A 61,664-nucleotide genomic window follows, 5' to 3' on the forward strand; every position below is an offset into this window, starting at 1 on the left:
AAGATGCTGTCAGTCGAGTTTGTGGCTGTCACAGACACCCCTGAGCCGAGAAAAATCACCTGAAGCACCGACAGACACCTCAACAAGGAGAGGAAACGTCCTCCAAACCGAGCTGAGGGTTTCCCGGCCGCTCTCGGGAGGGGTCGCGCCCGAACCCCCCCGGACAGCGAACGCTCCTCGAGTGCCGGGCAGCCGAGCCCCGGCGGGGCCGGGGGATGCGGGGCCGGGGGATGCGGGATTCCCGTGCGGGATTCCTGTGCGGGGCCGGGGGATGCGGGGCTCCCGTGCGGGGCCGGGGGATGCGGGGCCGGGGATGCGGGGCCGGGGGATGCGGGATTCCCGTGCGAGGCCGGGGGATGCGGGGCCGGGGAATGCGGGATTCCCGTGCGGGATTCCCGTGCGGGATTCCCCTGTGCGGGGCCGGGGGATGCGGGGCCGGGGGATGCGGGATTCCCGTGCGGGATTCCCCTGTGCGGGGGTCCCAGGGAGCGGCGGTGGCGCTCCCGCAGCATCCCCGGAGAGGCGGCGGGCGCTCCTCGCTCCCCGCCTCGCAGCGAGCGGTGCCCATGGGGCTGCGGGGAGCCCGGGGTGCCCCCGGAGGAGGAGGCTGTGTCGGGTTTGCCCCTGCCCTGGAGCAAGAACGCGCAGGTGGGGACGCGCAGGTGGGAGCGGGCGGCCGGTGCCGGTGCCGGTGCCGGTGCGGGTTTGTGCGAGGGATGCGAAATGAGTTAATTCTGCGCGGAATAGCTGCTGGCGGGGAAGGAGCTGACGTGTGGAGACGCCTCCGGGGGATGAGCCGCCGGCGGGGCCGGGAGCGCTCGGCACAGCCGGGCCGGGGGACGCGCGGGCACCGCTGCAGCTGCCCCCGGCTCCCTGCGGGATTCCGGCCCCTCCTGCGCCCGCAGCTCCCGGCACATGGCACGGGCACAGCGGGGCAGCTGTCAAACGACAGCGCTTTGGGCCATGACACGGACCCGTCGCTGAGGGGAAACCCGAGAGTTGGGGGCTGGTTCGTGGGCGGGTTTTTGTTTCAAGTTAAGAATTCCTTTTTGCTCGTGGCTTAAACCCGAGCGGCTCAGCTCGGCTGGCGCGGGGAGCGCCCGCGCGTTCCGCTTCCCCCGCAGGAGCCCGCCCGCCGCCGCCGGGGATGGCGGCCTGGGATCCCCGCAGGATGGGGGCCCCGCGCAGGCAATGGGGGCCCCCCTGGCTGGGGACCCTCCTGGCCGCCTGCCTGGCCTCCCTGCCGGCCACCGGCGCCTGTCCCCGGCCCTGCGCCTGCCACGGCCCCGCCGAGCTCCACTGCACCTTCCGCTACTTCAGCGCCGTGCCCCCGCGCATCCCGCCCGACGTGCAGCGCATCAACCTGGGGTACGTGAGCTGCGCCACCCGAGCACCCCGCCTGCCTTTCGGCCCTTTGCACAGCAGTAATTAACCGTCCAGATTTAGGGCTAAATATTAACCACAGCAATAGGTGAGTCTGTAATGTTCTGCAGCGCTCAGCAGGGGCTGCAGCCACAGCCAGCAGAGCCCAAGACCACCCACAGTAAGGAGAAATTTTGGGGATCTAGCACAGGACACGTGAGAACTTCAGAACGTTTTGAACTTAACTTTCCTTTATATTACCTGAATGTCTTGTGTCTGTAGCATGGAACCTGGAAGAAGGCTGAAATAGATTTCTCTCTGGGGAAGGATAGTCCAGAGCTCAGAAAGTGGTCTGGAAAAGGAGCACAGATATTAAAATCTGCTCAGACTTTGCAGTGATGCAACACCAAGGTCGGGGGTTAGATCCCCCTGTGAGCCATTCTCTTAAGGGCTGGACTCAGAGATCCTTCTGGATCCCTTCAGATCCAGCCTGTTCTGTGATTCTGTCACTCAGAATGTCCCACAGCATTAGGGTCTATGCTTTCATCTGCTGAGTTCAAGGGAAATTTCACTTGTCTGGCCATGTCAGCCTCCACGGTGGCTCCGTTCTCTGAGTGGTTAAAGGAACAGGGAATAGATCATACCCAGGCTTGTCTGGCCCCTTCTTGCAGTTTCCAGCAAGTGTCCTCTCTCTTAAATCAAATGATGAGACCCATCAGCAGTATTTGTCTGATCTGTGTGTCCCTTTTGATGCACATACCCTTTGAACCATCCAGGTGTGTCTGCAGAAATACACAAGGCACTTTTCACTGAAGTGGTAGCAAAGTGGACACAGACAGATGTGTTTCATTGCTGTCACTCGCCCCACCCACTGGGAATTCACCATCAGAACCCTGTCCTGGAAAAGTGACCACCTTTTGTGCCAGCCTGAAGGAATGACTCACTTTCCTCTTGGCAAGGGGAGCGCTGCTTACCTTCAGCCGTTCCCAAAGAGTGGTTCTTTTGGTTTGGGTTGGTTGGATTTAAAAGCTGCGAGTTGGGGCTGACTAAACCCATCCCATACAGCTACAACAGCCTGAGAAAGCTCAGCCCCACGGACTTTGCTGGCCTGGAGAAGCTGGAGTTACTGATGCTGCACAGCAATGAGATCAGTGCCATCCCTGAGAAGGTGTTCAGTGATTTACGCTCGCTGCAGGTAAGAGCTAAATGAGCCAGTGTTAATTTGGTTATGATTTAACTCTCAGTGATACGGGTAGGCAGCCACAGGGCAGCCTTCTGCAGCATTTCAGTTTCCTGTTTCTTACCTTATTCATGTGAAAGTCAACAGCCTTCAAAATCCCCTATCCTGGTGGGAAATGTCTTTCCTTCCCAGGTGGGCACTCAGGTGCAGGGTGCAGAGCACAACAAACACTTTGGTAGGTATCTGTCAGCTGTACCTTAGCAGGCAACTGCAGTCAAAACTCTCTTCCTACAGAGGAGAAAGATTGCAAAGCTCCAACTACTGTGTCTGGAAAGGAAACCTGTCATTGTTAATTTGTTAGTCAGTTTGGGGCTTTTTGAGGATTTTTTTCCACTGAGGTTTCCCTTTCCCTTCAGTACAATCCTGTCCCTTTCTAGCCTTCATGAGAAAAAGGCCAAACTGTGCAGAAACTTAATACTGTATATAAACACTTTAGTTCTTTAAAGAAACTCCAGTTAGCTGGCATTCCTGGTCTGGTGAAGAACTTTCACTGCACAGAGCAACCTTCAGCAGCATTTAATAGGGGTCCTGTAACTTTGGCTTAATATGATGCGTTTTTTACTTTGTCATGAACAGGTCTTAAAAATGAGTTACAACAAGGTCAGAGTGCTTCAGCAGGATGTATTTTATGGCCTGAACAGCTTGGTACGGCTGCATATGGACCACAATCAAATTGAATTCGTGAATCCCAATGTTTTCTATGGGCTCACTTCCTTGAGGTTGGTCCACCTGGATGGAAATTTCCTTCAGCAGCTGCACCCAGACACTTTTGTCACCTTGCGCTATAGCCAAATATTCAGAATATCCTTCCTGAAGCACATCTCTCTGTCTGACAATGCGCTGACTTCACTTCCACAAGAGATGTTTTCCTACATGTCAGAGCTCGAGAGCATTTACCTCCACGGAAACCCCTGGTCCTGCGACTGCAGCCTGCAGGGGTTTGCAGGGTGGGCACGGGAGAGACCAGGTGAGCTGAAGGCTTTGCTCATGCTCTTTAATCCTGTTGTAGCATCTTGCTCTTCCTGATACAGGTAATTGTCCTTTATTCATCTGTTTATTCTCCCAGAAAAGACTGGAAGGTAGGATTCGTGTAGGTGTGGGCAATCAGGATAAAGAGATTAACACCACTGCGTTCCCCAGATTAAATGGATCTTGTGGCCATTCCCAAGTGCAGCTTTTCTTAATGAGAATTTTCCTTGGCCAGTTCAAAGCTTCTGTGCACTGGGAGAATCCACAGGGAACAAGCTAGCTTCTGTGGAATTGGCAAGAGCAAGAGCCACATTGCACTTGCTTCTTTAAAAGAAATTCAGGAACTCAAGGGACTCTAGGACTTTCTCTGCTGCTGCCATTCACATGTCACTTCAAGCTTTGGTTTTATTTTATTCAAAAGAGCCACTTGTTAGTAGCTATATGTCATTTTTAACACTAAAACTTGTAGCACAGAAACTCACTGAGGTTTTCTTCCCTTCAGATGTTATAAAGTGCAGAAAAGAGAGAAGTTCTGGTGTCCAGCAATGCCCAGTCTGTGCTAGTCCCAAAACTCATAATGGGAAAAGTTTAGTGGATCTCCCTTCTGCATCTTTCACCTGCACTAAGCCAGTCATCCATGACTCCCTGAAATCCAGAAACCTCTCGGTGCCAGATGATGGGGATTTCAGTTTTGTGTCTCCCAAGGACTTGATGGCTCCGATAGGATCTGTGGTTTTGAATATGACTGACCAGGCAGGAAATCGAGGCAACTTGGTTTGCAATGTCCAGAGCCCTAAAGAAATGTCTCCCGTCTCATTTGACCAAAGTGGCCCCACCAGAGTGCTCAAAGCCTCGTTCTCAGCATTCCTGGTGTGTGGTATCGATTATGGGCACATCCAGCAGCTGTGGAGCATCCTGGCACTGTACAGCAGCTCTCCCTTGAAATTGGAGCAAACTGTGCGGGCAGCCGGGGAGCCTTCAGTCAGCTACAAATACAAGCAGGTGAGCAGTGAGAAAGATGAGCTCTTCACCAGGATCGAGGCAGAGCTGCGAGCGGAGCCAGCGTGGCTGCTCCAGAGGCAGGTGTCCCTGCAGCTGGACAGGACGGCCACCACACTGAGCACGCTGCACCTCCGCTACACCGCCCAGGCCCGGGTGCCTCTGCCCAGCCAGGACAAGGACCGGGGCAGACACGGCTGGGCCATCATTTCCAGGGACAACAGCACCCAAACGGAGCGTGCCGTGCTGGCGGGGGGCTCCGTGGAGCTGGGGTGCCGGGCGGCCGGGCAGCCAGCTCCTGCCGTGGAGTGGATCCTGGCTGATGGCAGCAAGGTGCGAGCTCCTCACGTCAGCGAGGATGGGAGGATCCTGGTCCTCAGGAGCGGCGTGCTGACACTGAGGACAGCTGACGTGTTCGACTCGGGCCTCTACCACTGCATCAGCACCAACCACCAGGATGCTGACGTGCTCACGTTCCGGATTACAGTGGTGGATCCTCACGTGGGACACAACGGTGTCAATGGAGCCCAGCTGCCGGCGGCTCTCGGCAGCACGCTGCACCTCCCCTGCACAGCCACGGCTGCCCCAGACCCTGCCATCACCTGGGTGCTACCTGAGCACACAATTCTCCATCAGTCTGCTGGAAACAAACACATTTTTGCCAATGGCACGTTGAGAATACAAGGGGTGACGCAGCAGGACGTGGGCTACTTCCGATGCTTGGCGGCCAACCGGTTCGGCGTTGATCTTTTGGTCTTCCAAGTGCTGGTGAGAGAGGATGAAACCGCTCTGAAGAAAAAGCATGGAGCTGTGGGAGACTGGGAAGAAGGCTCTGGCAATGAGCTGCTGCGCTCTGCTGCAGCACAGAGACGTCCCTCGGGCACTGCAGGCACCCGCAGGGCTCTCGGGGAACCTGCTGCACCAGCAGCCAGCAGCCAGAGCACACGTCCGAGGAACAGCCACGGGAAAACGCCTCACCGGCCCCTCACAGACAGGACAGGCCGGCGCTTCAGGGCACACAGGAGACAGTTTGTTTCCTCAGGCAGGAGGGTTGATCCACAGCGCTGGGCAGCCCTGCTGGAGAAAACAAAGAGGAACTCGACAGTGGCAGACAAACGAGGAGAAGCTGCAACAGAACCACCCATTCAAGCCCATAAGCTCTCAGAGGTACCTGAGGACGAGGAGGAGACATCTGGTGATCTCGTATCTCCAGAAGAAGAATTCATGATAGTGGCAACAGAGAGATCCCCAGTATCTGCTCTGGGCAGAGCAACAGAGCTCACGATCACTGCAGGGCCCAAGGAAAATGCAAATCCCCCTCCTGCCCGGAGCACCTCCCTCCCGCTCACAGAGCCGATAACTCCCCTACCCTCACCTCTCCCACACCCTGGGGCACCTGCCAGCAAAAGGCTGCAAACACTTCCAAAACCTACAGACTCATGGGAAAGATCTGTTTTGAGTCAAATATCAGCAAATGATGTAAAACAGCCAACTGTACCAAGTGGGACAGCCACACTCTTCCCTGATGGGCAGAAGTCAATATATTCTGGGGAAAGTGATGACCAGCACCTAAAATCTGCATCCATGACTCCCATGACAGAAGCTACAGGCACCAGCAAGGCTGTAACTCCTCAAAGCACAGCAAACAAGTTACATATTTTTACTGAGTCCATTGATAATGTCTCCACCAAAACAGATCACCAGGTCCCTGTGGCGACGGTCAATGCACCAAGCCCTGAATTTGGCCCCATTTATTTTCATAGTACTCAGAAAGGAGGAACCCCTAATCCACCTGCCTCGACTTTCACTACTCATCAACAAATTCAGGTTATCCAGGGCATTCCAACTCATCCACCCCAGCTCCAGCAGCACCGTGGAAGACGAAGGAAAATTTCTGGTCAGAGACGAATTGTTAGACCAGGACGTGTCCCAGGAATGAAAGAGCCCCGATACAATTTTGGGAGACCAGGGTCTGCCAGAGGAAGTACAGCTGTGGCTACAAGTGTCCAACTTAATATGAACTATGCATCAAATGTACCAAGCTCAAATAACTCCAGCAGTTCCATCAACCCATTCAGCCCAGACACACCCCAGCCCTCCCCCTCCACCATGAAAATGCCATTGGAGCACCCTGTGGGTACCCATCAAAACACAGATTTCCTCAGGGAAGAGGAAAAGAAACGTGGTGCAAGGCCAAAAGCTGCTGCCACAGTGGTGTCTGTCACTGCAGAGGACACTGCCACTACTGCAGCCAGTGGATTGGGTTTGAAGCCCACAGTTACACTTGTTACTACTCCTCAAACCAACGCCAGAGCCACCAAAAGCAAAATACTCAGAGTGGGAGGAAGGAGAGGTCAGAGGAGGAAGAGGCCTCCTAAAACACCTGTCCCACAGCATGTGGCTGCAGCCCAGAGCACTGCAGCCACCCCTGCAGCGAGCAATGCAGCCCCTGCAGCCCAGAGCACTGCAGCCACCCCTGCAGCGAGCAATGCAGCCCCTGCAGCCCAGAGCACTGCAGCCACCCCTGCAGCGAGCAATGCAGCCCCTGCAGCCCAGAGCACTGCAGCCACCCCTGCAGTGAGCAATGCAACCCCTGCAGCCACCCCTACAGCGAGCAATGCAACCACTGCTGCAACAAGCACTGCAGCCACCCCTGCAGCGAGCAATGCAGCCCCTGCAGCCCAGAGCACTGCAGCCACCCCTGCAGCGAGCAATGCAGCCACCCCTGCAGTGGCAGCTCCTACCTCACCAGCTGTGCCCCCAAGCCCTGCACCTGCAAACGCTCTCCCTGGGAGCATCAGTGCAGTCTCCAGGACTGGAACAGCAGCACTGGGGGTCCCTGGGAGCCCCGAGGCCCCTCAGCACGGGCCCGTGGCAGCCGCGCCGACAGCAGCAGCCCCGGGCACCTGCAGGAGCACCCTGTCAGTAACAGCACTGCCTGGCAGTGGGGCTGCCCAGAGCCCCCCCATGGCACCCCAAACCCCACCGGGCTCACAGAGGAACACCCGGCTGGCCACGGCACCTGCCCTGACGCCCACCGTGGGTGCCCAAACCTCACCATGGCCGGATGAGCCCCCTGGTGCCACCGGTGCCCCACCTGCTGCCGTCAGTGCCACGCCAGGGCCAGGACCTGCCCAGCAGGCCAGAGCCACTGCCGGGGCAGGAGAAAGGCCCCAGCTGGGTCCGGGGCAGGGAGCGGCTCAAGCTCAGCCCGCGCTCCCGGCCAGAGCCCCCGCTGCGGTCACTGCTCCCAGCACCCAGCACCCCCGGCCCCTGCCAGCCCCCAGGGCCGCCGGGCCCGCAGCCCCCCCGAGAGCCCCCTCAGCCCCCCGGGGGCACGGCCAGCCCCAGCTGCAGCCCAGGCCGCCTCCCGAGGGCTCCGAGAGGGGGAACACGCTGCAGGCACCGCAGATCGCAGCTCCCCGCGGAGGGGACAAGGACGGCCCCGGCAGCGCCTCGTCTGACAGGCGACACAATCGAGACACCACCACCCTGCCCACTCCCATCACCTTAGGATCTGCAAGCAAAGAACATTTTTCAAAGCCCAGGATAGTCGGAGGAAAAGTGGCTGCTTTCACTGTGCTGGCAGATTCTGATGCTTTTATTCCATGTGAAGCTACTGGGAACCCCCCTCCAACAATACAGTGGACCAAGATACCATCAGGTGAGCTTGATAAACCTCTCTAGAATTTACCTTCCATGGCCCTGTAATTTGGCACCTCTTCTGTGTGCCAAACTCAAGCATTGCTTCATTTCAGAGTACTGGGAAATATTAGTGAAAGGCAAACTTGGAAACAGTGACAGAGGCTCACTGGAGCAACTTAGTGCTGATTCTGGAACAGCTCTTTAGAGAAATGATTAAAAAAATCAAATCTATGTTTAATTATAATTCCTTGCTTATCGTGGGAAAAGTTCAGCATTTATTCTACATTACCTGCTATTCCAGGACAGTGAGACAAACAAAAACAAAAATGTGGTAAAAACCACTCAAACTGAGTTACAGCTGTGCCAGGTTTGGATTGCAAAGCCCTGTGTGCTTTATCCAAACTTTGTCTCTACTGGAGATTCAGCTTCATTCTTACTTTAAAGCTTTGTCAGTCTATATGCAGAATTCTCTGATTTCTTTCTGGTTTATCGCTGTTGTCTTGGTTATTTGGGCAGAGCAGAGCAGGTCAGGGTATTTGGGACTGAGGAAAATGCAACAAGAGGCAGGCAGTGCCAGGCAGTCCCAGTGTGTCCCAGTCAGTCCTAGTCTATCCCAGTCTGTCCCACTGTGTCCCAGTGCGTCCCAGTCTATCCCAGTGTGTCCCAGGCAGTGCCAGGCTGTCCCAGTGTGTCCCAGTGTGTCCCAGTGCGTCCCAGGCTGTCCCAGTCTGTCCCAGTGCGTCCCAGTCTGTCCCAGTCTGTCCCAGTCAGTCCCAGTCTGTCCCAGTGTGTCCCAGGCAGTGCCAGGCTATCCCAGTCTGTCCCAGTCTGTCCCAGTCAGTCCCAGTCTGTCCCAGTCTGTCCCAGTGTGTCCCAGTCTGTCCCAGGCTGTCCCAGTCTGTCCCAGTCTGTCCCAGGCAGTGCCAGGCTATCCCAGTGTGTCCCAGTCTGTCCCAGTGTGTCCCAGTGTGTCCCAGTCTATCCCAGGCTATCCCAGTGTGTCCCAGTGTGTCCCAGTCTGTCCCAGTGTGTCCCAGTCTGTCCCAGTGTGTCCCAGGCAGTGCCAGGCTATCCCAGTCTGTCCCAGTCTGTCCCAGTCTGTCCCAGTCAGTCCCAGTGTGTCCCAGTCTGTCCCAGTCAGTCCCAGTCTGTCCCAGTCAGTCCCAGTCTGTCCCAGTCTGTCCCACTGTGTCCCAGTGTGTCCCAGTGTGTCCCAGTCAGTCCCAGTCTATCCCAGTCTGTCCCACTGTGTCCCAGTGTGTCCCAGTGTGTCCCAGTGTGTCCCAGGCAGTGCCAGGCTATCCCAGTGTGTCCCAGTCTGTCCCAGTGTGTCCCAGTGTGTCCCAGGCAGTGCCAGGCTATCCCAGTCAGTCCCAGTCTGTCCCAGTCAGTCCCAGTCTATCCCAGTCTGTCCCACTGTGTCCCAGTGTGTCCCAGTGTGTCCCAGTGTGTCCCAGGCAGTGCCAGGCTATCCCAGTGTGTCCCAGTCTGTCCCAGTCAGTCCCAGTCTGTCCCAGTCTGTCCCAGTCTGTCCCAGGCAGTGACTGTCCGTGCCTTGCTCCGCAGGGCGCGATGCCCCGGTGGCTCACGGCGATGGCCCGGGCCGCCGGTCGGTGCTGCCCAGCGGGACTCTGGCCATCGCCCGGGCGGGGCCGCAGGACGCCGGGCAGTACCTGTGCACGGCTGCCAACGCGCTGGGCTCGGCCCGGCTGCTGGCCACGCTGGCCGTGCGGGCGCTGCCGCCGCGCATCGCCGCCGCCCGCCCGCTGACCGCGCACTCCGGGGCCGCGGCGGCGCTGCCGTGCCGGGCCCGGGGCAGCCCCGCGCCCCGCATCTCCTGGCTGCTGCCCGACGGCACCGAGCTGCGCCCGGGCTCGGCGGGCCGCGGCAGGGCAAGGGTGCGAGCGGACGGCACGCTGCTCATCCGGGCCGTCACCGTCTACGACAGGGGCACCTACACCTGCCGGGCCCGCAACGCCGCGGGCTCCGACGCGCTGCCCCTCCGGCTGCAGGTGGTGGCGGCGCCCCCCGCCATCCTGGAGGAGAAGAGACAGAGCGTGGCAGGGGCGGCGGGGCAGAGCCTGAGCCTGCCCTGCACGGCGCACGGCGAGCCCCAGCCCGGCGTGCACTGGGTGCTGCCCGGCGGCGCCGCGCTGAGACCCCTGCAGGCGCTGCACGCCAGGCTGGTCCTGCTCGCCAACGGCACCCTGCTCCTGGGCAGCATCAGCCCCTCCGACAGCGGCACCTACGAGTGCATCGCCACCAGCTCCACGGGCTCGGACAGGAGGGTGGTCAGCCTCGTGGTGGAGCACAGAGACACACCTCCGACAATTGCCACCGCCTCCCAGGAACTGACGCGGCTGAACTTTGGGGAGAGGCTGCTTCTGAACTGTACAGCAAATGGGGAGCCCACACCCAGGATAATCTGGAGGTTGCCCTCCAAGGCTCTTGTGGACCAGTGGCACAGGTATGACCCTTTTTTTTTCCTCCTCCTCTTTGGAGCTTCAAACACTGTCTGCTCTGGTGCTCATGTAAGAGCCTATTACAGCACTAATACGCTGTGAACTAAACTTTAAGCATTTAACAGTTGTGAAACATCTGTTCTAATAGCATCTATATCTAATAACAGATCTATTAATAGATTACATCAATTGCCATAGGTGAAGGAGGTCTCAAAACAGGTACAAGTCATATTTGAATTAAGGTAATTAATTACAGTCACCAGGCACTGGCTGGCTGCTGTCAGTTTAGGAGGGGAAGTTATTTGTAACAGTTTTGTGAAGCAGGGCTCAGGAGGGAGGGGTTTCTCTCATCTCTGCCCTGTCTGCCTTTGGGGGTGTCCCCCATCCCCTCCCAAAGTAACACTCACCTCCACCTTAGGAGAGACAGCCCCAGCTCAGGGTGTTCCCAGCAGAGCCAGCACCGCTCACATCCACACAGCTCCAAACCTGGCAGCGACATCAGGGCAGGACGCACTGGGTGGGCAGGAGGCATGGGCACAGCACCCGTGGAAAGGCCTCCTGTGTTGTACCCTGCCGCTAACACAGTCAGTCCCTTCCAGTGCTCAGTGTTCACCCCCAGCACTTGCTGCCATAATTCTTTTCCTCTCTCTCTGTCCCAACAGAATGGGAAGTCGGATCCATGTCTACCCCAATGGATCCTTGGCTATTGAGGCAGTTACAGAAAAGGATGCAGGTGATTACCTGTGCGTCGCAAGAAACAGAATCGGGGAAGATCTGATCCTGATGAAAGTCAGCATCACAATGAAACCAGCCAGGATTGACCACAAACAGCAGTTGGAGAAGCTGGTGCCATACGGGAAGGATTTCAGAGTGGACTGCAAGGCCTCAGGCTCGCCCACCCCAGCAATATCCTGGGGCCTGCCGGACGGGACGGTGGTGAACAACGCGATGCTGGCGGACGACAGCGGGCACAGGGCTCGCAGGTACGTCCTCTTCCACAATGGCACTCTGCACCTCAACAAAGCTGGAGTGGCAGAAGGAGGAGACTACACGTGCTACGCCCAAAACACTCTGGGGAGGGACGAGATGAAGATCCACGTCACGGTCGTTGTGGCAGCCCCTCAAATAAAGCACAATCACAAGACACACGTCACAGTGACAGCTGGAGACACAGCCCTGCTGGACTGCGAGGCTGCTGGAGAGCCCAGGGCAGAGATATTCTGGTTATTGCCCTCCAGTGAGATGATCTCCTCGTCCACAGACAGGCACTCCCTGCACACCAACGGCTCGCTGTCCATCAGCCAGGCTGGCCTGCTGGATGCTGGGGAGTACCTGTGTGTGGCTCAGAACCCTGGCGGGGACGACAGCAAGCTGTACAGGCTGGGTGTGGCTGCTAAACCCCCCATCATCAATGGTGTACATGGGAACAAAACGATCATGAAGGTGACAGCAGTGAGGCACTCCAAGAAACACATCGACTGCCGGGCAGAAGGGACACCTCCTCCCCAGATTATGTGGATCATGCCTGATAACATTTTCCTAACAGCCCCATATTATGGGAGCAGGATCGTGGTGCACAAAAATGGGACACTTGAGATTCGGAACATCAGGCCCTCAGACACGGGGGATTTTACCTGTGTGGCACGTAATGATGGGGGAGAGACTGTGCTGGTGGTGCAGGTGGAAGTCACAGAAATGCTACGGAGACCAATGTTCAAAAACCCTTTCAATGAAAAAATAATAGCAAAACCTGGGAAACCTATCACACTGAACTGTTCTGTGGATGGAAACCCTCCCCCGGATATAAGCTGGATGCTGCCCAACGGCACATGGTTTTCCAGCAGCATCAGGACACCCCAGTTTGTCACAGGAAGCAACGGCGCCCTGACCATCCTGAGCCCCGAGAGCCAGCACGCCGGGCGGTACCGCTGCGCTGCGCGGAACCAGGTGGGCTACATCGAGAAGCTGATGGTGCTGGAGGTGGCCCAGAAGCCCAGGATCCTGACCCGGCCTGCGGGGCTGGTGCAGGGGGTCAGCGGGGAGCCCCTGTCTCTGCACTGCCTGGCCGAGGGCAGCCCCAGGCCCCGTTTGGCGTGGACGCTGCCGGGGGGCCGCGTGCTGGAGCGGCCGCAGCTCAGCGGGAGGCTCCTGCTGCTGGACAACGGCACGCTGGTCATCGGGGCAGCCTCGCCCCACGACACAGGCAGCTACCTGTGCCGGGCCCACAACGAGGCCGGGGACTCCTCCCTCACCATCCCTGTCATGGTCGCAGCCTACGCCCCGCGGATCATGGGCAGACCCCCCCCGGCCATCCACACCATGCCAGGGGCAGCAGTTCAGCTCCACTGCGTCGTGCTGGGCATCCCCAAGCCAGAAATCACCTGGGAGTTACCTGACCATTCCATACTCTCCACAGCTCACCAGGGCCGGGGCTCTGGGGGTGAGCTGCTCCACCCCACGGGAACTCTGCTCCTGCAGAACCCCCAGCCCTCCAGTTCTGGCACGTACAGGTGCACAGCGAGGAACCCTCTGGGCACTGACACTGCAGCCACCTACGTCCATGTCATCTGAGCCAGAAACACAGCAGGAATGGTGGGGAACACAGGCTGCAGCCAGGCTGGGCTCAGCCCTGCAATGGCTTCAATCAAAGGCAGCCACAAGCACCTGAGTGCCTGGGCACATCACAGCATTCAGTCTGCAGTCACTGGGCAAAAGGAGAGAGGAAAGGGAAAATTAGCTCTAGCATTATTTCCTAGCATTGGTTCTCTCCATGTTCAGGGGATTTAAAGGACAGCAACATTAAGGCACTTAAGTGCCCGAGCCACAGCAGGAACAAACCCCACAGTGCCCGAGCCATGGCAGGAACAAACCCCACAGTGCCCAAGCCATGGCAGGACAAACCCCATTGTGCCCAAGCCATGGCAGGACGAACCCCACAGTGCCCAAGCCATGGCAGGACGAACCCCACAGTGCCCAAGCCATGGCAGGAACAAACCCCATAGTGCCCGAGCCATGGCAGGACAAACCCCACAGTACCTGAGCCATGGCAGGAACAAACCCCACAGTGCCCGAACCATGGCAGGAACAAACCCCACAGTACCTGAGCCGCAGGTGCCCAAGCCACAGCAGGAACAAACTCCATAGTGCCCGAGCCATGGCAGGCACAAACCCCACAGTGCCCGAGCCATGGCAGGACAAACCCCACAGTACCTGAGCCATGGCAGGACAAACCCCACAGTGCCCAAACCATGGCAGGCACAAACCCCACAGTACCTGAGCCATGGCAGGACAAACCCCATTGTGCCTGAACCATGGCAGGAACAAACCCCACAGTACCTGAGCCGCAGGTGCCCAAGCCACAGCAGGAACAAACCCCATTGTGCCCAAGCCATGGCAGGACAAACCCCACAGTGCCCAAACCATGGCAGGCACAAACCCCACAGTGCCCGAGCCATGGCAGGACAAACCCCACAGTGCCCGAGCCATGGCAGGACAAACCCCACAGTACCTGAGCCATGGCAGGCACAAACCCCACAGTGCCCGAGCCATGGCAGGACAAACCCCACAGTGCCTGAGCCGCAGGTGCCCAAGCCACAGGCTGTACCGCCCTGGCACAGGGGCCAGCAGCTGGGGAGGGCAGCGAGGGCAGGAGGGTGTCCTGCACAGCAAGGACGCAGGGAGCACCTGAGAACTCTCAGAACACCTGAGGGCTCCCTTCCTGCCCTGCAGCCTCCCAGCAGGGGCGCTCAGCCTGCAGAAGGGAAGGCTTCAGGATGCCCCACTGCAGCTGTGGCGCTGAGCACAGCGGGATCAGCACCCCAAACTCAGCGCCCATCATCCAGCTCTGGGCCCTCAGCGTTACAGATCTGCCTCCTCAATCCACAACTGTTTTTCTCATTAGACCCAGTGAAAATGCACGTGCTTCTAATGCTTTTAATTAAGTGATTCTTTGGAAATCTGGTGTGCTGAATAAAACTGGAGTAATCCTGTACCCTAATAACTCCGTGGGCGCTACAGAAACCGCCCCAGCTTTGCTCAGCAAAACCTGGTGCTTACTGAAGGCAGTTTCAGTGTTTTACAAGACTTCAGCATCTTTTCCCTTTCTGAAACCAAATCCCTCACTTTAAACATGTGTAATCTCCTGGCTACCAGGCTGTAGGAACTGCTGAGGTTATCAAAGGCACTAACCAGCACATGGAGGTTTTTGGGGAGCATAAACCCAGCCCACAGCACCTTCTGCTGTGCAGGTGCTGGCAGAGGAGTCTGCACCAGGCAGGTGCCCATTGCCGCAACACTCTCCCATCAGTTTGTTCAACATATAAGAACTATTAAAAAAACCCTCAAAAATGGATGCAAATTATATAAGATTAATGCTTTTTAACTCAAAAGCTGCAATTTCAGCATGACTGTATTTTCTCTACTTTTCTATAGCAAACTTTTCCTAGTTATCCTCACCTACCTGAAATATGTTTGGAAAAACTGTGGAAATAAAGGAAACAAGCATAATGAGATTTAAAAAGGATTTGTCAGCGACAGTTGTTGGGTAAAATCACTCCCTAATCCAGCAAAGGCTCCAATCCAGCAGCAAGTTATGTCTCAGAAGGAATTCAGTTTGTTTGGCTGTCTTCATGCAACTCTGGTTTATTACTAACAATTTAATTTAAAAGGATCTTCAAACAGTTAACCCCATTTTCCCCCCAGCCTGTTAGCAGTAGAGCCCAAAAATCAAGGGCCCCAAGTCAGGAGCAGTGCCCTGTGGTGGGACACAGCGGGGCAGCAGGGATGCTCCCCAAGGACAGCACAGGGACAGGGAGCAGGGCCAGCCACCAGCGCCTCACCTGGTCAGGGGCCCCCTTCTCTGTCCACAGGGGACAAAGCCCACCCTGACCCTCCCCTCACCTCTCCCCACGTGTTCCCTGTGTGACTGGAATGCTGCACGGCTGCACTTGGCCACTTCTAAAACCATTTCACCAGAAAAGCCCAGGGACAGGCAGGAGCTGGAAGCAGCAGTGATCCTTCCCCACAGCTGCCAGCTCCCCATAGAACCAAGCACAAATCCAAGTCCTCCAACAAAGCCTTTGCCATTCTAGACAGGATATCCCTACAGAGATGTATAAATTAAGGTTACAAGTGATTTTGATAGCACACTGCAAGCAGCAACATCACAACTGAGGTTACCAGGTGGGTAAGGATTAGAGAACCCTCCCTGTGTGCCTGCTGCAAGTCCAGGTGTGCCTGCTTGAGTGCAAACAGGGCAATGGGTCCCCCGTTCTGACATGCCCCAGCAGCCCAGCAATGACTGCAGGTGTAGGAAATACAGAAAACAGGGTCGATGGCATTGCCTCCTTACACGCACATCTGGCTTTGCCTTACCCGTGAGGGCTTTTAGCAGTGTGGCAGCTTCCCTGGGACAGACCAAAGTCCTGCAAAGCAACTCTAGAACAGCTTCACTAATTATTATCTGGAAAGCTTTCCAGCATGGACAGTAGCAATGAAACTTCACAGCATCACTGTTTTTCCCAGAAACAACTGAATTCTATGAAAGTCAATGATTTAGGAGGTAGGTGTTAGCTGATACTGCTGTTGAAGTCACAAGATCTGATTGTTCCAATAGTGGCCCATTCTGTCAGCGCAGAACACTCAGCCCTGCTCACACAGTCACTGCCTCGGGCACATCCTGCACCTGCTCTCATCTGCCACAGCAAGAAACACATGAGAAGAGGAGAAAAATCACCAGTGATGTAGCTATTGGAAATACTTGTGAGTATCCACCTCTGTAGAGGCACAGCCTGGATTAAACCCCATTTCTGGCCTGAAAATTTAAATGGGCAAAGCAACTTTGAAAACTGCCACTTGTGAATGAGAAAGAAAAAGCTCAAAGACTGTGGGCTGCTCTATGTTCTGTGTCACATAAAGCATCTCGCTACTGCTGCTGAACAAAAGTTGTGTGTCACATCAAAAGCATGGCCTGAACATCTTAATATTTCAAGCCAATTTTGTGATATGGCAGCAGTTTATGCACTCTCTGCAGCTTGATTAAAACCATGTATCTCTCTGTCAGACTTCAAAGGTCATCTTATACATTTGTTTTCAAAAGCAGCATTTCCTTAAACTTTTTAGCCACTCTCTACTATATTCTGAAGACTTTACACAGTTATAATACAGGTTAGTTGTATTTGGAGCTTCAGGAAGGAATATTTAATATTTATAACTGGAACCAAACTTTTAAACTGCTGCTCTAAGTCACAGGAATGTTTCTCAAATCGTCACACAGTGCTGCCCTCTGGAGCCAGCAAATCGCTGTAAAACTCTAATTCACTAACTAGAGGAAACAGACAATGCCCCACAAAATAAAGAACCTATCTGAAATGCTGAAAAAATCTGAGCCTGTGGATTTATTACAGCTAGAAGGTGGCAAATTGTCCACCATGGCTCTTGGTATGAATCACAGAGGAAACCCAAGGGGCCTTTGTTCCTTTAATTGTCCATTTCTCCCTTCACTCAGCACAGAACCCCACCAGCTCTGATGCTGCCACCACAGGAGTTGTTCTGGCTTATCTCTCCACAAAGTTCAGCGCCTTAGCAGAGACAGAGCTACAACTGAGAGCAGAAAAGCCCTTTGAGACCGCCCAGCTGACAAAGGAATCGGCCAAACGGGGCGAGAAACAGGAGCGGGTCAAAGTCTGCAGGCTGTGCTCGCAAGCTGGGCCAGGGGCTGGCTGTGCAGGAGGAGGCTGGGCTGGGGAGGGGTCCCACAGGTGTTCCCCGAGGTGTGCCCCCAGGTGTGCCCCCAGGCTGTACCCCCACAGGGCAGGGGCTGTGTGAAACAGCAGGGATGGCAGTGAGGAGCAGGAGGAGGCACTCTGTGTGAGCTGGCCTGTGCACAGTCCTGAAATACACAGCAGAAGGAAATGTGAATTCATACCTTCCTAACTCATAAGTAATGCCCATTTTCCTACTGAATTATGAAGAGACAGAGACACATCCTTTGTTGTTGGCAATGATGTGAACTCCAGGTGAGGTCTGGTGATTCCCACTGCCAGCTCCAGGCACATCCCAGCCTCAGGAGCAGGCACCTTCTCCAGGCATGGTCAGGTGGAGCACCAGGACAGCTCAAAGCATCGGGATATAAGCAACATGAAGAACACCACTGAAACATCAAAAAGGCCAGAAAATCATCTTAAAATTACATCTACTTAAGCCACAGCACGTGGGGAATGCAGCTGGATGCTGAGGGAATCCTGGCACACCCACACCAGCCTGGCCACGCTGGTGCCAGGCATCGTTTCCAAAATCCTGCTCTAAGTGACTGCTCAGCTCAGGAACCCACAGCCCCAGCCCCAACAGAAGGGAAAGCGTCTCAGACACCAGACCAGGCTGCACAGCAGGACAGTTTAGTGTGTGAGACTTTTCCAAACTGGTTCCATTTGAATGGACCTGCGTTTAAACCAACGTGCTTGGTGTCAACATAGCATGACCATTTCAGAAACTGCTCCTGCAGTAACAGCTACAGCTTGCCCCAGACAAGAGGAAGCACGCACAGACCTGGGTGAGAGTTAGCAGGGCTGCCAGGCCCTGGTGATGCTCTCGGAGCCCCTGTCCCCCCACCTCCTCCTGGGGAGCACACACCCCCATCAGCCAGACAGAAACGGGGCCAGGGCACAACACCACGCTGCTTTCACTATTAGAAAACATCCACTTTCTGCATGAATCATTTCCTTGTACTTTTACTAAATTTAAGCAAATGGCTTTGCAAGGTTTTGGGGTTTTTCTCTTTGTTTGAAGAATGCAAGTTTTCTTTTCATCCCTTCTTTAAATGCAACATAGAAAGTACATAATGCAAGTTTAGTGCCCCAACCATGAATAAAAGTAACTGTCTTGCAGGGTTCCCAAATGTAATAGAATATGAAGAAAATCCTAGAAATCTCTTCCCATGCCCACATTCCTGTATTTTTATCTTCTTCTATTTCTTCTTGTTATCACCGGGAATGTTTCAGCCTTTCTTCTTTTTCCAAAAGACACTTTCTTCTTTTTCCCAGACACTAGGAATGACAGGATTAAAACATGAGCACAGAAAGCAATTCAAAGGAAATGCTGAAAATGACACACATGGCACTTACTTTTAATTTCTTCACTGAATGCCTGTAAGCCCTTTGGTTGCGCTCAGACCCTCCTTGGGAGGCGTTTGACAGGTCTGAGGTGAGTGTCCCACTGATGAGGACCCCCAGCATGTCCAGCACGGTGGTGAACAACTCCCTGAAGTGAAGACACATGTTATCCTGGGGAGCTGTGGCTGCCAGGAGGCCCCGAGAGAGATCTGATCCATGGCAGAGGCCCCAGGGCAGCTGCCAGCACAGCCAGCCAAGAGAGCCAGGGGCAATTACAGCGTCCAACAAGGGAAAATGCTCTGGGGAGGAAAAGAGAATAAAGGCTCCAGTGCTTTCCCAAATGGAGGCACAGCCAGCACAGAACCTCTAAACCTCTGAATGAAGCAGTAACAGGATAAAAAGATAACAATTACACACATGCAACCTAGGCTTAAAGCTGTAATGACAGGAGACAGCTGTCAGAACAGTGCAGAGGTTCTTGCTGCTCTGCAGATCTGCAGCCCCGGAGGATGGCCTGGAGGAGCAGCAGGGCCACTCTGGGCTGCACTGGTGCTCCCTGCACTGTCACACATGCCCACTCTGGGCTGCACAGGGATCACTCTGTCCAGCTCGCCAGCCCCCAGAGCTGGACACTGCAGCTCCCTGCTCCTCACCTCCTCCCCAGCAGCTGCTGCATCTTTTCAAACATCAGGAGAGCCTCAGGTTTGTTACCAGCTGAGGTGCAGTTGCAGGGCTTCGTGCATCACCTGCCAGGACATCGTCCTGGCACTGCTCCTCTCTCCACTCACTGAGGATCTAAGAAAAAACATTGGACCAAGGTTCTTGCCTTCCTATTGTGTTCTCCCTCTAAGTATTGTGGCCTTTTAGCTATAAGGAATCATAAAAGATTATTGAGCTCTTTATCCTTCTCTCTATTTAAGGCTTAGAACAGGCTGAGAAAACCAATGGGAAGAAGAAGTAAATGTGTAAAGAGCTGATGATCTGCTGTCATTTGTGTGACTGCATCCTCCTGTTGCAGAAAAAACCAATCAGCTTTGTCATGCATTTCTTACAATATTGCCTGAAACACACTATTTCACAATGGGTAAATCAGTAAGTCTCTTGCACTGGATGCAGCTTTCCAACAGGATCTGGTGGGGTCTCCAGATGAGAAATGGCCACAAACTCAGGGAACCTGGACCAGCTGCAAATCAGGGGACAACCCAGACAATGAAAGGAAAATCCAAGTAGCAGAAACCAGGGGGGGAAAAAAACCATCAAAGGAATGAATTTCCCTGGATGCAGAGCAGTGTCCCAGCCTGGGCCTGAGCTGAGGGGCCGTGTGGGAATTAACAATGGCACCAATTCTCACTGTCACGGCAGCTGACAGAAACTGCACTCAGGGAAAGGAGGCAAGGCCCTGCTGGGCGCTGGGTGTGCTCAGGCTGAGGGAGGCTGGAGCAGGAGTGGGGGGAGCAGGAACCTTGAGCACCATGAGCAGAGGCCGTGAGGAAGCTCGAGAGGAGCAAAGGAGAGCTGCAGGCAGCAGCCAGTCTGGGACCAGCAATGCTGCTGTTCACAGTATGCAAAACTCTTCAGCACTCTCTCTGTGCCGGCTGCAGAGGGTGACAGGTTTTCCTAAAGAAGGACAGTTTTAAACTTATACAAACGTTCCAGGATCAAGGAAGGGGCTGGGAAGACATGCTCTCAGGGCTAACACCTTTATTGTTTTTCCTAGAAAGAACTGGAATCAGACTCCAGTTCATTGCATTTCTCTGCAACAAATTTAGGAGAAAAGATGTATTCACACTCACAAGAGGAACAAGGCCTCCCCATTTTCCCCTCCTGGCACTGCTCCTTTTGGCACAGCACTGTAATTTCCCCGGGTTTACACCATCAAACTGCTGACATAAAACTGCTGACACACACCCACCTGACAAAGGTGCTCACAGCTCTGTGCTTGCCTTACCTGAGGAACCTGATTGTGCAGGGGTGCCAGGAGCCCTTCCCTTTGCTCATCCTGGCCCTCAAGGCGAGTGAGTGCCAGTGGCAGGAAGGGCTGCTGGCTCAGCAGGGACAGCTTTAGGAGAAGCAAACACAGCACTGCATTAGTAAAGTTATTTTGATACTTCCCATCCTCAGTCCCTTCCCTGTTTTGTCTACCCGTTTTCCCCTAAAGTGGCACTGCTGCATCAGTGTCTGTTTCTGTTTTAGTCAATTTAAGTCTTGGCAGAGGCTTTCAGGACCATGCAGGAAGGCAGAGCCCCAGCCAGCCCAGCTGCACTGAGATCCCCCAGCTCAGGGGCCCTCAGGGAGCTGCTCCATACCTGAATGTGACCCACTCTTCTCAGATGTCCTTTCTCCAAGTGCTGTCTCTCCCTTTGATTCATTAACATTCTGCAGTTCAAGACAGAATTGACCAGTGGCCCCTCAATCTCACTGCCAGCCCACTCCTTCAGCCAGGAAGGATGAGAGGAAGGACCTGGCAGGGAGATAAAACAATGAGGAGAGTGGCACCAAGGCCACATGAACCCAAAGCCACCCCAGAATGCTCTGATAAAACTGGAGCTGCTTTGTCAGCATTGACCTGCAGCAGCTACCATTTATCTGATGCTTTTCTTCAGCAAAGCCAGTAAAAATTTTGAATTACTAATGCAGGGTGCCAACAAGCTGAACTAGTGCCAAACCAAAGGCAGTTACTTGTTTGGAAAATAGAGCTCACCACTCGTGGAGAGCTGCTCAGAGTGATGCTTTTGCAACTCCCACAATGGCAGACACCCAGGATTTGTGGCAAAACACAGAAAACCCATCTGAGACCCTATTTCCTATCTATATTTGAGAGGGACTTGCCTGAGTTTAAATGCACTGGGACTCGGGGATGGAGGTCAGGGTGAGCATCTGAAACAGTCACACGCGCCTGTAGCCTCCCCTGGGGCTGAGCCACAGGGAAATGTGGCTTTGACCTGGGCTCTGCTCCCTGCAGGACACAACAGCAGCCACATTCCTGCCGTGTTCCCAGGGTTTCCTTTCCCAGGAGCATTCCCCCAGCAGTGAGCCAGCACGAGCTGTTTCCCACACAAACACTGCCATGAACACCCCACACAGGACTCTGCACACCCTTACCCAGCACCACAATTGCCTTCAGGACCGCACACACAGCCCCCGCTTCGATGCTGTTGTGAGCAGCAGCCAAGAGGAGACAATCACAAGAAGAACAAATTCCAGAAAATAATTTCTCTGTGGCAAGAAGAGGAAATCTTGTAAAAAATGGGTATTTTTTATCAACTAACATTTCCTTTGTGCGAAATCCTCCTCAGCCAGAACAGCTACAGAAGCTCATGAGCTTAAGAAAGAATTTAATCTTCTGGCATTGAAACTGCAGCCTAACAGGTAAGTGATTAATTCAGCTGGGGTATGTGGTTATGATGGATTAATATCAAAATAAGCTGTGGGCACTGAAATGGGAAAATGGAGCCTGTTGGTTCACTGTGTCCATGTGAACAGGGGAACTTAACCACAATGAGACACTGAAGCCTGTGTTGGTTTTGACACCACAGATTTAGGAAATTACTTCCCTTACCTCACCTGCATGACAAATGAGGCAAAATTAAGTGCTGTAAATGCTTGAAATCACACTTACTCTCCATTGCCATGTCAGGCTCCCAAACAGCACAGGGTGTATCCCTGTCAGTGCCTCTGCCCTTCTCAACACTGCCAGGTGCAGAGAATGAATAAGTTTCAGTAAATTCCTCTAGTTTTACCGACATCCAAACCATTTCCCAAACAATTAAGGTTATTGGTATCATCAGTAGTGAAACATCTGTGATTTTGAACTTGCACTGTGGATATTTTCACCCATGAAAATATGCAGCCATCAAAAACCAGCTGTGGGTTCACAGAGGTGTGCGAGGCACCCAGCTCGGGGACAGAGGCGTGTGGGGCACCTCTGCCCAGCTCTGTGGCACTGCAGGACCCTGCCCCTGCCCAGCCAGCACTGCCGTCAGGAGGGAGACGAGCCACAGAATCAACTGGCATTAAAGAACTTCGCTTCAGAGATCCCATACAGTGTAATGTGGGATTTGGGGCATGATTCAGGGTTATGTAACAGCTGAAGAAACAGCAGAGTTGACTCACCCCAGTGCAAGTTATGTTCTCTCTATTCTAGAGTGAAACTCATTTGGCTGCATTTAGATGTTCCCCTTTGTGCTCTTACAAAACTGCTTCCTCTCAGCTGCTCTGCCCTGCCAAGGATGCCCCACACTCCAGAGAATCACAGACTGGTTTCTCTTGGAGGGAACTTAAAAACTCATCCCATTCCACCCCTGCCATGGCAGGGACACCTCCCACTGTCCCAGGTGCTCCCAGCCCCAGTGCCCAGCCTGGCCTTGGGCACTGCCAGGGATCCAGGGGCAGCCCCAGCTGCTCTGGGCACCTGTGCCAGGGCTGCCCACCCTGCCAGGGAACAATTTCTTCCTCACATCCAATGTAAACCTAGTCTCTGCCAGTTTAAAGCAATTCCCCCAGTAAAAACTCTATTACTTTTAAAAACCAGATTTTTCAAAAATTTGTGTAGACAAAATCCATAATCTATGAATTACACATTTAATAAACAAAACACCCATCATAACAGGAGGCAAGGACCTAATGCAGAGCCTTCCCTCATTTCCAGAATTAAACAGGAAAGGATTGTCCTGAGCTGCTCAGTCTGAAACAGCAAAACTGCAGGTGCCAAACAACAACAACTGCTGGTGCCAAACAACAACAACTGCTGGTACCAAACAACAACAACTGCTGGTACCAAACAACAACAACTGCTGGTGCCAAACAACAACTGCTGGTACCAAACAACTGCTGATACCAAACAACTGCTGATACCAAACAACAACAACTGCTGGTGCCAAACAACAACAACTGCTGGTACCAAACAACTGCTGATACCAAACAACTGCTGATACCAAACAACAACTGCTGATACCAAACAACAACTGCTGATACCAAACAACTGCTGATACCAAACAACAACAACTGCTGATACCAAACAACAACAACTGCTGGTGCCAAACAACAACAACTGCTGATACCAAACAACAACTGCTGATACCAAACAACAACAACTGCTGGTGCCAAACAACAACAACTGCTGGTGCCAAACAACAACAACTGCTGGTGCCAAACAACAACAACTGCTGGTACCAAACAACAACAACTGCTGGTACCAAACAACAACTGCAGGTGCCAAACAACAACTGCTGATACCAAACAACAACAACTGCTGATACCAAACAACTGCTGGTACCAAACAACTGCTGATACCAAACAACAACAACTGCTGATACCAAACAACAACAACTGCTGATACCAAACAACAACTGCTGGTACCAAACAACAACTGCTGGTACCAAACAACAACTGCTGGTGCCAAACAACAACAACTGCTGATGCCAAACAACAACTGCTGCTGGTACCAAACAACAACAACTGCTGGTACCAAACTGCTCCTGACAGTCTGACAGCGAGGCCTGCTGCTCCTTCCTCCCTTCTGAGGAATGACTCAGACTGATTTAACACGGTAACTCAGAGTACTTTATACATTTTCACAAGAGGGATGAAAGTGCACAGGGTTGCAGAGGCAGGCACGGGACAAACAGGAGGAAGGAATTCTGCAGAGCTGCTGCCCCTGCACGTGCCCAGCAGAGCTGCCCTGGCACTCGGGACCCTGGGCAGCCTCTGGGAGCTCGTGCTGGGAGCTGAGGGCTCTCCAGGAAATCCAGCACGAGCTCTGGTCCCACAGCAGGCTGAGGTTTGGGTGTTGCTGGACATCATCACCTGCTGCACCTGGGAACACACGCTGCTGGGAGCCAAACCAGAGCTGCCTGCAAATGCACACTGCAGGAAAGCCGCTGCCGTGACAAAATCCTGCTGGGCTGACATTTCATACATGTTTTCAAAATCCTGCTGGGTTAGCACTTCAGACACATTTCCAAACTCATTCTGGATAAGCAACATCTACCAGAAAACAAGGCTGCTACACCTAGTTTGTTCAAGTTTTCCTGCAAACAAAGTCTTGAATTTCCAAATGAGTTCCTGGACATTCCTAGGACTGAAATTGAGAGCAGCTGGGTAAGACCCAACATCCTCCTCCCCAGCATCTTCCTGGGACATCAGGTGTCCCTACAGGGCACAGAACCTCACTTCCCAACACTGCCTCCCCTCCAGGTGTCCTGACCCAGTGAGCTGCAGTGGGGCAGAGGGAATTCATTAAGGAGAAATGAGAAAATTTATCTAAATTAACAGCTACTTTTGGTAATAAGGTGACTTAACAGACAGGGTCTGGAAATCAGTATCTAGAGAAAAGATACTTAAAGCTCATATTTTGATAATTATGATTAGACAAATGGGCAAGAACTGTCCCAGGCCAGGAACACCAATATGTGAAGTGGTTTTCTTGAGGGAGAAATATAGGTATTGGTGAGGAATGCAAATTTCACACCCAAAATATTCCAAGGAGCGTTTGTCTCCAGCATAAGGTTTTATATCACAGGGACAAATTTCACTAATTAGCCCAACTAGGAGGACTTCCTCATTACTGAAAAGAATCTATAAATTGAAGTTAACTTAAACTATCTCCTGCAGCCCTGGGACCCCCTGCCACTGCCAGCCCCTGCCTGCTGCTCCACATCCTGATACCAAAGGGCAGGAGGACGAGGTCATTAGCAGGGTAATTAATTACAAGGACAGTGCCTGATGCCAACCCTCTGCTCTGACAGCCAGTGCCACAGCAAAGACAGAAATCCAGCAAGTGTTCCACTCTGGGACAGCACTTGCACCAGAAGCAACACTGAAGGAGTGGCCAGGAGATAGAATCTTTAAAAAAAGTGAAAGAATTATTTTAAAAGAGGAAGTTTTCAGAAGATAAGTAACTGTTCCAGGCACACGAAACCAAACACACCCCTCCCTCACTGACACACACTCAGAGACTCTGCAGAGGAGACCAGACCACAGCAACCCACAGAGGGTGAGTCTCTAAACGTGAGCATCTGTGAATTGTAATTTATTATTGCTTCAAACAGACTGAGAGAAACAGCTGGGCTTACAGCAGGCCAGAAAGGAGCTGAAAATGTTTCTGTGAACATACAGGGGTTGGGTGCTTGGAAAGGAGACCAACAAGAATGTCATGTTATTACCTTAAATATAGCTGTTTCAAAATGTATACATAAAATTTATTAACAGTTTTCAGGAATTTCTAACTCCACTTGACAAAAAAAAAGTGCTTCCAAACAAGTTCTGTGTATCATATCTTTAACAAATTATTTATTACCCTGTATTATTACTAGACCCTGTTTTGACTTGTTATTGTAGATTAACCTTAACAAAATTTGTTATTTTTGTTGTGTTACTGAACTTTAGCTTGTAAGCAGAAGAAATTAACATAGACACTTGTGTAGTTCTATATTTCCTATTTCCTTTTCCTGGTGTTTCTAAATAAATGCTACTGCTGCCAGGTGTCTGTAAACCTACTAAAATATTATTACTGAGAAATACTCTCCTGCTCCCTGTGAAATGGAACCACAAACCTGAACTATGCAGACCCAAACTAGGGACACAAACCAGGAGGGGAAACTGGGGCAGTTTGTGAGTATTACAAGATGTGGATTTGCATCTGAAGGGTTTCCATTCCTCCTTTAAAAGGTAAAAGCCAAAAATATGCCATACGGGAATCTCATTCTTTTTTAACTTAAAAATCAAGGAACTGAACATTCAAGCATAAAACTTCACAAACTCAACCCCGTCTGTGCCTCTCCCCGCACCAAAGGCAGCCTTTACAGAGCACTGCAGCAGAGATTGGGCAGGTTCGCCGTCCAGCCCTGCCTGTTCTGCAGCCGAGGCGCTCCAGAGCCGAGCCGGGCGCCCCAACCCGCGGGGGCAGCGGGGTCAGGGGGGCGAGGGGGCTCCGGTGCCGCGGGGCTGCCCCGGGACGGTCCCGAGCTGGGCAGGGCAGCCCCGGGGCTGACACGGCGGGAGCGGGAACGGGAGCGGGCTCAGCCCCGGGACCCCGAGCACAGCCCCGGGACCCCGAGCACAGCCCCGGGACCCCGAGCACAGCCCGGGACCGCACAGCCTCAGACACCGAACATCCTCCGGGCACCGCAGAGCCCCGGCACCGCACATCCCGCAGGGACCGCACATCCCCGGCTGCCCGAGCACAGCCCCGGGACCCCGAGCACAGCCCCGGCACCGAACAGCCTCTGGGGACCGAACATCCCCCGCGCACGGAACATCCCGCAGGGACCACACATCCTCCAGGGACTGCTCAGCCCCGGCTCCTCGAGCACAGCCCCGGGCACCGCACATCCCCGGGACTGCACATCCCCCTATTCAAACTGTGCCCTGGATCAATACTCTGCAGCAGATCAGTAAACAGAAGACAGATGTTTAGAAACTGTGACACTTACTACATACAAATCCATTGAAAAAAAGATGCAGCTCCTAAAGTGGTGTCTTGTACACCCCAAAGAAATTGAAATATGTGTAGTTCATTTCATTGTAACTGTTTATAGTTACTCTTTCAATTACATGTATATATCATATAATGTTGACTTACTGTATGCAGCTTAAAACTTGAAGCACTGTTCTACAAGTCACAGAAGGAAGAAATATTTCCTTCAATAATAACCTTCTCCAAAGTAACAAATCACTACTTCTTTCAAGTTCTTTAAGAGTTTTAAGAAACAAGGCTGTGTACAGAAATAACACTAAGGACTCACAAGGCCAATAGGAGCAGATAGGAATGCAGCTCTGTGCTCAGAAAAGTTGCACAATCTGACAAATCCCTGTTCCCTTTACAAATAGTGCCTCTGGGAGTCAGTCAAAGGCAGGAAGGAATCTGCTAATTATTTCTTAAAATTTCATTTCTCTCTCTTTTCTGCAGAAAACAGAAGCAGAAGCTCCTAGTGCATCATCTGGAATCTGCAGCTGTCCCTGGCTAAGAAAGCAGTTTGGAGCCAGAGCAAGGTCTGGGCCTCAGGCCAGGGATGCTCAGCTGCTCCGAGGGGCTCCCCAGGAGCCCTCCTGCCCTGCCCCGTGTGGAGAGCTGCAGGGGCTGCCAAGGGCCCCTGGCTGAGAGCAGCCTGTGCCCAGAGCACCCAGCTCCTCCTGGTGCCTGCCCTGGGGCACCACGTGCCCACCTCTGCCAGGGCTTGCTCCCACAGCGTGGGACTTGGCACACCAGCCTGCTTCATCTTCAAAGCAAAAGCCTTTTTTTCCTACTTTCTAGGAAAAAATAAAACTTTGTCAGGATTTGGGCATCAGCTGAGAGCACATCAATTCCCCGGGTGCCTGTTTCCCATGGGCAGAGCCCAGACAGACAGAACCAGCTGCATCACCACACACCTGAGAGCTGCCCTGGCCCAGCTGGGTGCACTTGTTCACAACACAACAATTCAAAGCTGACTGAAAAGGCTGAAGCCTCATAGCAGATAAAACTCTCATTTTCTTCTTTTTTTTTTCTGTTTGTTTCTCCAGGGAGAAGAGATACCACAATGCAAATGAAAGCCACAACCCAGTTCAGCTCCTCCAGGAATGACAGCAACTGCACCAGCGACAGCAGGATCAGCCAAGTCATCTTCCCTTTACTCTACACATTTCTGTTCCTGGTGGGGATCCCCATGAACGGCCTGGCAATGTGGGTCTTCTTTAAAGTACCCAGTAAATCCAATTTCATTATCTTCCTCAAGAACACTGTGATTTCTGACTTCCTCATGATCCTGACTTTTCCATTTAAAATCCTCAGCGATGCCAAGCTGGTGTCCTGGGTCCTGCGAGGGTTTGTGTGCCAGGTCACCCAGGTGGTGTTTTACTTCACCATGTACATCAGCATCCTGTTCCTTGGTCTGATAACGATTGATCGCTACCAGAAAGCCACCTCACCTTTCAGAACCGCCACTCCACGGAGCCTCCTGGCTGCCAAGGTCCTGTCCACAGCAATCTGGCTGTCCATGTTCGCTCTCTCGCTACCCAACATGATTTTAAATAATAAGAAGAAAACACCCAAGAACGTAAGGAAGTGTGCTCTCCTGAAATCGGAGTTTGGCTTAGTCTGGCATGAAATTGTAAATTACATTTGTCAGCTCATCTTCTGGGTTAACTTAGCAGTCATAGTGGTATGTTACATCCTGATCAGCAAGGAACTGTACAAATCCTACAAAAGGACTCGATGCACAGGGAAGGCATCTAAAAAGACTGTCAATCTCAAGGTTTTCATAATAATTGCTGTGTTCTTTATTTGCTTTGTGCCATTCCACTTTACCAGAATCCCCTACACCTTGAGCCAAACGAGAGATGTGTTTGACTGCTCCGCTCGGAACGCTCTGTTCTACCTGAAGGAGACCACGCTGTGGCTGACGTCCCTCAATGCCTGCCTGGATCCCTTCATTTACTTTTTCCTGTGCAAGTCCTTCAGGAAATCCTTGCTGGACATGCTGTGCAAGCACAGGGCAGGGTCAGGGGCACAGACAAAGGGGGATGACTCTGACGAGACCCCACTCTAGATCCCAGGGCTCCTCTCGCCTTCCTGGCCACACACCTTCACTGAGGGTGGCAGGAGCACAGAGCCACGAGGAGCACCCAGAACTTCACTGACTTCTTCAGAAACAGCCCTGCAGATGAAGCACGAGCACCCTGGAACCACCACCACTGCCTGTGAAAAGAAAAAGCTTAAATAAATACCAGAGGAGTCCCCCCAACCTCCACCCTTCCAAAACCAGAGCTCCCCAGCCTCCACTGATGGCTGTCAGAAATGATGGGAAGAAGTCAGAACTGAAAGGTGGAACTGTGGGGAAAAACTTAAAACAGAATCATGAACTGCTACAGATGATACCATGAACTGTAAAGATGTTGCAGAAATAGCTAAATTTGGGCCAGAGTAAAGTTCATGACAACACAAGACCTGAGAAATGCAGATAAAATGCATAGTAGATGTCATTTTTTGATACAGGGAGTTGTCACCTTGTATGCAACTGGCGGACAAACAGAAACATAGAGAGAGCCATTTGGGCAGATTTTTGGTAACAGAATAACACTTTTCTAATCTCATTCTATGCTTGCAGTTCCTAATCCATTGACCAATAATTAATAGCTGTATTTCAGAGGAAATTATTTCTTAATCAGGCTTATCTTGATATTAATTAAATCCCCAAATCCTTCCCCTTACTACTTAAATAAACAAAACTGTATGTTTTCACAGAGAACATTATATTAGAAAACATACAAACCCTCGATTTAAATCTTACTGAGACCCTGGGGAAAAACAGGCTCATGCTAACTTCTTTACTGATGATTAAGGGCAGCTTTTTCCACTATACAAAATATTCAACCACTTCCCTTTTGCACTTGGAAAACTTGAAACAAACCAGGGAAGTATTTTCAAGTACATGACATTTTGAGGTATCACAGCAATTACACATGAAATAGATTGTGGGCTATTGGAATAAGTTGTGGTTCATTTATCACCACTGCCAACAGCTCCAGCTGAGCAGTGTGTGCCCCCAGCACACAAGAGCTGAGCCTGCCAAAGCCATCACCTGTCCATCCTTCCTGGGACGTGTCCCTGCCTGCCAGGGCACTTCTGCAACCCAATTTCACTTGTTGCTCACAGACCCTCGGCCGTGGGGTCTGTGCATCTCTGACAGCCCACTGGGATGAACCCACCCTGCCTCAAACTGTGCCCTGCTCCAGCTGAGACAGGCAGTGACTGGGCTCCACCACAGAGCACCAGGATTTCCCTGGAACAGCATCCAGCCACCCCAGAGCGTGCTCCCCCAGCAGCCCACAGGCCCTAGGCCAGGTCAGTCCCCATTAATGCCCAGGGAGGGCAGTGCCACATGCCCCAGTCCCACCCAGAACTCATTCTGCACACATTTGGCACCTACACGTGGAGTGGCAATTAGGCAGGAGCTGCTTTCCCTGGCCAGGTGAGCTGTCCAGACAGGCACCACAGACACACCTGTCCCCCAGAGCCACCACGGGCAGGGTGTGCACAGGTACCTGCTGCCTCTGACACCTGGGAACAGCAGCAAGAGCTCAAAACACAGAAGGCACTGCCTTGGACAGTACTCCTGGGGCATTGCATGGACTGTGACACCCTTGTGTGGTCACCAGTGGGGACCAGAAGGCAGGGACAGCCAGGGACACACCCCACTGGTGACAGTGCTGAGCGTGACTGAAGCCCAGCCATCCTCAGGGCTGCCTGCTCCCAGCAGCCATTTAACACTGACACCAGCACCTACATTAGCCAAAATGTCCCAGGTACTGATGCACAAACTCCCTGGCACAGCTGCCCGAGCACCTCTGGAGCAATCCACAGCTGCCCCAGGAAATGGCCTGAGCAGCAGCACTGCCCACCGGGCAGCGAGCCCCGGGCCAGAGCTGTCCCACCACAGGCAGCAATAAACTCACACAAGCAGCTCTGCTCTCAGAGAAACGCACCCAGCTCCAGCCTACACCCAGCAAACCCATCAGCAATCCACAGCTCTCCACGCAGCAGGACCTGCCAGGGCAGAAAGGGGCTGTAGGCAGCACAAGGTGCATCCCCTGCCTACCCCAGGAATCCTCTCTGGAGAGGCAGAGCCCAGCCCAGGCCCTGTGCCAGGGACACCAGGGGCAGGGGAGGGGCAGCCCCGGGCACCACTGTCTGGGGGCTCTGAGCAGACTCTTGTAATGCTTTGGCAATGACTGGTGCCATCCAGAACATGGAATTCACACACAAACAACAACCAGGAGCTACTTTGAGGGTTATCCTGGAGTGCTGTCAGGAAACACTCTGTGTTTGTTCTTCCTACCAGTCCAGGTGCAGCAGGTCCCATGCACACACAAGCCCAGAAATGTGTCTGTCCTGAGGGGCAGGCTCAGGTTTCCTTTCCCAGTTCAGGAGCAGATGCTGTGCTTTCTCACACAGAGCAAAGGGAAGAGACAGAAGCAATAGCAATGTGACCAACTCAGGCGACACTGAAAATGAGGAAGGAAGCCACACACCAGCAGAAAAACGTCTCATCTTTCTACACATTTCCCCACTTCTAACACTTTGCTCGAGGCTTCTGCTGGCAGAGGAGCAGCGGATGAGATGGGGACAGCCACAGAGGGCTCTGTGACAGCCGCTGCAGGTTTGCCCAGGTACTCACAGGGTCGGAGTGTTCGGGTGTGATGGGGTGGTTGGGCAGCTGGTGCCCAGGGCTGGGAGCCACCTGTATGCAGCTGACCTTGGAAATGCTATCTAAAGCCGTGCTGAGAAGGGAAAGAGTGGGTGCTTGGAAAGAATCACCAGAAGTCACTTACCCAGGAGTGGCTGGCTTTTGGGCCACAGCTCTAACATTTCTATTTCTATACTATATTCAACACCAAAATATTTCTATTTTAGTGTTGAATTTCTATTTAGTGTTGAATGTTAGAGATATAGAATATCTCTAACATTTCTATTCAACACTAAAATATTTCTATTTCCATGGAAAGGCCAACCGTGCTCTTATATCCTGTTATGACATTACCCTAGGCCTCCAAAGTAATTGTGAACCCTTTTAACTCTTCAGTGGTTGCTAGCTTGCAAACAATTTAAATTTCAGCAAAGATTTGGATTTTCCATGAATCAGAAGAGAAATTGCTTGGGCTGTTTAACACACACGTGGGTTTGGTGTTTATTCATGCAAACCTGCTGTCACTGCAAGGAACATGTAATACTACATACAGAAGGGTGTGTTTTGTGTTCTCTCCCTCCTTTTCCCCCAAGTCTGTTTCCAACGATGGGAGGCTCTGCAAACACGAGCTCTGTGGGTAACACCAGTGGAGCACCCTCCTCTGCACAGTGCCAGCGTGACACCACCGTCACCCACCTGCTCTTCCCGGTGCTCTACACCCTCATCTTCCTCCTGGGACTCCTGCTGAACAGCCTGGCCTGCTGGGCTTTCTTCCACATTCCAAGCACATCAACCTTCATTGTCTACTTGAAAAATATCGTAGTTTCTGATTTCATCATGACGCTGATGCTTCCTCTGAAGATCCTGACAGACTCTGGCCTGGCGCCGTGGCAGCTCAAGGCCTTTGTCTGCCGCTTCTCAGCCGTGATATTCTATGACACCATGTACATCAGCATCGTGCTGCTGGGGCTCATTGCTTTCGACAGATTTCTCAAGATTGTGAGACCTTTTGGGAAGTTCTGGGTGCAGAATCTGACCTCAGCAAAGATCCTGGCGACTCTGGTCTGGCTCTTCTTCCTCGTTCTCTCCCTGCCCAACATGGTCCTGTCCAACAAGGCAGCGACGCCCCAGTCCGTGAGGAAGTGCGCCTCCTTGAAGAGCTACCTCGGACTCAAATGGCACGAGGCTGTCAACTACGTCTGTCAGTTCATCTTCTGGACTGTCCTCATCCTCATGCTGCTATTTTATACAGTCATTGCCAAAAAGGTGTATGAGTCTTACGTAAAAACACAGAAGAAAGGCAACAGAAGCGAAAAACGGATCAAGGGGAAAGTATTCATCATTTTTACCGTGTTCTTCCTGTGCTTTGCCCCCTTCCACTTCAGCAGGGTGCCCTACACCATGAGCCAAACGAGTGCCCACATGGACTGCCAGCTGCAGAACCAGCTCTTCGTGGCCAAGGAGAGCACCCTGTGGCTGGCAGCCACCAACGTCTGCATGGACCCCCTGATCTACCTGCTCCTGTGCAAGCCCTTCCTGGAGAAGGTCTTCTACAGGAGGGTAAGGGCTCTGCAGAGAACAGCCCAGGCAAACCCAAAAACAGAGCTGGACACACGAGTATCTCCTACTGAGTCTTGATTCTGCAGCTGCACACTCTGCTCTGCATTTTCATAGAGAACTTGAAAAATAGTTTGGTTTACTTCTGCTGAAGAACACAAAAGGGTGTTCGCCAAGTAATATTAACACTCAATAAATGCAGCAAAATGGATTTTCTAAGTACAGTCACTGCATAGCCTTAATGGCCAAAAGGGTCTTGCTCAAACTGCCTAAGACAATCCACAGGGTAATTCTCTCTGCTTTAAACTAAACCAACTCACTTGCTAACACCCGAGCAGCTGACTGACTCTGGCTGCTCTGAAGGGCAATCCAGCTTTATTTGGGAGTGAACCCCAGAGCTGGTGACTGTGTATGTCAGTAATTCCTACCCTGAATGTCAGCTTGGCTGCACATCAACAGTAGGCAAGGGGAGGAGCAGAGGGAAGGACTCGGTCCCTTCCCAGCCCTCCTCGCCTCTCACATGTAATCACTTTCCTACCACCCACGCTGCTTCACCACCCTTCCTCTCTGCAACCAGCAGCATCACCTGGTGGAGGGCAGTGCTGGCAGCTCAGCACCCCAGCTCAGCACCCCAATTTCCCAGGACATGCTCCTTGTCCAGGCAAGCAGAGCAGCCAGGACTGCATCCCCCACCCTGAGCCATGTGGGGCTCAGCCCCACACTACCCTCACCAGGAAGGAACACCCAGAGATGTCCCCGTTGGTGGCACCTTCACCCTTCCCAGTGCCAGCCAGAGGAGCCTGAGCCTCCCCATTCAGAGAATCCCCCTCCACCCAGCTCACCAAACCACCCACAGGGCTCTCCCCGCCCATCCCACAGGGACTGTGCCTGCACAGAAACACTTTTTAACCCCAGATTCTGGAATTTATGTCACCATTTCAAGACTGCAGTGTCCCCAAACCATCCCTTCTCCTCCAGCTCTCCTGCCAGCTTTACACTCTCTAACACGTGCCAGACACTTTGATCACCACCAGACTGCTATTTTTAGAAATTCATTGTTTACAGCAGCCTAATCCAACGCAGCAGGTTGCTCCATACCGCTTGATTTTCTCAAAGCTGCTCTAGGTTCCTGTGCATTAATTATCTCTGCCTCTGGGGTTCCCCAGCCTCTGCCACACAGGGAGATGTGTGTCTTATTTAGCAACTTCTACCCACTTCCTCTCCTCCACCAGGCGTGTTACACACCTTCTGCAGCTGGAACACCCTTCCTAACTGGAAACTGAATTAATCTCCAATCAGCTTTCAATTGGTTCTGAATCTGCCTATAAATCAGTGTTATCTCAGCCATTGTCTACCTCTTACGTTAAATGCTGTTGCATTAAAGGCTCTCCCCACACACATACACTGTTAGCAGGACTAACTTTGCTCCTTTAGGAAAAGTAAATATAATAAATTCTTAGCTGCTGAAGCAGTCAGCCCTTCAGTACCTGCTTAGAGGAGCACACAGGAGGCTGGAAATGTTCTTCCCAAGCTGCTGACACAGCCTGACAATTAACCAAGGGGCCTGAGCCAAACATTGGCAGAGGAGGGTCTGTGGCCTTCCACAAAGCACAGCTCACACAGAGCCCCCAGGGACTCCAGCACTCACTGCATCCAGCTCTGGACTGGCAGAGCACGGTGGCACTGAGAAACTAAGAAGATGAAGAACAGAAATTTCTTTTACTTTGCGATTTCTGCTTGTGACCGAGGCTCATCCAACGCTGTGCACACACACTGGCAGCTCACACAGCTGAGAGCCCGTGTTAGGGTGGGTGTAACCACAAAATGGGATGAGTTGGTCCTTAAATAAAGGGTGTGACAAAGGTTTCTGAGGAGTCTTAATCATCTGTTTTTCAGCTGTTGCTTCTTAGGTAGGTAAAAGGGAGCCAAAGCTACCAAACTCTGTGGCAAAGAAGTGAAGGTGACTGCAAGGACAGAACACCTGCTTGATGCACTTAGGGAAAAAGTCCCTGAATGCTAGCACTTGGGATTTTGCACACCTTTTCTACAAAGTTTTAGATCGCTGCCTCCAGATGGAGTAAAAATCACAGCCGTTAAAATGGCTCAAAGTTTAGGTCTCTGTTTTTTAAGGCTCAAACAAACACCCCAAGCAGTCCTTTGCTTTGCACGTGATCAAACAGAGCTGTGTTTGGAGAGCAGCTCTCCCCTGGCAGGAAGCCCAGAGCAGCTGCCATGGACTCCCCACATTCCTGCAGGGCTGCCCAGGGATTTGTGGAATTCTGCAAAGTTTACCAGCATACTCAATACAGCAGTCATCATTTTCCCAAACCTGGTTTCTGTCCCAGCCCACCTGGAATGTGCTGGTGCTGCCCTGAGCAAACCCCTCACTGTTCCCTGACAGAGCAGCTGGACAGGACAGCAAACACCAGCACCATTCCATCTGTGCTGGCCAGGACAGCAAACACCAGCACCATTCCATCTGTGCTGGACAGGACAGCAAACACCAGCACCATTCCATCTGTGCTGGCCAGGACAGCAAACACCAGCACCATTCCATTCCCCCTCACCTGTGCTGGACAGGACAGCAAACACCAGCACCATTCCATTCCCCCTGTGCTGGACAGGACAGCAAACACCAGCACCATTCCATCTGTGCTGGACAGGACAGCAAACACCAGCACCATTCCATCTGTGCTGGACAGGACAGCAAACACCATTCCATCTGTGCTGGACAGGACAGCAAACACCAGCACCATTCCCCCTGTGCTGGACAGGACAGCAAACACCAGCACCATTCCCCCTGTGCTGGACAGGACAGCAAACACCAGCACCATTCCATTCCCCCTGTGCTGGCCAGGACAGCAAACACCAGCACCATCCCATCCCACCTGTGCTCACTCCAGCCCATCACACCACAGGCAGCAGCAGAGCTCTCCCTTCCCACAGACAAATGTTCCTTGCATGGCTTGTCCTCACTCCAGACAACCTAGAAACTGAAAACTGCCACGAGGCTCTGAACCCTTTTGCAGAAATGACCCTTGGCCCAGGCTCCCATGGGCCAGCTCCACACACAAAGTACTGACAGTTGTCCTAAACATCTCTGCAGGTCATTGGGTTCCTGGAAAGGGAACTACAGGGCACTCAGCAGGTGAGTTTAATAGGAAATCACTCATTTGTGTACATACAGGCTTATACAAATTTTTTATTTTCCTCGTGTTTCAGATAAAGGAAATATTTTATACCCTCACGTGCAGCCTCCTGCTTCTCCTCAGAGGGACAGCATGGCAATTCCTGGGTGCCCAGAGACAAACTGCTCTGCAGAGACATCCTGACCCTTGGCACAGCTACACACATCCCTCCATCCAGGCTCCCCAGCTCTGAGAACTCCGAAAACTCTCACAACACGCAGCAGTGCTTCAATTAATTAGAAATGCAAACCAATGATTTGCATCCTGAACCAGAGCTGGGCAGACAAGTCAAGCAGCCAAGGTCTGACCCACATGATGGCACATGCACAGAGCCAGCAGGGCACAGGGCAGGACTGCGGGCACCAGGACAGACCTGGGCCTACAGACAGCATCAGCCAGACAAGGCCTGGAGCTCCAGGCTCCCTATCAGCACACGGTGAGGAACTCGAGGGGAAAGGAACTAAGCTTTTAATGTCAGTTCTTAATTAGATACTTTCCTCCTTCCTTCCCTGTGAGTGACAGGCATCACACAGTGACTGGAGTAATCCACACCAGGAAAGGGGAAATGGCAGCTCTTCCAGGACTCTTCCCCTGACAACAGCACCTCCACATCTCAGCGCTAACACTGCAGAATCCTCCCCGTGTTGCAAGCTCTGATCTTGCTCACACTTTTCTGCTTAAAAAGCAGAAACAGCCAGTCCTGTGCATTACCCAGGTGATGAATCTGCTTCAACATAACCTTGCAGTTCACATTGCTAAATATGGCAGTGAAGACATTTTAAAATGAAGCAACACAGTAATTGTTGTAATAACGTTGTTCGGGCTCTTATGAAATCTGAGAGTTACTCTCTAATCATCAAAACACAAAAAGGGACATCCAGCCTGTAAATAATGTGAACAATAGTTAAGTTACAGGTTACCTTCAGCTGTTCTTTACATCAGACCTTGCACTTCTCCTGTGCTGTTTTGAGGGCAAGCTCCCCAGTTCCAGCGTTTCGTGTGTCAGCTCGTCCTGACCTGCTCAGCCTGGCACCAGCCAGCAGCACGTCTGCATCCAGCCTGCCCGGGGTGCCAGGGCACCAGCTTCCAGCCCATCATGTCCTTCTGGCGCACCAAAATACAGAGGTTTTTAAGAAAAGTTAATGTGCCTTTGCACCATATTCAAAAACTAAAACTAAACCCCATCCTGGTGCAGATTTTATTTATTATTTGAGCGTTACTAAAACACCAGTTTTGGTGTATAAACTCTACTCCCAAAGTGCCAACCCCTGAACACTTGGGGCTCTGTAAGCAATAAAATCACATTTTTTAAGCATTTCAGTTTTCACTTTCAATTTCTTCTCTCTTTCCCCATGGCACATCCTGCTGCCCTGGTTCTTAGACCCCAGCCTGGGAGACCACCAGCACTGGCAGTGCTGAAAAGCAGCAGCACAAATGTAGGCAGCACATGTTGTTGGGCCATGCTGGAGCGCAGGAGTGGCTGCATTCCCTGAGCCCAGCTGTGCCCCCCTGAGCCCAGCTGTGCCCCCCGAGCCCAGCTGTGCCCCCTGAGCCCAGCTGTGCCCCCCCCAAGCCCCGCTGTGCCCCCCCCGAGCCCAGCTGTGCCCCCCCTGAGCCCAGCTGTGCCCCCCCCAAGCCCAGCTGTGCCCCCCGAGCCCAGCTGTGCCCCCCCCGAGCCCAGCTGTGCCCCCTGAGCCCAGCTGTGCCCCCCCCCGAGCCCAGCTGTGCCCCCCCCGAGCCCAGCTGTGCCCCCTGAGCCCAGCTGTGCCCCCAGGCAGGGATGCAGGAGCTGTGCTCCACACAGCCCTGGCTCTGGAGCTCAGTGCCTCGTGCAGGGGACTGTTCCAGGAGGGTACAAACCCCTCCGGACCCTCTGAGCTTTGTTCCCCCACTCCAGCAGGCAGCTGCCACAGCCCAGAGCACAAGGGACAGCTGAAGGAAGGCAAAGGGGAGCACACACTGTCCTGCCCAGTCACGAGCAAGGCAAAGGCTTCATCAGGTCTCCTCTCCCTCGCTGCAGGGAAAAGCTCCTCCATGCTCAGGGGTGCCGTGTGCCTGCAGCAGGACCATCCCTGCTGGCAGGGTGTGCAGCTCCTGGGATGAGCTTGGCAGCCTGCAATAACAGAGCTGAAAACACAGCAGAGCGAGCCCGTGCTCCTGCAGCCTCATCTGCATGGGTCTGCTTTGCCTTGCAAAAGCTGGGCTTCAAAGGCGAGCTGTGCCAGCAGTCTGTGTGATCAGGGACTGTGCCTGATCCGAGGGACAGGTCCCGGGGGGCAAGAGGAAATTCTGGAGTCTGCCCACAAGCAGCAATGTGGGATTCAGCACAGGGTCCCCAGCAGAAGCTGCTCAGCTCTGCGGGGGCAGCAGGTGGGTCCTGCTCTGGCTCAGCCCCTCGCAGGTTCCTGTGCAGAGGGGCAATAGGGGCTCAGCCCCTCAGGTATTTGAGAAAAAAATTGAACATGTCTATGGAAAAGTCCAGGCAGAACAGACAGAAAATGGCCTTGGCAGCCACTGCTCTCAGAGCACTGGGGATTATTCTTTCTTTTCTCACGAATTTTTAATGAGAGAGATGGGAATTTGCTTTCTTTTAAAGAAGGCAGCAGATATGAAAAATGACCCACTTCGTCCTCCACTGACACGAAGCAGAACTTTGTCCCAATAGAACAGTCCCAGTATAATATGTCCCAATTTTACCCCATGATTATTTCAGTGCTCTAGAGGCACTAAATAGCCTGACTGTAAACATATGTACAGGCAGGACCACTGAGGGCAGGGCTGTGGGAGGCAGTGGGCTCGGTCAGGCCCAAGGAGCACCATGGCAGGAAACAGACACTCAGGGCATTTTAGCTGCAGCGCTGAGTGACAGACCTGGAGCTCCACTTTCATCCTGCACGTTATTTAGAATGAAGGATCTGTTCAAAGCACAACACTAAAGGCAATAAAAATATAATCAAATTAATAATTGACAAGATAAGCTTGATTAGTAGATATTTTCACCTGTCCAGCGCCAGATTTTTCAGGCTGACATTGAATCCAGAGGCACGGCATGCCCCGGGAGGCAGAGGCAGGGCAGCGGGAGCAGCCTGCAGGCTCTGCAGCCTTCCCCAGCACGCTCCCACCTCCCAGGTGAATCACTGTCTGCGTCCCGGGCTGCGCCGGAGCCAGGAAGTGAGCGGAGCGCTCACCTACCCTGGCATGTGAGTCATTCCCAGGAATGAGAGAGCCAGTTGCTCCAGTTGCTCCTGGCCAGGGGAATTTTGACTCTCTGATCAGGTATCACCAAAAAAAAAGCCATCGGAAGCCCAAAAATCCTCCTGGCAGCCATGGTTGGTTCGGCTGCCCTGTCCCAGGAATTACTCTCCTGCCCAGTGTAGCTCCGGGATGCGTTCTGCAGGAGTCTGAGGCACTCTGGGGATGCAGCTCCGAGAGCGGAAGGCGACGATGCTGACAGGTAAGTGAGCTCTGATCATCCGAAAAGCATTCGATAAGTTGTTCAGTGAATCTGCTAGCACTTTCTCACCCTCGGCTGGAAAAACAGGAATTCAGATATAGTTGCTGAAAGACACACTTGGAACCATAAACTGAATGTTGGATCAATTCAAAGCATGAAAAGTTCTCATAATAGCATTCCTTTACCAACCTTTTGTTCACTCATACATGGTATTCTTGGTGGCAAAAAAGTTCAGTTTCTACTAATCCTTCCTTCTCAGATACGACTCAAAGTGCAGGTGGGTCCATTGTTTCAGTAACTCGCTTCTTGACAGAACTTAACTCATATAAAGTAAGATTCAGTAACTACAGTACCTGAATTTGCTTTAAAAGTGTTTGTACTATATTCCCTTTCACCTCTTTCAGTACAGGAAAGCAAACTTGAGCTCTCTTCACTATATGAAGAGAATAAATGTTTTCTTCCTTCGTACTTCATTCAAGTCATGTTAAAACTTGTCAGGTTCACTGGAAAAACCACATAGCTCTGAATGAGCAGACGAGATCTGATGAGTCTTACAGCTTGGGAAATATCTGAGGTGCTTGCAAAAACCTCTGTCTTTTAGGGCGATCTCCTATTGGGAAGGTCGTTCTTGGTGACGGGGCACTGGGAGCGGCAGCACGATTCAAGAGTTTGTTAAAAATCACTTGTTTGTGCACTCTGGGGCCTGCAGCCACTCCTGCGTGCTCCATCTGGAAACTGGCAGCACTTCACGCTTCTTTCCATCTTTATAAAGAATTCTGCAACCCTCTTTAGAAAGGGAAACCAGGAAAGCCGGGGAGCCTTTGGCTGACGTCGCTGATTCACTCGCAGGCACTGGCCCTGAGCACGGAAGCCACCGGCACTTTTCGGGTTGGGAGAAGCTTCCCCTGCTCTCCTTCGGGTGGGCCAGCAGCCCCGAGGCTCCGGGAGAGCCTCTCCTGCCTCCCCATCCCGTGGGGAGGAGGGACGGCAGCCCCGGGGACAGCCCCGACAGAGGGACCGGGCAGGGGCATGGGGAGAGCGCCTGGAGGGGGCGCGGGCATCCCCCGCGGGTTTGCGCTGGGCTGGGAGGGAAAACCAGCGCGTTTGAGCAGCACCAGCCGCAGCCCTCCGCCTCCGGGCCGGCTGCTCGGGGCTCTCCCGGCTCAGCCCCGTGTCCCAGCCCCGGGGCAGGGAGGGAGCGCGGAGCCCCGTGCCAGGCTCCAGAGCGCCACACCGGGCACGCCCGGGGCCCCGCACAGCCTGGGGACACCCAGGGGCAGCAAGGCCCACCGGGACACGGCTGCGAGGCTCCATCGTCCAGACTGCTCCGCACCACAGCAGCACTTCAGAGGCCACAGGTTCCTTCCCACCCCCGGCACAGAGCCCTGGAGTGCTCAGGAAAGGAGCCAGGCACTGGGAATGCTCCTTCTCCTCACCTGGTGAGCAGTCCCCTGCTCGCCTTCCCAAAGCAAAGCTCAAGGGGAGCCTCCTCTTCTATCCAGTGAGCGCCAGCAGAAGCCAGGCTCCAAGCAAAGTCCAAGAACCTCCTCTTTGATCCAGTGAGCAGCAGAAGCCAGGCAAGCCCCCTGTGCCCCAGCTACAGCACTGAACCTGAACTGTGCAGTCTTATCAACAGCGTGGGGCTGGTGGAAATACACCTGACACACACCCTCAGCTCCAGAGCCTCTGCACAGCTCTCAGCTCCACAGCAGCCCAGGCTGCAGCAGACGCCAACCCCAGGGCTGCCAGGAGAGCTCCAGAGGAAAGAGGCAAGATCCATTCCTACATTTCAACATTAATCCCTTCCAACCGGAAAAAATACCACAACATCTTCAATGAACTCAAACATTGCACTGCCAATTATCAGAATTGTGTTTCCACTTCTGACCAACAATGAACCTCACACACAAGGTACTGCAGCAACCACTGCTTCTGGCTCTTCCTCAAGACAGTGTCAGTGGCATCCAAAGGGACAGCTGATGCTGAGCAGCACAAACTGCACTGGGACCAGCCTGTGTCGCCCTCCCTGCAGCAGCAGGTGCTGCCACTGTGGAAGGAGCCCAGAGCTGGGTGCCAGGAGGAGCAGCAGCTCTCACAGCTGTGCCTGATGCCCTGCCCAGGGCCAGCAGAACTCTCCGGGCTGTGCAAGAAAAAACGGCCTTGCTTGCACCAGGCTGGACTTCTCCCTGAAATCCCCGTGTCCTTTTCCTTCCTCTTTCAGGCAGTGGTGCTGCTGTGAGTAGCAAACGGCACAGTGTGGCAGCAGGATGGACTGGAGCACAGAGAAACAGGCACACAAGGATTTCTTGGTGCTTCTGTGATGTGAATTAGGATTGCATGCAAAAAAATCAGTAGAAATTGCTTCAGCACAAAGAAAAATGCCTGAAAGTTAGACTGGAGTTACTGAAAGACTTAAATGGCACTGGCTATGTGCGCATACCAATAATTATTTTTGTTTTCCAAGATATTTTCTCACAGTGCTCCCTGAGGGATGTGATAGAGGCACAACAGACACAGGTACAACAGATGAAGGTGCAATGCTACCAATTACACAGCTGCATTTCTGTGTTTGTGCCCCAGACACCTTTATTCTTTTTAAAGTGTCATTTTGAAATTTTTACTTAATGTTTTTCACTGCACAGTACAAATAATCAAACCTAAAAGCTGATCTTTTCAGTAAAAACTCCTGACTCAAGACTGGGCACCCCAGCCGTGGCCCTTGCTGGCGAGCTGCAGAGCGTGGCAGCCACGGCTCCCCCACGGCAGCTGTGTCACTGGTGACAGGGACACGGGGACAGGCACCAGGGACAGGGCACTGCCAGCGTGGCACCGCGCTCTGCAGCAGTGCCAAGGGCGCCCCTGCTCACCTGCACCGCAGCTCTGGGCCCCTGCCCTGCCCGTGGTTGTGCACGGGGGCTGCACCTCACGTGGGGAGTCCTGGTGGGGGCCAGGGAAAGCCCCTGTGCAGGGCCCAGGCTGCTCCCACTGCAGCCACAACCGACAGCAGCATCTTCTAGAAAGGAGCAAAGGAAGCGTTCCAGAGTTCCTTTCCTCCTTGCTAATTAGAGGCTGCCTTATTGAGAAAACATTCATTATCCCAGCTTTGCCAGCCACTGTGTTGAGCTCTTTTTTTTTATCCCCTCCAAAAAGCAGCCAGCAATTGCAACCCAGCTTCTCCTGCACTGAGAGCGGCTGCTCACCTGCTGCCCAGGTGATGCCAGTTCTGCGGGCAGAGCTCTCAGCTCCATGCAAAAGCCATGCAGTCTTCAGGAGCTGTGCAGCTGTACCTTGCCATGACCCCCAGAGGTGACACAGCCAGCCTGGGCACAGCCAGCCCCGGGGCCACCCGTGGCAGTCCCAGGGGAGCACTGGCCCTCACTGTCACTCGGGGCTGTGTGGGGGCTCTGCAGGGCACAGGGGACACTGGGCATGGCAGGGATGGGGACACTGGTCCCAGCACAGAGCCAGGGAGGGCTGCCCCCGTGGGCATCCCCAGCTGGATGCCAGCTCAGGGCCCAGGCAGGGGGGCACCCTGACCACTGCCCTTCCTGTCTGTCCTGAGGACAGATGGACAGGGCAGGGCCAGGATCCCAGAGGCAGCAGCCGAAGGCAGAGGGAAGCCAGCTGCACAGCAGCTTCCCCAGGCAGGATGCTGCTCTGAGACATGTGGGAGGAGAACTGGGCTGGACACGAGGGGAAGCCCGAGGAGGAACCTGAAACACAGAGGGGGTGCTGTGCCAGATGCTGGAGCAGCTTTCTGAGCAGATGCAGGTTCCTATTTCTGGCTAGGACTAAGGAGAGGGGCAGCATGAGCCGCAGCTGGGACAGTGATGGCCCAGTCCTTCCTGGCTGGTTGAGCAGGGCTGGGTTGCTGGCACTTGGAGCCAGCCCACGGTGGCCTCAGTGCCAGGATGGGGGGCACACGGGGGGCACACGGGAGAGCCCTGTGCTCTCACCCTCTCCCAGCCGAGGAAGGGACCCGTGCTGGGTCTGACACCCCATGCTCGGTACCAGGGGTGCTCAGGGAACGGGGACCCCAGGAGCTCCCACCCCACTCCTGCAGGGCCAGCACCAGGAGGTTCTGGCTACAAAACATCAGAACCATCCGAGTGTGCACAGCCCAAGACAGCAAGGAGGGCAACTCACCGAGGCAGGCAGCGACTCAAACAGGAATTTCAGGTTATTCCACTGTGCATTACCAGCACATTAACATCTTCCTCCAACAAAAGGGAGCTGGACCATTTCTGAGAGAAGCCTCCAAGGAAGGGAAAGGTGGCAGTGCCATGGCTACTGGGACTGGGCTTGCAGGGAGCAGGAGACAACACTCAGACAAAGAAAGAGATGCAGGCAGGGCAACCCAGAGCATGGAGGCTTGCTCAGGGAGCATGGCAGGAGCAGGCTCGGGGGACATGGGACAGCTGAGGGTACACAGAGAGCAGTGGCACAGGCTCAGGCCTGCCTGCAGCAGCTTCATGCACACTTGCTCTTACCCTGACCAGTGCTTTCCCCCTGCATCTTTACAAACAACTCTGTGATTTGGTTCTGATGGGCAAAGGAAATAAGATCATTGCAGTCAGCCTAGAGCAGGTTTAATACCTGCCTCACATGTCTATTGCTGCATCAACCCTGCCATTTACCCACCCTTTTGGTGATGAGTGCAGCAGAAGGCAAGGAGGCAGACATCCACAAGTTATGGGCTCCAATAAAAAACATTGCTTAAGACTCTGCAGGCCCATGACCTAGAACAGCTGGTGTAGGTCACAAAGAGAGTTTTCTAACTATAAAAAGTTTTAAATAAGATGAAAACATATTAGATTTGAGAATGTACAATTTCTTTAAACAGGAAGGTAACCTAAAGCCTTAGTCACTAGAAAAACTCTGCAGTCATTCCCAATCCACCTGACACTGAAGGCTGCCACGCAGCCTATTATTTCATTTCTTCTCTGAGGTTACATCAGTCATGCACATAAACCAGTCTGTCCACATCAGCAGCAAGAGATTATCTCATCAACCACAGACAAAGTACAGGAGCTACAAGAAGTAAAATGTATTCTGCTTTACAAAGCTGCCCGGATAAAGCAGCAGCTTCTAGTGCATCTTCAAAGCCTTCCAAGCAGAAAATATTTGTATAGCAGACTGAGACAGCTCCTTAGGATAAAATTGGTGAGGAAAGTGTCCAGAAAACTGGACAAGGAGAGGAAAGGCAGCCTTGCTGAGCATGAAAATACTGGATTCAGACAAGTAAAAAATCCACAACTAGAGTACGCAGTCAGCAAGCATCTACAAAATACCCTAAAATACTCTTCAAAGAGAACACAATCTTCATCTCCTGTTGTAATAAAACACATGAAAAAGAGTGAATTCTCCATATTTTATAAATGTGATCCTGCTCCTGGCATCTGCGATATAGCAGGCTTTGTTGGAAAGAATGAAGCTACAGAGTACAGATACCCCAGCTCTACACTTGATCACCTACTCCAGTATGTAAATAATGAAGCCACACTGCTCTCAGCACTCTGCCCACCACAGCACCCCTCAGCCTGACAGACTTTGGTAGGAACACCTTTGGACTGCTGAGTCTGAGCAGGACCATGGCTGTGCATCCCACCTTCCATCACACAGCCAGCTCCGTGCTGCAGAACCATCCCACCAGCCCTGCTCCACAGCTCTGCCCAGCCCTGTTTGGTGAAGCCTGTAAAGCTCTGAGCTGCAGGAGAGCCTTTGGTGTGTGAGGAGGGCAGGCAGTCACAGGTGCAGCCTCTCTGCTCCACCCTGCAGCCACCAGAGCAATGCTGAGCTCAGGTGTGCTGGCAGGGCACAGGGCCCAGAGCTCAGCTGGCACAGATTACACTGGGGAAGAATTTGCTGCTTTCTTTTTCCAACCACCCTTTGTTGAGATAATTTTGGAACACATTTTAATGTCAAAACCATCAGGAAGAAGAAGACACAGAGAGGCTTGGTCTGCACACCAGCACACAGCTCCCAGGATGGGTTCCAGAGGCCTGGATGTCCCTGGGCAATCCGAGGCCGGTCACACCTTCCCTGGGCAGGGCTCAGCAGGGCCACGACAGGAATGGGGCCATCAACAGCGGCTGCGTGCAGCCCAGGGCACACAGCGCCAGCCCCAGCCCCAGCCATGCTGCAGCAGTCCCAGGGGTGCAGCAGGGCACACAGCAGCCCCGCCTGCTCCGCTCCAATCCCAGGCACCACACCCAGCACCTCCCTGACTTCTCTGCACTGAGGGTTTCATGGAGCACCTGCCTGAAGAGCCTGAGAACAGGGAGTTTTCCAGGGGCCAGGAATTATGCAGACTTAAAAGAAACTCAGAAAAGCAGGGAAATAAGCACCTTATTTACATGAGGAGTTAGATATGCATCTTTTCATAAAATCACATACTCTTTTGATCTCTGCCTCCTGGGCAGAAAAGAGAGCTGCAAATCCTCAACAACAGCAATGGATGCACTACTACAACTACAGCAATGATGGATTGCTGCTGCTCAGACACAGAAAACAAAATTCCTGCAACACCTTTGACAGTCTTGTCACTGTCAGAGCAAACAGTGCCAGCCAAGAAGCCAGACTGATAAAAAGGTTGAAATACCCAAAAATTAAAGTTTTTTACTGATGCTTTCACCCACCATTACTTGCTTTGGTGCCATCTAGTGCCACACAATACAGTTCCTACATGGGAATGGCACCTAAAACAGGTTTTGATCTGCAAAAGGGCTGCAGGAATCCCATCCTCTCTTCATTCCCATGAGAGCAGTCAGGTCTTGTGAAATTGGTGAGATTTTAACCATTTTGCCAGTTTTCCTATCAAAACTTGTAAGCAAAAAACAAATCCCAGAAAAGTTACTGCATTTGCATACTGATTGAGGAAAGAGCAATTTGGAGCACAGCATTGCAAACTGGTATTGGCAAAATCCCTTTTAACAGTATCAAACATTGTGATGCCATATGGCATTACTGAGTTTCTGCAGGTTTCGGTGTTCCTTGTGTGCCAGTTTCTATGAAAAAGGAACAGGAACTTTTCATTTCCACCCCAATTTGGGGAATACACCATTAAGTTATACACATGTATCTCATCATTACTGATAAAACTTTTTCACTTCAAGAAGTGAGTGATGATTTAAGAAAACCAATATCTACTCACGGTCACCTGTCACTGAAATGAGCAAGAAGAGGGCAATGAAGCCCTGACACCAGAACCTCAGCCAGCCCCTCACTGGGAACTCCAGAGGCAGCTCCTTTCACAGGGCTCCCCTCCATGCAGGGAGAAGAAGTTGGGCTCTTCTATCTTCCTTTGGTTTTAATTTGGATTTTTTTCCCCAGAACATCATCCTGGCACAGGCCCTGCTGCATCCGGGATCCACGGCTGTCAGTGGGACTCCTGAGGAGCATTTCAGCTGGAAACCTACAGCAGTGCAAAGGATGGGGTACAATTTGTCCTATGGAAAACTGCCAGGTAAAATAACACTGGAAATACAAGAGATTGATAAGTGTTTATTTTATTACTGTCAGTTCCTACCAACATTTGAAAGAAATCGGTCATTGCCAGCACGGGCTGTGTGAGCACTGCCCAGCCTGCCCCACAGCCAGCCTGCTTTGCCTCACCAGACAAGGCCAGAGCATAAACAACATGAAACAAAACATACTGACATTTATGGCACAGTTTATAAGTTTTTCACAAACATTTACATATGAAATCTTAAAATCCCCAAAGACTGTGACTTTTAAGTACATTTAAGTAAACCAAGTTTAAATTCACGTTTTGATAGGCCTGCAGAGTCTCTCCAGAGCCCTGTCCCATGACAAACATCTCAGCTCACAAGTCACACTCTGTCAAGAAAGCCAAGAGCTGACTACTTGCAGCTCTGATTTATGGTTCACCCAGCAGCCTCAGACTGCCAGAGAGGGCAGTTCCAAAGTGCCCAAGTCTGTAAAGCACCATGAAGCTTTACCTGTTGTTTCCCTCACCTGGCCCACCCATAAAGCACCATGAAGCTTTACCTGTTGTTTCCCTTGCCTGGCCCCACTCATAAAGCACCATGAAGCTTACCTGTTGTTCCCCTCACCTGGCCCCACTCATAAAGCACCATGAAGCTTTACTATTGTTTCCCTCACTTGGCCCCACCTGTAAAGCACCATGAAGCTTTACCATTGTCTCCCTTGCCTGGTCCCACCTCTAAAGCACCGTGAAGCTTTGCCGTTGTTCCCCTCACCTGGCCCCACCTGTAAAGCACCGTGAAGCCTTACCACGGTCTCCCTCTCCCGCAGACAGCCGCCCCAGCCCCGAGAACAGCAGCTGGCCCAACGGCAGCTCGGCAGCGCGGGACGAGTTCACCACCATCGTGCTGCCCGTGCTCTACCTCCTCATCTTCCTGGCCAGCCTCCTGCTCAACGGCCTGGCCGTCTGGATCTTCTTCCACATCAGGAACAAGACCAGCTTCATCTTTTATCTCAAGAACATTGTGGTGGCAGACCTGCTCATGACGCTGACGTTCCCGTTCAAGATCATCCAGGACTCGCGGCTGGGGCCGTGGCACTTCAACTCCTTCCTGTGCCGCTACAGCACCGTGCTGTTCTACGCCAACATGTACACCACCATCGTCTTCCTGGGCCTCATCAGCATCGACCGCTACCTGAAGGTGGTGAAGCCCTTTGGGGACTCCAGGATGTACAGCATCACCTTCACCAAGGTGCTGTCAGCCTGCGTCTGGGTGGTGATGGCGTTCCTGGCGCTGCCAAACCTGATCCTCACCAACGGCTACCCCACCAGGCGGAACGTGGACGACTGCCTGAAGCTGAAGTCTCCCCTGGGAGTCAAGTGGCACTCGGCCGTCATCTACATCAACACCTGCATGTTCGTGGTGGTGCTGATAGTGCTGATAGGCTGCTACATTGCCATCTCCAGGTACATCTACAAATCCAGCAAACAGTTCATCAGCTCCTCCAGCCGGAAGAGGAAGCACAACCAGAGTATAAGGGTTGTCGTGGCTGTGTTTTTCACCTGCTTTTTGCCCTACCATTTGTGCCGAATACCCTTCACTTTTAGTCATCTGGACAAAATTTTAGATGACTCTGCACATAGAATCTTGTATTATTGTAAGGAAATGACCCTGTTCCTGTCCGCATGCAACGTCTGTCTGGATCCCATCATTTATTTTTTCATGTGTCGATCATTCTCTCGAAGGCTGTTCAGGAAATCCAACATGAGAACCAGGAGTGAGAGCATCAGGTCCCTGCAGAGCGTCAGGAGGTCAGAGGTGCGCATCTACCACGAGTACACCGACGTCTGAAGGCACCCCAGAGACTGTGCTGACCTGCGAGGGTGCTTGTATATCATGTAAATAAAATGTCTCTAAGTGTCTGACCACAGAAGCTCATTAAGGGATGTGCAGACACGTTCAGCTTTTCTGTGCCAGCTCACCACCATCCACCTCAAATTCCATCCCTGCAGGGATCAGGCTCACTCCGTGGGGCTGGGGGTGTTTTGGTGGGTGGGCAGCTTGGCTGGTTGGGGTTGGCTGGTTTGGGGGCCATCAGGAGGCTGTCTCGGCTCAGAAAGCAGCCCTGGGCCAGGAGGCTGCAGCCGGGATGGACCCTCTGGCCTTGAGCAGACCCACTGGGAGGAATCAGCTTCCTCGGGTCTGGCAGAAGGCCGCAGGGGAAGGGAGGGCAGGAGGTGGCACGGGCCCCGTGGGATCCTCGGTGTACCCAGGGCAGGGCAGGGCTCTGGTGCCACCCAGCTCTGTGCCACCAGCCCCAGGGCTCCGTGTCCCTCACCCAGTGCCCGCACTGAGCCCTCTGCACCCTGCGATGTCCACGTGGGTCAGTCTGTCTGTCCTGGACTCACTGGGGATTAAAGCAGGTTTGTTTAGAGCAAAAACTGCTGGGACAAAAACCGACCGAGCTGGCAAAGGCAGGCTGGAGCAGCAGGAGCGTGCAGAGCCCTGAGCAGCCGGTGCTTGCAGCCAGCCCCGGCTGCAGTGCAGCTGCACCGGCAGGAGATGGCAACAGTCCATCGGCCAGCGCTGACACTCAGAACCACTTCCCTTCTAATACACCAAAAAAAAAAAAAAATCAAGAAAATCCTTGACAAGAAAATCCCCAAAATGCACCACTCAAGATTAAGTTCTGCATGAGAACATCTTTCATAAAACTTTCCACTGAAAGAGCAGTTTCTTTCTTCTATTTTTTTTTAACACTATTGGTTTAGGTTTAGATTTTGGTTTATGAATAATTAAGAAGTTTAAATGTAAGTATGATAATATTTGGATTAATGCAAGTATTATGAAACCACTTACATGATCAGGAGAGAACATTTCTGGAAAGGAAGTCAGAATACTTTGGCTACTTATCCTACTTTAAATAAAAATACTTAAAATAGCTAAAATACCACAGATTAACCCTGTTTCCCAATCAGCTTCGTAGAAAACTGTTCACACACGGGAGACAAGTTCTGGGACCAAATCTGCCATCTTGCACCCTAAGCAGTCCATGCACATACAAAACCATATTAAGAGAGCCAGTCTGGGGACTGGGTTGCATAGCTTAAATTCTGACAAGCACCAGATGAAATTGAGTGATAGTATTTAGGACTGGAAGATCGGCACACAGAACTGACGTTCCTAACCAAAGACTGTCCTCTCAGGTCTTATATGGTTGAAGCAAATCAAGGCTGAGTGCTTCTGGTCTCCTTTTCACAAGTGTAAATTGCCGAGGGTTTATGGCTTGTTAAATTGTGCCTGATGATTGCTCCGTTAAATCCACAATGACCTTTTCCCAGGTGATGGTGGATTTCCCACACAAGCCCAGCAAAGCCCAAAGAGCCACTTGAGGGGCACTGTCCCTGTCGGTCCCCAGCCAGAGGAACTGAAGGCAGCTGAGGAGGCAGACCAGGGCTGGGGTCGGCCCTGGCACAGGGTGGAGCTGCTGGTGCAGCGCAGGGATGGCTGCAAACACAGCCAGAGGGGAGCCTGCATCCCCCAGTGTGCTGTGTGCCCTCTCGACAGGATGCACACACACCACCTTTCTCATTACCCACGAATTTTTAACTGAAGGACAGATTTTCATGGTGTTTCCTCCTAGAGAGACACCACTGCTGATCCCTCATAAGAGCTTTCCACTAAAAAAATCTGTTGCCCAAAGCAGCCACACTCAGGTGATGGGATGGTGCCCTCCAAAGCTCAGCCTGAAGATGCCCCCTATGCAGGGACCACAGGCATGAAGCAATCAGCAGTTTCTGGGAAGGGTCCCAGAAGTGAAATCCACGTGAAATGTGGGAAGGGAAGGCACAGCCATGCAGCCCCAGCACACAGGCCAGGCAGGAGCAGCCCCTGCATGCAGCCTGAGGCCCACATGCAGGCAGCTCTGCAGCCTGAGCCCCGCATGCAGGCAGCTCTGCAGCCTGAGCCCTGATTGCAGCCTGAGCCCGCATGCAGGCAGCTCTGCAGCCTGAGCCCCGCATGCAGCCTGAGCCCTGATTGCAGCCTGAGCCCCGCATGCAGGCAGCTCTGCAGCCTGAGCCTGATTGCAGCCTGAGCCCCGCATGCAGGCAGCTCTGCAGCCTGAGCCCCGCATGCAGCCTGGGCCCTGATTGCAGCCTGAGCCCCGCATGCAGCCTGAGCCCCGATTGCAGCCTGAGCCCACATGCAGGCAGCTCTGCAGCCTGAGCCCCGCATGCAGCCTGAGCCCTGATTGCAGCCTGAGCCCTGATTGCAGCCAGCTCTGCAGCCTGAGCCTGCATGCAGCCTGAGCCCTGATTGCAGCCTGAGCCCTGATTGCAGGCAGCACTGCAGCCTGAGTCCTGATTGCAGCCTGAGCCTGATTGCAGGCAGCTCTGCAGCCTGAGCCTGCATGCAGGCAGCACTGCAGCCTGAGTCCTGATTGCAGCCTGAGCCCCACATGCAGACAGCACTGCAGCCTGAGCCTGATTGCAGCCTGAGCCCTGATTGCAGGCAGCTCTGCAGCCTGAGCCCCGCATGCAGCCTGAGCCCTGCATGCAGCCTGAGCCCTGATTGCAGCCTGAGCCCTGATTGCAGCCTGAGCCCTGATTGCAGGCAGCACTGCAGCCTGAGTCCTGATTGCAGCCTGAGCCCCACATGCAGACAGCACTGCAGCCTGAGTCCTGATTGCAGCCAGCTCTGCAGCCTGAGCCCTGATTGCAGCCTGAGCCCTGATTGCAGGCAGCACTGCAGCCTGAGGCCCACATGCAGCCTGAGGCCACATGCAGCCTGAGCCCTGATTGCAGCCTGAGCCCGCATGCAGGCAGCTCTGCAGCCTGAGCCCCGCATGCAGCCTGAGCCCCGCATGCAGCCTGAGCCCCGCATGCAGACAGCACTGCAGAACCACCCCAGAGCAGGCTGCTCTGCCTGCCAGGGTGTATCTGTGATAATCTGGTCACTGCCTTGTGCACACTCACGTGCATGACAGCTCTTTGAAGATGCTCTTTGTGAAGTATTTTCCCAGGGCTAAATATGAATTGTACAACAACATCCCAATTCCAAATACCAGATAACTATATTTAATTTATCCAGATTTGACATGGAATTTTGGTCTCTAAGAGTTCATCTTGAAAGAAAAAGCCACAAGGAAGTTGTGTGGAAAGTCTCTGACCTGTGACAGCCCTTTCAGAGAGCCACATCAGGGCAGACATGGATATAAACTGTGGCTCTGCAGTCCCAGAGTCCCATTTTTAAGAGGAAACACAGTTTTCTGGTGGAACTACAACAGCAGATCTGACCCAAGAATGCAAGGAGCAATTCCTGAACAATTCATTAACATTTGGGATTTTTTACATTCAGGAAGATTTGCATTACAGTGTTTGTAACTCAAATGCAATTATATCTTTCATATTCTGATTGAATAGCCAAGGCAGAGGTCTCCATGCCAGGGCATTATTGTGGCAGAAATGAGATTTGAGCCTGTACTCAGAGCCAGCTCCAGATCACTACTGCTGCAGGACTTTTGTCATCACATTTATTTTGCACTCTGCTTCTGTGCTTTTTCTACTAATGACCTTTCCTGTGACTTTCCACCAGTGCAGCTTCACAGGAATCCTAAAAAAGGAAATTAAACCCACCCAAATTTCTAAAAATCTGTCCTTGCATTGGCACCCACCACTGTCGAGGTGGATGAAGCAGTGGGAAAGCACTGACAAGCAGAGTGACCATGACAGGTTCACCCAGCTTGGTCAGGGCTGGAGGCAAAAAACGGTGAAGAAAATGCAAAACTCAACATGCCACGGAGGCCAGGGTTGGAAGGATAAAGCAGTGAAGAAAATGCAAAACTCAACACGCCATGGAGGCCAGGGTTGGAAGGATAAAGCAGTGAAGAAAATGCAAAACTCCACACGCCACGGAGCCCGTGGTGCAGGCACCGGGCCGGATGGAGGTCCTGTGGTCTGTGCTAACCAGAAATGCTCTGTAAACCCAACCCACCCCTACCTACACAGATGTCCTGCCAAAGGCACCCACAGACACCGGAAGGTTTGACTGCAGTCCCACCCACAGAACCTCACACATCAGGGGTTACTGAGGCATTAAAGGTACCCCAATTTTACATCCAACTGGGGCATGAGAATCCAGCACAACACTGCAGGGACAGACGGATGGGTTTGTCCTCCTCACCTGCCCAGAAGAGACACCATTTGATGAGATTTCTGTCCTCATCTATGCCCAGTGCTGACCCAGATATTAGGCTTGTGATCAAGACACTTGTGACCAGATATTAACCTTGTGACCAGAAATGGTGGAAGGATGAGAAAAAGGCAGTAGAAGGTTAAAAAAAAAGGGAAAGAAAAATGTGGAAAAGATAAAGGAGTTATTTGTGCAGTTTTTGAGGAGAGTTTATCTTTCACACTAAAGGAAATCAAAATATCCCCATTTCCTGGAAAGGCTACAGATGTAGAATGCATGATTCTGAAGTCAGAAAATGAGGTACTTTAAACACAATTGTCCTTTGAGAAAGAGACACAGGAGAAATTACAAAAATTATGTCAATGGTCTTTGAAGTGCAAGTGTGCAACTAGAAAAACTGCTGGCTGTGGCTGAAGGACAGGAGAACCATCTGCAGGAAAGCCTGCTTTGACTAAGTAAGGAAAATTACTTGATCAAATCCCGCATGAAGCATTTTCTAGTTCAGTCCAGCACAGTCCCCTCCCTCAGCACCCCTCTCCTGCCACCCCCTAAGGCCAAACATCAGCCTGGGAGCAGCAGTGGTGCCACCTGAATGTGGGCACAGGCTCAGGGAGGGATGAGGGAGCTCCAGACAAATCCTTGTAAGGGCTCAGAAGGCACCCACCCATCACCCAAACAAAACTGAGCAGAAAACATTTGCTGGCAGATTTAACGGGCAAAAACACAGCTAGAAGTCCTGCAATACTTTTGTAATTAGCTGGCTTCTGGGGGGATTATCCTAAAAACCTTTGTTTTGTTCATCCTGCTTTTAGCAATTCCCAGAGCTGGCCACTGATTCGCCAGGATGCGCATGATTCCGTGCTCAGCAGGGCTGGAAGCACTGGCAGCTCTGTCTGCAGGGCTGGGGAGGGCACAGGTGAGACCCTGGTCACAGACACCCCCTCCCCATGGCAAAGGCTTGGTGCTCTAAGATCCTGCATTTAGACCTTGAGGCAGGACCCATCAGCCCCATCCTGCCAGCAAGGCCTGCAGAGCTGCCACCCTCCCTGCACTGCTGCAGCAGCCAGGAGAGGAACCAAACCAGCCCCAGTCCTGCTGGGACACGCCAGCAGTGCTCTCCCCTCTCTGGGACACAAACCCATCACCAGGATCCCGCAAAAGGACTCCCTTCTCAGGCCCTCAGCTCAGGCAAAGTGTTAACAGCTTCTCTCAATAACACAAACAGCAGCTGGGAATTTTGGATTTTGGGGGAAGAAGCAGACTTGTATGGCTAAAGGTAAAATACATTATCAGTTTGTTCTTCAGCCACCTAAAGTGCATGGCAAAGTACAGGGCTTTCTAGTGACCACGCTCACTGCCTACTTTCTAACCCTTGAGAAACAGCAGCCACATCTTGAGATCCTTAAACATTGGGTTTGGCTGGCATGTTGGAAAAATCCCCATGTTTGTACAACAGAGCAATCCCTGGGTTTGCCCTGCTGCCCAGAGCCATTCCAATGGGGTGAAGCTGTACACAGAGCTCAGGCACCCACCCTCTCCTTAAGCCCTTAATCCTCTGCCCTGGACAACTGCTTACTTCTCACTGCAAAAAATTATCTGTGCTGCAACATCTAATCCATCACAGACTGGCATCTTACACTGTACCTCCTCTCTTTTGGGGCTTCCCATGCTCCCCTCTATCTTAGAGAGCCCATGGCTTTTAAACCAAAGCCTTATCTGATTCACTCCTCCCATCCCTGCTTCAAGAAATGACCACAGGGTGCATGGAAAGAGAGAAAAGCTTGGCTGCCTGGTGTCTTCTGGGGAGCCCTGAGAAGCCTCGTGCCCCATTTGTTCTGCCCGATCCATGGGGAAAGTACAAAATTGTCACTGAAACCAACACCCAAACCCAAGCCCAAAGCCATGGATTGACCTCTACAGCTTTGGGCTGTGACTCTCAGGATGGAGAGAGGAACAAGAGTACTGGCAAGAATGTGCAGACAATTCTGCCTCTCAAGATACCCCCTTATTGCACTGAGAGATGTTCAGTGAAATCTGGGGAAGGAAGGGACTGGAGGTTCAGGGTAGCTCACAGTGGCCCCATGTAAAGGATGTGGATATGGCAGCAACACTCAGGGAGAAGGTACATGTGTTTCCCTGTGCCTTTGGGCCCTCCTTCTACACAGATAAACCTCAGAAGAAAAGGCGAAGCAAAGTCCATGAGGAATTGGGTATTTTCTCTAGGGTTTAGGTGACACACTGTCAAGCAGAGCTCAAGTCCTGCACTAAATGTTTACTTGTTCTAAGGTACACAATGTACATATTTCACAGTGTTTAAACAAACATTTAAACCTCGATTTATCTATCTCCCCGAACCTCAGCTCTCTCTCAGAATATACTCCTTTCCTACTTCCACAGAGAAGATATTAGCTCTTCTATTACCATACATTTCCACTAATTCTGTGCTTGATTTCAAAGCCTCACAGAAAATTTTTGGGAGGAACAGGAAGGGAGGAAGCCCAGTAGGTGTTTAAGCTTAAAAGAAAAGAATAGTACAAAAAAGAAGAGAAAGGAAACAGCCAAACACCAAAGATCCATCACGTATCCCCAGAGTCCATCTCCCAGCCCATGGCTCCGGTTCAAACCTCCCAAGCACAGAGCCGCGGCTCTCGGGGCAGGATGCGTCACAGCAAAGGTCGCAGCCAGCCCTGGGAACAGCTTAGGAAAAGCAAACTCCAGCCCGGCAGTCCAGCCCTCTGGCAGCTGTGCCAGCTGCACTTGCGTCTGTCCCGAAAGCCGCCGGGCGCTGCTCTGCAGCCGGGACAGCTGCGGGCTGGGAGCCGGGCCACGGCCAGAGAGGGGCACGGCCCAGGGGCAGGGGCACGGCCCGGCTCGCCAGCCCTTCCCCTTTTGCTCCGGAATCCTCGCAGGGCTGCGCTGGGGGCAGCGGCGGGGCGCGGGCACGGCGGGCGGGCAGGAGCGGCTGCGGCTGCCCGGGAGCGGCTCCGCGCGGCAGGACCGGGACCGGCTCCCGGAGCGGCTCCCGGACCGATCCGTCCCCGGACCGATCCGTCCCGGCAGCGGCTCCCGGGCCGATCCATCCCCGCAGCGGCTCCCGGATCGATCCATCCCCGGCAGCGGCTCCCGGACCGATCCATCCCCGGCAGCGGCTCCCGGATCGATCCATCCCCGGCAGCGGCTCCCGGACCGATCCACCCCGGAGCGGCTCCCGGATCGATCCATCCCCGGCAGCGGCTCCCGGACCGATCCATCCCCGCAGCGGCTCCCGGACCGATCCATCCCCGCAGTGGCTCCCGGACCGATCCATCCCCGGCAGCGGCTCCCGGACCGATCCACAGCCGGAGCGGCTCCCGGACCGATCCACCCCCGGAGCGGCTCCGGACCGATCCATCCCCGGACCGATCCACCCCCGGAGCGGCTCCCGGACCGATCCATCCCCGCAGCGGCTCCCGGACCGATCCGTCCCCGGAGCGGCTCCCGGAGCGATCCCGCCCAGCCCCGCGCCCCGGCTGTCGGAGCGGCGCAGCGCCGCAGGGACCGCGCAGCCATCCCGCGCTGCTGCCCAGGTGAGTCGCTGCCTCCATCACCCGCTCCCGTCCCCTGCAAACGCTCTCCAGCACCCTCGGGTATTTTTAAGTAACTGCCACCGCAATTTTACTTTTTAAATTGGCAAATAAGGCGAGCATCCGCGCGTTCTGCAAACCACTAACAACTAATAACACAAACGAGCAGCTTTAACTAACTAACTAACTACAGAAACGACTGTTTCAGCTATGGAGCAGACTCCAGCTGTGCCAGCAGACAGAGAACCTGCAGGCAAGGATTCTTCTTGTCTGCCTTAAAAAGATATTTTTCTTAAGCAACTAGTTTTGTTTTAATTTATGACTGAGAACATATAACTATATGAAAAACATAGCTTAAATCATCAGAAAATAGAATTTAAAATAAAATATTTGAATGACAAATACTACCATTAAAATGTAATATTAAAGGGGAAAACTTTCTGAGCCACATTTTACTACTTTAAAAAACCCAGTTTTAGGACAATGCAACTAATAATCATTAAATGTTTTACTGACCCAGGGCTCTGGTTTTAGCTGGGATAGAGTTAATTTTCTCCCAGTAGCTGGTACAGAAATGTGTTTGGGTTTGGGATGAGAGCGATGGTTCTCTGATGAACCCTGATGGTTTAGCTGTTGATGAGCAGGGCTTGCACCAAGTCAGGTGCAGCTTCTCATGCCCTGCCAGTGCAGGAGGGCATGCCAGGAAAGCTGACCCACTTGTTTTTCTTGGGGTTTATCTCTCTCCTTGTTATTTTCCTTCATTACAATCTATTGTAATTATTATTGTTATTATTGTTAACTTTTTAAGCTACTCTTACCTGACCTAACATTTCCTCTCATCCACCACTCCCTAATTCCAGTATGATAATTGATGTGAGATAGGAAGGATCTCAGTGGAGGAATTTTGAGACTTAATTTAAAAAACTGAGTATTTGAATTAGACCTGAAAATTATGCTGTGCGTGAAGAGCTCAAAGCATTGCCCAAGTTTCCAAGTATCAGGGTTTGCACAAATACATCACAGTCTAAAATCTTTTAAGGTTAAAAGCGTGCTCAGAATAATGCATACTCTTGTCTAAAAATCAGAAATAAAAAGAGAATGAAAAATTTAGCTGATGAGGAAGACAAAGCTGTTGAATTTCAGATACCAAAGAGCACAGAGACTGCTGGACAGGAAGAAGAAATGAAACAGTCACTGGCGGTTTTTGCCAGACAGAAGGACAGTTCTGCCCTTGAGGTGTCCTGACACTGCACCCAGGGGAGCCGTGGCTGTAATGGAAATACAGAACCTTATCTCCCCCTCTGTGTGCACCTGCTGGCTCCCTCCCCGTGTCCTTCAGAGCACCAGCAGCTCTGCAGGCGCCAGGGGAACATCACGGATGCCATAACAGTGTTGATCTCCCTGATGCAACACTGTGGTCACCCACTGCCCTCCTCACCACAGCATCCCGGATTTGGCCTTCTGGGATCACAAGGGGGATGTCCTGCTAACGTGGACAGAGGCAGCCCCACCTGTCCTTCCCATTTCTGCCAGCAGTGCAGACAGAGCACACCCCGTGTCACCAGGGCCACACCACAGGACACGCTCTGTCCTCAGCCCCTGCCACAGGGAGCAGCTGAGGAGAGGCACGGCTCTGTGTCCTCTGTCCTTGCACAGCACACCTGAGGGGGCAGACAGCAGGAGCTGGAGGGCAAGGACGAGACACAGCACTGGTTACTGCTGCACTGAGCCCTGCATTGAGCCCTGCCCGGCTGCCTGCAGCCCTGCACTGCTGCACTGAGCCCTGCCCGGCTGCCCTGAGCCTGCCCGGCTGCCCTGAGCCCTGCCCGGCTGCCCGAGCCCTGCCCGGCTGCACTGAGCCCTGCCCGGCTGCACTGAGCCCTGCCCTGAGCCCTGCCCTGAGCCCTGCCCTGCTGCCTGCAGCCCTGCACTGAGCCCTGCCCTGCTGCCCTGAGCCCTGCCTGCTGCCTGCAGCCCTGCACTGAGCCCTGCCCTGCTGCCACTGAGCCCTGCCTGCTGCCTGCAGCCCTGCACTGAGCCCTGCACTGCTGCACTGAGCCCTGCCCGGCTGCCCTGAGCCCTGCATTGAGCCCTGCCCGCTGCCTGCAGCCCTGCACTGCTGCACTGAGCCCTGCCCGGCTGCCTGAGCCCTGCCCGGCTGCCCTGAGCCCTGCCCTGAGCCCTGCCCGGCTGCCCTGCCCCACTGCCCTGAGCCCTGCCCGGCTGCCCTGAGCCCTGCCCGGCTGCCTGCAGCCCTGCACTGAGCCCTGCCCCACTGCCCTCAGCCCTGCCCCGCTGCCCTGAGCCCTGCCCGGCTGCCCTGAGCCCTGCCGGCTGCCCTGAGCCCTGCCCTGCTGCCTGCAGCCCTGCCACTGCTGCCTGCAGCCCTGCACTGAGCCCTGCCGGCTGCCTGAGCCCTGCCCGGCTGCACTGAGCCCTGCCCCGCTGCCTGCAGCCCTGCACTGAGCCCTGCCCCACTGCCCTGAGCCCTGCACTGAGCCCTGCCCGGCTGCCTGCAGCCCTGCACTGAGCCCTGCCCCACTGCCCTCAGCCCTGCCCCACTGCCCTCAGCCCTGCCCCGCTGCCCTGAGCCCTGCCGGAGCAGGGGCCCTGCCTGACCCACAGCAGATCCTCCCTAGCTGCAATGGGAATGCCGCCTCTTTCTTCTGCCCTCCTAACTCATCCCACGTTCACCACGGCACATCCCCTCCCTCACTGCCTCCTGCAGCAGGAATGCCACCTATTCTTTCTGCCATCCTAATTCCAGCATTCGTCCCGTTTTCCTCCACTACATTCTACACAAAACAAGAACAGCTACCACCCAACATGCCATTTCCAGAGGCTAAAATATCCCATTATTTTGCATACTTTTATTCTCCTAAGTATTAAAGCCCAGACATTGCCCTATGACAAATGTCATAATAAGAACAGTAAATAACAAAATTTTAGTCTCTTGGCAAACTCTCAACGAGTCCAATGCACCAACATATCCCCACAGTCACTGTGAGCAGTGCCCTCCAGAGCAGAGTGGCAATTCCTGGCCAGAGCCCTGCGTGTCTCCCCCTGGCACACACCCCCAGGCTGGGCTCCTCTCTGGGGACACAGAGGAGGCTCAGAGCAGCCCTGACCGCCCTGAGGCCGGGAGGTGTCCTGGTGTTTGGGGAGGAGGCTCCCCCAGCCCCTGAGCCTCACCCCCTCCTGCCCCACAGGGACACCCACAGCAGCTTTCCCACCGCATCACACAGCGTGGACAGCACTGCAAGTTCCACCAGCACCACATTCCTACCACATTAGAGAGAAAAGCTTAAAATAAGGTTCTTCTTTTAGCACACTCAGCACAACTTGCAATGGCTGTGGTGTGTGTTGTGCCTCTTCCTCCTCCAGCTTCCTCCTAACATCAGAGGTGCCATCCGCCTGATAGCCTCCCCTGATTACCTCCATTTTGCAATTCAAAAAGACTTCTGGCAATAGTGACCACTGTCACCAGTTCCTGACCCAGTAACTCTATTACATATTTATTAAACAGCTGCATTCATTTCCATAAGTAGCTAAAATGTGTACTTGGAACAACACAACCTCTGGTAAAGCCAGGGTAAATAAATTAAAAAAACAACTTATAAATATTATTCTTATGTTTAGTAAAGCAGGGTGAACTTTGAAACTTGACAGTCATGTCACAGAAGTCAAGAATTGCCTTAATGCTACTGTGGAAGAGTCACAGGGGACAGCACAAGACTGACCTCAGAAGAGACAGAGCACTTCTAATGGTTTATGCAGCTTCCCTTTGGTGTGTTGTGCCAAGACAACACGATTTACACACTGAGAAAGTTCAGAACTTTTTTATATTTTACCCAATCCATCTTGGTCATATGGTGAATTAAGTTTGCTGGTTTTGCACAACTAGCTGACATTATTCACACAGAATCAATGTACTTTACGCTGGCCCAAGCATTCAAACAAGAACAGCTGCTTGAGTACAAAAGGCTGTGTGCCACCCTCCCAAATGGCACTGACTCCTAAATGCTAGCATGTTCCCTTTGCCACCCAGCAGCCACTGCAGGAGCCACCCTGGGCCCCCAAGTGACAGAGGGGACAGGCAGGAAGGTGACAGCGTTCGCTGTCAGTGCTGAACTAATGACAGCAGCAGGACAAGACCCTCCAAAAGGAGCAGAGTGTGACAAGGTGACACAAAGAACAGATAAAACTGGCCAAGAGCACTGAGCTGTGATGCTCAGCAGGGGGACACAGGAGCCTCCTGCCTTTCCCAGGCAGTGACAGGCTTTAGCTTGAGCATGGCTGCTCCGTGTCTGTCCC

General features: G+C 52.9%; 4 protein-coding genes across 5 annotated transcripts; all 4 read left to right on the plus strand.

Moving 5' to 3' along the window:
- Window positions 1-1,171: 1,171 nt before the first annotated feature.
- Window positions 1,172-13,388, plus strand: IGSF10 (immunoglobulin superfamily member 10). Its single transcript, XM_054515928.1, has 7 exons — window positions 1,172-1,368; window positions 2,428-2,557; window positions 3,179-3,569; window positions 4,074-6,983; window positions 7,308-8,234; window positions 9,782-10,682; window positions 11,340-13,388. The coding sequence occupies exons 1-7, from the start codon at window positions 1,172-1,174 to the stop codon at window positions 13,246-13,248; spliced, it is 7,365 nt and encodes a 2,454-aa protein (XP_054371903.1). The 3' UTR covers window positions 13,249-13,388.
- An 11,782-nt stretch (window positions 13,389-25,170) lies between these two features.
- On the plus strand, window positions 25,171-30,010 carry LOC118690385 (P2Y purinoceptor 12-like). Of its 2 annotated transcripts, XM_036389231.2 has the most exons (3): window positions 25,171-25,779; window positions 27,694-27,776; window positions 28,287-30,010. In XM_036389231.2, the coding sequence occupies exon 3, from the start codon at window positions 28,304-28,306 to the stop codon at window positions 29,309-29,311; it is 1,008 nt and encodes a 335-aa protein (XP_036245124.1). In that variant the 5' UTR covers window positions 25,171-25,779; window positions 27,694-27,776; window positions 28,287-28,303; the 3' UTR covers window positions 29,312-30,010. The 2 variants fall into 2 exon arrangements, with proteins under 2 accessions (XP_036245124.1, XP_036245123.1); XM_036389230.2 differs by lacking the exon at window positions 27,694-27,776.
- A 1,428-nt stretch (window positions 30,011-31,438) lies between these two features.
- On the plus strand, window positions 31,439-33,698 carry LOC118690206 (P2Y purinoceptor 13-like). Its single transcript, XM_036388967.1, has 2 exons — window positions 31,439-31,931; window positions 32,542-33,698. The coding sequence occupies exons 1-2, from the start codon at window positions 31,882-31,884 to the stop codon at window positions 33,584-33,586; spliced, it is 1,095 nt and encodes a 364-aa protein (XP_036244860.1). The 5' UTR covers window positions 31,439-31,881; the 3' UTR covers window positions 33,587-33,698.
- A 13,880-nt stretch (window positions 33,699-47,578) lies between these two features.
- On the plus strand, window positions 47,579-49,446 carry LOC118690307 (G-protein coupled receptor 87). The gene is made up of 2 exons (XM_036389127.2): window positions 47,579-47,612; window positions 48,425-49,446. The coding sequence occupies exons 1-2, from the start codon at window positions 47,579-47,581 to the stop codon at window positions 49,444-49,446; spliced, it is 1,056 nt and encodes a 351-aa protein (XP_036245020.2).
- The last annotated feature ends 12,218 nt before the right edge of the window (window positions 49,447-61,664 follow it).

This window comes from Molothrus ater, chromosome 10, assembly GCF_012460135.2.
Source record: "Molothrus ater isolate BHLD 08-10-18 breed brown headed cowbird chromosome 10, BPBGC_Mater_1.1, whole genome shotgun sequence".
In the NCBI taxonomy this organism is placed as follows: Eukaryota; Metazoa; Chordata; class Aves; order Passeriformes; family Icteridae; genus Molothrus; species Molothrus ater.

Bases quoted from the DNA above. Each gene is read 5' to 3' on its own strand.
- IGSF10 (XM_054515928.1), top strand. From the start codon at position 1,172: ATGGGGGCCCCGCGCAGGCAATGGGGGCCCCCCTGGCTGGGGACCCTC. The intron at 1,369-2,427 runs GTACGTGAGCTG...CATCCCATACAG, and splicing joins GTGCAGCGCATCAACCTGGG to CTACAACAGCCTGAGAAAGC. The intron at 10,683-11,339 runs GTATGACCCTTT...CTGTCCCAACAG, and splicing joins CTTGTGGACCAGTGGCACAG to AATGGGAAGTCGGATCCATG.
- LOC118690385 (XM_036389231.2), top strand. From the start codon at position 28,304: ATGCAAATGAAAGCCACAACCCAGTTCAGCTCCTCCAGGAATGACAGC.
- LOC118690206 (XM_036388967.1), top strand. From the start codon at position 31,882: ATGGGGACAGCCACAGAGGGCTCTGTGACAGCCGCTGCAGGTTTGCCC. The intron at 31,932-32,541 runs GTACTCACAGGG...TTTTCCCCCAAG, and splicing joins GCCGCTGCAGGTTTGCCCAG to TCTGTTTCCAACGATGGGAG.
- LOC118690307 (XM_036389127.2), top strand. From the start codon at position 47,579: ATGGGGTACAATTTGTCCTATGGAAAACTGCCAG. The intron at 47,613-48,424 runs GTAAAATAACAC...CCTCTCCCGCAG, and splicing joins GTCCTATGGAAAACTGCCAG to ACAGCCGCCCCAGCCCCGAG.